At 35.3% G+C, this 57,816-nt stretch overlaps 2 protein-coding genes across 6 annotated transcripts; one reads left to right on the top strand and one right to left on the bottom strand.

The window, feature by feature from the left end:
- Window positions 1-1,049: 1,049 nt before the first annotated feature.
- LOC130630697 (probable dimethyladenosine transferase) lies at window positions 1,050-13,461 on the top strand. 2 transcript variants are annotated; one of them, XM_057444278.1, is made up of 13 exons: window positions 1,050-1,194; window positions 5,369-5,443; window positions 5,538-5,611; window positions 6,960-7,046; window positions 7,879-7,940; window positions 8,015-8,108; window positions 8,329-8,378; window positions 8,967-9,090; window positions 9,215-9,307; window positions 10,085-10,149; window positions 10,578-10,641; window positions 11,289-11,395; window positions 12,782-13,461. In XM_057444278.1, exons 2-13 carry the CDS (start codon window positions 5,386-5,388, stop codon window positions 12,822-12,824), a joined length of 921 nt encoding a protein of 306 aa, XP_057300261.1. In that variant the 5' UTR covers window positions 1,050-1,194; window positions 5,369-5,385; the 3' UTR covers window positions 12,825-13,461. The 2 variants fall into 2 exon arrangements, with proteins under 2 accessions (XP_057300261.1, XP_057300260.1); XM_057444277.1 differs by lacking the exon at window positions 1,050-1,194 and having other exon boundaries at window positions 5,038-5,443.
- Window positions 13,462-16,044: 2,583 nt separating this feature from the next.
- On the bottom strand, window positions 16,045-33,769 carry LOC130630700 (thyrotroph embryonic factor-like). 4 transcript variants are annotated; one of them, XM_057444285.1, is made up of 3 exons: window positions 33,670-33,769; window positions 19,506-19,564; window positions 16,045-17,088 (listed from the first exon to the last, which is right to left on the bottom strand). In XM_057444285.1, exons 2-3 carry the CDS (start codon window positions 19,561-19,563, stop codon window positions 16,415-16,417), a joined length of 732 nt encoding a protein of 243 aa, XP_057300268.1. In that variant the 5' UTR covers window position 19,564; window positions 33,670-33,769; the 3' UTR covers window positions 16,045-16,414. The 4 variants fall into 4 exon arrangements, with proteins under 4 accessions (XP_057300268.1, XP_057300269.1, XP_057300265.1 ...); XM_057444286.1 differs by lacking the exon at window positions 33,670-33,769 and adding an exon at window positions 30,448-30,509; XM_057444282.1 differs by lacking the exon at window positions 33,670-33,769 and adding an exon at window positions 22,242-22,989.
- Between the last annotated feature and the right edge of the window lie 24,047 nt (window positions 33,770-57,816).

Genomic DNA, 57,816 nt, shown 5'->3' with positions numbered 1-57,816 from the left:
TGAGTAATTTCTCTTGTGGGTATACCACAATACGCGACAAGTATACTGCGCGTACAAGTACTTCAAAAATACTCGCACATTTTTGCTACTGTACTCACACAGTACTCGCTAGCGTGCACGAAAGGGAAACAGTAAAACTAAATGATAAACTTTTGCGATATTTTCTAAAAAAATTTTTCGGTGTTTACGCTATTATTTGTTTCAATGTTCTTTTTTTAATTAATTAGGACAATGTTGGGTTTCACACAATCTTGTTTTATTTTAAAACAAAGAACAATATTTCTTAAGTTTAGGGAAACTATTTTGACAAATAATAAAAATTAAAATACATCATAGCAAGGTTTTAAACAGTTTTTGAAAGAAATCCTGCGATGTTTAAACAGTTTTCTAATTAAATATATTAATATTATAGGCCATTTCATTTTGTTTTTTAAAAAAACCCAATACTTATGACCTCACTGCACTTAACGTGCTTTACTTTTTCTCTCAATAACGATTTTCTCACTCTCTCTAAAACCAGTTCTGGATATATATTAATTTTTCTTTTGTGTTGAATGTTATTCTAATCTATTTATACCTGTGCAATCACATTGAGCTTATTGGAATGATTTGCTTCTGGTAATACAGCAGTATGGCAGGTATCATTTTTAGGTGTTATTGACAGGTATTTTAACCAAGCTAGTGCCCACGACTAAATTGATAAATGCTGTTAAAAAACAGTAAAAAATGTAACAATTTAGTTTAATGATATTCATTCTTTTTTTTTCTTTTTTATATTTGCAACCTTCAAACACCAGGTGGCCACAAAAAATGTGAAAAAGAATTTGCTGCAACATAAAAAATTAATGTAAAATAAAATGTTATTTCTTACCACGCGAAAACAAAGTAAAAGTTTTTACAATGTCTAAGGTAGCAGACAAATGTGTGTGGACAATGCCTTCAGCTATTTTCCAACTGTATGTGGCTTGATAGTGTTCACGTCGTCGTTGTAACGAGTACAATTTTAGCTGTTTAAGTGTGTTGCTGTAAGTCATTCTGTTTACACTGTTGATACTTTTCAGGTAGCTCCATTGCAGAGCTTCTAGTACCTTGATTTGTCCTTTACTAACAGAAGACCAAGGGATTTCCATAGTGGTAGAAGAACTTTTGATCGCTATTGGTGATAGCGATCAAAAGACTCGAAGAGTCCAGCTTGTAAGTTGTTTTGTATTTTCTACGATTTTATTTATCTGCTTTTTGAAGGTAGCATCATCTGTCCTTAGTATTCCAAGATCTTTGGTTTGTGTTTTTGGTTGGATTTGTGTTGATGCTGTTGTTTTGTACTTTGACTTTGACTTCAGATCTAGGTCTTTTCCGTACTACAGGAGTTCAAACTTTGTATTGTTGAACATCATGTTGTTTTGTTTACTTTGTTTTACTTTGTTTACTATGATGTGAGAAGTTAGGGCAATTGGGTGGTAGTTTTCAGCTTTAGTTTTGCTTCCACTCTTGTGTTTTGGTGTTTTTATAGCACTGGTTAGTGTGTCTGGAATGGTTCCTTCTTTAAATGATTTTGTCCAAATCAGCTTGAGTGGGGTGGCTATGACGTTTTTACACTTTTTCAGTAGGATTGATGGAAAGCCATCAGGACCAGAAGAGGAGTTTGTTGAGAATTCATCGATTGCCTTGATGAAGTGTGTTTCATCAAATATCACGTTTTGTAGTGAGGGTTTGCTTGGACTTTGGTTTTGTTTGTTTGTGTACTGTTTTGGTGTGCTGAACATCTTGCAGTACTGTGTCAGTAGCATGTGGGCTATCTTTTTGAATCAGGGATGTAGTCCCACTCTCGTCGATTAGAGGACCAACAGTGGAGTTGACTTTGGAGAACTTTTTTGCATATGAGAAGAAAAATTTGGCTTTCTCTTCTTGCATGATGGTTGAGTTTCTATATGAGAGTTGTAGTGACTTTTCTATCTGAATGAGTTCTGCCTGGAGCCTATCAGTACGTGGTGGCGATGTAACGCGCACTAGTTGTTTGTTTATCCTGGTTCGTCTTCTCATGAGTGCCATTCTCTCTCTTGGAATTTTATTTCTGTTGGTTTGTTCTATCTTTCTTGATGGTACATGTGTTTCTGATGCCTTGGTACAGATGTTGTAAATTTTCTTTAGCATGTCCTGTACATCAAGATCAAGATATTGGAATTCCCACTCCCAGTTCAATGCTTGGAGGTTTTCCGTTATGCAAGTCCAGTTTACATTTTCACTCTGGTAATTTAGAAGGTCGAAAGGGGATGAGAACACTCTAGGAATTGTCTGTTGTGGAATATGTGAGGGTACATCAGATGTTGATATATCTAGGAAGCAGTGGTATGATATTGATCTGAGCGTAGGTATAAATGAGATATCGTGAATGATATTGGTGTTGTTGGTGAATACAAGCTGAGGTATATTTCCAGCTATGTGTGTAGGTTTGCGGTTGGTTTGGGTGAGACTGAGGTCAAGTAGTAGGTTTTTTGTAATGATGAGCTACTATTTTGTCTTGTTGTTCACATCCCTTGTCAGACCACATATTGAGTATGCTAACACAGTATGGTGTACATTCTTGAAAAAGGACATGTTGATTGTGGAAAACGTACAACAGAGAGCTACGAAAATGCTCCCAGGTATGAAGGATTTAACATATGATGAAAGGCTCAGGTTACTGAAACTTCCCTCATTATTCTACAGAAGATATCGAGCAGATATGATTGAGACATTCAAGATAACTAATAATGTTTATGACGAAGCTGTTACTGAGAACTTGTTATTGCCAAAGTTGTCTAACACCAGAGGACACGATAAAGCACTTTTTAAAAGAAGCTGTAACCTGGATTTGCGAAAGTTCTCATTCACGAATCGTGTAGTGACTTTATGGAATTCTTTACCTGAGGACACAGTGTCATGTAACACAGTGAATCAATTTAAAATGAAGCTAGACAAATTATGGTCTGATAAAGACCAATTATATTATTATGATCTGGATATTACTAATTTCATATATTAGATAGGGAGGAGTGTCTTTGTGAATGGGGTGTTTGAACAATTTTTTTTTTTTTTTTTTTTTTTTTTTTTTTTGAGATTAACCTCACTAATTTCGTTATTATCATACTCTTTTCTTGTTTGTTTGTGTTTGTTTGATTGTTTTGCGATCATTATTTTTTTTTAATTGCCTTTTTTTCAAATTTTATTTATAATCTAAAGCAAAGTTAAATATTTTACCAATTACATTTTAAAAAGTATTAAAAATTTAAAATCATAGTATTTCATGCCTGGTACACAGATGTATTCGAAATCGCAGTGTAAATGTATTTACTCAATTGACTGAGAAGCCTCCTTGTTCAATTGCTTTTAGGTAGCTGCTATAAGGTTTATTCAAATCTTATCCAATGTTCTTTACCGAGCTTCCATTCTTGTCCAGGGAGTTTATTATTTAATTATTTTTATTTTCTATTTATTATGAGCTGACCCTAGAGGTTGTTGTAACCTGAAATTATTGTCAGAATACACTATACTATACTATTCTGGTTTGGGGTGCAATTGGGCCAGTTGAGTGTGAGGTAGTTTGAAGTCACCCATTATGAATATGTCTGGAGATGGAGAGATGTTCAGCACTTGATGTAGCCCATTTATTGCTTGTGAGTAGTTTTCTGACATTGATCTGTTGCTTTGGTGGTCATCTGGCGGTACAGAGTAGCTAGTTCTAAGTTCTCATGCTCTGAGTAGTTGACGATGATTTGTATTGCATTGTCTGAGCAGTTTAGGACTTATTTGAAGGTGGGTCCTAGGTCTTTTCGAACATACATGGCTACACCACCTGAGTACCTTCCATTTTGGGATGTCTTTCTACAATTGTCCTAAAGATTTTGTAACCGTTCATGTGTAGTTTGACATCTGTATGGTTGTGTAACCAGGTTTCTGTAAGGCCAATAAAGAGTTACTTCTTGGTATGAAGTATATAAGAGATATATGGAACTTTAGATTAAACAGTTTTTGGTTTCATTCCGTGTATGTTAATATATGAGGAGGAGTTCAGTACCTCTTTGGGATCTGTTTGTTTGTTATTTGTTGATGTGGAAGTGATATGAGGTGAGTTAGCGGATTTGCGGGTTGACAGAAAGGGAGGATGTTGTGTTGATTGAGCATTGGTACTTGATTTTGGTTTGTGTGAGGATTGTAGGTCTGTTGGGTAGTCATGGCTTTGATTTTGGTATCCATTGCCACAAGAAGCATGTCTTCCTTGTGTCAAAGAAATCTGTGTTTGTGGTTTGAGGCAGCATTTGGTTTTGGTTGGGTGGGCTGATCACGGTACTGATTAATGGTCTGATTCTTTTTGTTCCTTTTATATGGCTTTTGTTGCATTTTTGTTGTAACAGATTAATGGGTGGAAGAAAGTGCATTTATTGCCAAGAGTGCATCCGTTTCTTGCATTGGTTCTGTGAGTTGAAAGGGGCTTACATGGTGGTGGGTGCAAGAACTGGCATTCTTTACCTTTGATTCTGTCAAATTTGCATTTTCCTTTGATGCTTGGACAAGCAAAGAAGTGTCATTTTGGCAAAAAATTTTCGTTAATCAATTCACCTTTGTAATATCTATGCATTCATAAAGTTTGAATGCACATCCCTTAATAGGTGTAAAATCACTGATGACAGAAAATATCAAAATTTTCTATCACTTAAATATGACATCATAATTTATGCAGCGTAATTAAATCTCAATTTCTTTAAATACGAATATATATAATGTGAATACAAAAATTAAAAAATATAAAAAGACTTGTTAACCACCTTTATAAGCTCTATAATATATAAAGTCCAACTTTATTTCATACCTTGGCTTCTCTTTAAACATGGCTAAAACCATTGTCAGTACTGAATTTAGTAGGATTTAAAATAAAAACCCTAGTTTCTAAGTGCACTGTTCAATGTTGTATATACCATTAAACCATTTTAATTTGTTTATATGAATACTTTCTTGTGAATTATCGTTTTTTTTAAATGTATATATCAGGGTTCGGATTAGCAGTGTGCAATTCGCGTATCGAAATGTCATTTTTGCGAATCACTTTGCGAAGAAAATGATAAAATTGCGAATCGAATATTTTTAAGCGGCGACAAAAATGCTTTTTGCGTTTTAAAAGTTTAAGCACGAAAACTGGTGCAAATTGTATTACAGTATTGCTGCATATTTTTAATATGCCTGTAGTAAAAAAGACTGATTTTATAGACATATGAACATATATTTGTACATATTGTGACTTTTGTCTGATGCAATGTATTTACTATAGAAGTCATTCTGTGCAGCGGTAACAACGTTGATTCTTTATATTCTTTGTTTTACCATTTCTGCATAGTAATTAAAATTACCAAAATGCCGAAAGAAAGAATACAGAAGAAATCTAGAAACCATCAGCAGGTTAGAGCAGAAGGTAATTTTGTAAACACTTGTTGTTATTCAGGATCTTATAAATGCTTAAAAAAATTTGTGTTTATACTGTGAGTTTAAAAAGTTATATTTTATAGGCATTCAGTTTAAAACTGAGCATGGTCAACATATCCTAAAGAACCCACTTATTGTCAATGCCATTATAGATAAGGTATACATTAGACTTTCTTGAATTGTTACTTTTTACTTGAGCAGATCTCTTAACCTAGATAAAACTTTCTATGTTTTTTAAATTTTTTGAAAATGTTACTGTTGGCAAAACTATTCTTTGAAAACAGTAGAAACCTGAACAAAGTCATCATCATCATCATTCTCGGCTTAACGTCCGTTTTCCATGCTAGCATGGGTTGGACGGGGTATATTAATGACCCTCTTCCAATCTGATCTAGACTGTGTTAGATCTAAACTCAACTTCCTCTCTATCAAGTCTGTCCTTATAACCTCCTGCCAAGTCTTTCTCGGTCTGCCTCTGGGCTTTGCCCCAGGAACTATCAAGTCTCTACACTTTCTTACCCAATTATCCTCCTCCATTCTTTCCAAGTGCCCCAGCCAATTCAATCTTCTTATCTGGATAACATCTTTAATTCTACAGAGACTTAGCCTGCTTCTTAGCTCATCTGAACTCTTTCTGTCTCTCAGACTGGCATTACACATCCACCTAACCATTCTCATATCATTCCTTTCTAAACGGTCAAGATCTTCCTGCTTCACTGCCCATGTCTCACTACCGTACAACATAACACTTCTTACACAGGCCTCATACAACCTACCTTTCACCTCAATTGACAGGACTCTGCTAGTCAATAAAGGAAGTAACTCTCTAAACTTTTTCCAAGCAGAACCTATCCTGCAAGTAACACTTCTTCCAACACCCCCTTCACTGCCCAACATATCACCTAGGTAACAGAAGTTCTTAACTATCTCTAAGGAGCCACTGTTGTACATCATTAAAGCTGGAAATACTTCATTCTCTATAATCTCACCTTTGCAACGCTTGCATACAAACTGTATGCCAGCTCTTAACCTTCCACTAATACTACTGCACTTCTTATGTACCCAATGCTTGCAAGTCTGAAGTAAGCTAACATTAACTGAAATTTTCTTTTTCTTTAATTGAAAAAGAGTTTTCATCAGCATATCTACTCTTTGATCTTTTTTTAGTGGTAAAAGGAGATTTTAGTAGAGTGACTTTAAAAATTCACTTGTATTTTGATCTGCAAAATACAACTAGAACATTTACAACCCAAGACTAGTAAATTCCTTTTCATCAAGTCTGTCCTTATTACCTCCTACATAAATTTTATCTTTTCAATGTTACCAATAGGCATCAAATTATTCCTCGTCATTTTCCACACTCCCTGGTAAACTTTTCGAAATATATTTCACTCTTCCTGCATCTTTTAGTGATGATTGGGCAAGTAAATGATAGCCTGGCTTATGCCAAATAATTTAAAGACACTTTAAGGTGTTTTATGTGAAAGTTTTTTTATGTTTTTCAGGCTTCAATCAAGAGTACAGATACAGTTCTTGAAATTGGTCCTGGTACAGGTAACATGACTGTCAAGATGTTGGAAAAAGGTAAAAAGGTGTGTATATTATATCATTTTTGTGTCTGTCATCCTACGTAGCTTGTTTTGTTGTTATGTATGAGACATGATTCATCTCATTAGTTTTTTCACAAACCAGACCAGACCAACCAAGTTGTATTCTCACTTCAAACTTGCTTCGTGTGTGTTCATGTGGTTATGTTTATGTGTCACGTACAACGTTAAAGGAATTTGGTTACTTCATATCATTAAGCTTTTTTAGTGGTTATAGCTCTCGTACTCTGTGCGGGAGACCAGGGTTCTATTCCTCTTGACGGTGATTCAACATGCGCGAGTGAATGTTACCATAGCCCCGGGTTAACCCAAGCCATGTGAGGGAAATTGGGGAGATGGCTCAATGTGTGGGCCGTTCAATGTTGATGGGAGTTGTCTATTAGAGTGCAGGCCCTAATTAGTTCTGCATAGCTCAAAATGAGCATTAAATACTCTAGGACTCTCCATCTAAGCCATGGCCCCTCCTGGAAATAATAGACAGTGTATATCCCTCGTTAGTGAGGCTAGCCATGTAAAATATGCACATCTATCTATCTATCTAAGTTCCGTAATTTTTAATGTTTTGAGGTTGCATGTACAGAAAAATATATGTGTGCTGACCTTATTTCTTTCGTTATTTTTTTTATTTTGTCAACTGACTGACCAAAAAATTCTGTGCTGCCCATAGAAATAGTAATTAAATTATCTTCGCCTAATTTGGAATCACCTGTTGACCAGGCCCAGTTATATATCTCCCATGTAAACACTTTTTGTATATACTAGTTGTTCTTTTTGAAAATGTTTTTTTGAGATTAAATGATATTGTTATTTTTGTTAGGTGATTGCATGCGAGTTAGATCCGAGGATGGCTGCAGAGCTGCAAAAAAGAGTGCAGGGAACGTAAGTTACATCCTTCATTTTACAGTATGAGTGTTTGGATTACGAAAAAGTTTTTTGTTTTGACTTATTTGCAGGCCAGAATCGAACAAGTTGCATTTAATTGTTGGAGACGTGATGAAAACAGATTTGCCATATTTTGATTGTTGTGTAGCGAACATGCCATATCAGGTAATTTTTTACCTTTAAACTTACAAATATGCTGACGTATAACAAAAATAATGCTCACTGTTTTTTGGTACTTTCGCATTGAATGTACACATAAATGTCGTAATCAATTTTTCACATGACGAACTTCACATAAATTTATAAGCATTGTAGCAAAAAGTTGTTTTTTTTTTGTTGAAACTTAGTGTGGTTTTTTAGTCATCGATGCTCTGCTATTTTTTAGATTTCATCGCCATTTGTGTTCAAGTTGTTACTTCATCGACCATTCTTCAGGTAGAGTTTGAATTGTCTACATAGGATATACCATTCACTTTTGCAATAACAATGCCAACCTGGAATCTCTGACCTGTATATTTGGCAAAATTTTAGATTAGATTTCTCAGCTCAAATTTAATATCTTATATCAGACACTTAGATTTTTGTATGGAATCTTTGTCTAGCCTAAAATTCTTATTGTGGTTGTCTTGGGCAATAAAAAAATAGGTTGAATCGTGTTTTACAAGGCTTGTGTAAGGAGTTTAATATACAAAAATATTCTTGGCAAGAAGATGAAAATGATTAATTTGTTGTACTGATTTCTAAGTTGAAAAGCAAATAGGGTTCCCATAGCAATTAAAATGATCTGTTGGTTTGATCATTTTCTAAACAAATTTCAATAAACAAATGAAGAGGCACAGTAGTGGAGAAAGAGTTGAGCTAAAAGATTTGCTTTAAAATTTTAAATGACCATGTCTATATTGAATTCAAATTTTGTGAATAGACGTTCTTATCCATAAAAATTGACGATGATGATGATTCGAGGAAAGCATGCATGACTCAGGATTCGAAACGTGCTTAGTATATAAATAAACTTGTTTTTAGATGTGCTGTACTTATGTTTCAACGTGAATTTGCTCAAAGATTAGTTGCGAAACCAGGTGACAAGCTTTATTGTCGTCTCTCAATCAATACTCAGTTGCTAGCAAGAGTGGATCATCTGATGAAGGTATAAAGTTTTCCTAATTGTACATTCTTAAATTGTTTTTGTTTGTTTGTTTGTTGTTGTTTTTTTGTTGTTTTTTATAAAATAGTATCAGGGCTGTACTATTTTAGTTTTGTCATGTTTTTAGGTTGGTAAAAACAATTTCCGTCCACCTCCCAAAGTGGAATCAAGTGTTGTGAGAATAGAACCCAAAAATCCACCACCGCCAATTAATTTTCAGGTAACTTATTCACAGAAAGTCTGCTGCTGTGAGGGAACGTACATTGATTGTTTAAGAGTATAAATGTGGAGCATAAACTTGACACGAACTGGTGAATGTAAAGTTGATTTTCTGACTTACAACATGACAATGTCTGCTACCCTGGGTCTTTTGTTACGTGCATCCAATATGGTTACAATCATCCACAAAAATATGACTTTCCAATTCGACTACATGTTATTCAATGTTAAGAAGTGACATTTGTAGCTGAGCAATGTAAACAATTATGCGTGACCACATCAACATTTATATTTCGACTGAGCATGATTGTGGACGAAACGTATCATCTGCAAAATATGTATAGCTAGCTATGACCTTTTGCTGACTTTGGTAAACTCTTTGGTTCTTAGTTTTTGGTATAAAATTGCCCGAGACAACAAATTGCAGAACAGAAAGCCACCTTTAACATTTCCATACAGTGATATACGTATAATTGTATTGTGTATATATATAAGCAGGGAGGGATATTTTCTCATAATTGCTTACCTACATTCTGGATAATTAACTTGTCTCTACTAGCCCTGCTTATCGTTTTCGTAAATATATTAATTGATTTGGTTTGATTTGATTCGATTCGATTCGATTGACTACGGCTCGTCTTATTGAGATAACTAAGGTTTAAATTACCTTACTGAAAACATCATTGATGCTAATAATTTCTATCTGAAATTCACTTCTCATGTAAAGTGAGACTGAAAAATTTAAAATTCAGACAAAACTCCTTCTTGTCTTTGCTAGGAATGGGATGGCTTAGTGAGGATTGCATTTGTAAGAAAAAATAAAACTTTGGCTGCATGTTTCAGGTAAGCCGTTTAAAAGTTTAGTGACCTAACTGTAGGCAGGGGATTTTTAAGAAGTATCTCATTTTTATTCTTTGAAGTTTAATTTGGAATCAGCAATCTTCTATGTGGATAGTGGATCAACAATAAGTGTGGGTGGGAGGTGGAAGGTGGGAGGGGTGGTAATTTTTTTTAAGTAAATGTTATCACATCTTCAAAACAAAATGTCTTTCTCGCGTATTCTTGTGTTCCTTATAATTTTTATTAAAAAATATGCTTTTTAGGTTTCCATTTATAATTAAAGTTATTTTCAGTCTGAATACGTCGAGGGGGAGGGGAGGGTGGTAATGAAAGGGGAGGAGGGTGGTAATGGGTAACAAATAAATTCGAATTTGTTGTTGTTCTTGTACATACATACTGAACTAATGTTATGTTTTGCTCTATTGAATTAGTTCTAAGGCGGTAATAGAGATGTTGGAGAAGAATTACAAGGTTCATTGTTCCATGAACGATATTGTGAGTGGAGTTTATGTTTTTTTAAAATATTTCTCATATTGCTTTTTAATTTTATATCCTCCATCTATGTTATAATACCCGTATACGTCCGTCCGTGCATCTGTCTGTCACGCAAAATGGTAGCTTAGCTGCGCAGGTAGCGAGACGCACGCAATGCGGTATAAAAAGGACGGGCGAACCCGTGGATTTTTCCACGGGCTAACGACTAGTTTGTGTAAAATATTTGACCTACAATTTTGTACCGTAATGAGTAGGTAATCCATATTTTTTTGACTGCTTAAACAGAATCAACATACGACATAAATTGGCTAAAGGTCTGCAGCCATGAAGCTGGAAATGCGCAACTATCAGAAATGTAGTAGACAGCGTTTAAAGCGCACTATTTGCGCATTTCTTCCTGACCTCAAAATTTGTTAGCTTCTGCAGATAATACTTCATTACAGGATATAATAAAGTATTATCTTAAGAAGTTGAGCTTATAGGCCAACGAAGTATTATAATTTATTGATTTAATTTTGTAGTTTATTTTTTAGTTGGTTACCCAGTTTAAAGATTTATTTTTTAAATTTTTTAGTTTTGTAATTTTGTGTTTGAATATATATATATAAAAAAAAAAAAAAAAAAAAATTAATTTGATCAATATTTAGATGGTTGATGCAGATTTTAGTATGAAGGATAAAGTCAACGATATACTTTCAAATAATGATTTTGGAAAAAAACGAGCAAGAACGATGGACATTGATGATTTCTTACTGTGAGTGATTTTTACAATTTCTGCAAGTTTGGTAATTAGGCGGTAATTGAGGCAATACCGTAAATTTAATCTCTTAAGCTTGGTTAAATTGTAGTTTATTTTCTGTTCTTGTTTGCGTTTTTTGAAGGGGAAGAGGGAAACGCCCTAACGCCGACCATTCTCGCTACATATTTTGTTAACGTCTTTATTGCTTTTAGCTTCCTAATTAACTCGTAAATATTTTTGTATGAAACATCAGTTGACCTTTGATTTAATTATACTCTGTTACAGTAATTTTGCGTGGAATAAGTCAGCCACTGGGGGAAGCCACCGTGGTAAAGCCACTTTCCCGCTTAATTATTATCTTTCCCAGCTCAAAGATACGCATACATTTGAGATAATTTTTTAATTTGAAACTTTTCTAATAATAAATAGCTGTATTTTATGCGTTCAAAATGGTAGCCGAATTGTTACTTCGTGCTACGGACCACGAAATAGCGATCTCGAGATATGTACGAGAAAATACTCGGGATTTATACGAAAAACGAAAACTTGATGACCGGAAATATGTGCGATGGGTGAAACTACGCATTAACTCTGTTCGGTCCGGGGGTTTTCGAACATATGACCAGGGTTGTAGGGGGGGATCCACCACCACCCCCCCCCCTCCCCTCAATAACTTTTCAAAGGCTTCCAACTTAGCAGCACATTTTCTGTGACGTCATCAAAAGCTTAAAATTTGTCCAAAATGCCACTTTATGCTTAAAATTCGATTACTTTTATTCTAAAGCGAATTTTTACATTCCGTTTGTAGTTTCTGAAAGCTAAATAAAAGGTATTTAACATATCTTCCGGTTTTTGCACAGATCGCATAAAAAAACTGCCAAAAATTGCCCGGAAATCCGAAAATCCGGGAAATCGGATTAATCACGTGTTCAAAACATGCCAAATGATTCTTCTTGATAAAACAGAGTCGTGTTGTGAGTTTCAAGTGCTAACGATAATCCTAACAAGAGTTATTATATTTTCCCTATTATAAGGATTTTATAGAGATTTTTAGGGGTAGTTTCGAATAATAGCCAATATCAAAGCCTCTGAACGGTATGGAATCTGAAAATTTGGCATGCAGGTGTCTAATGGGTAAATATTAAAGCTCGGTAAGTATTGTAGCCATGCAATGTAGCATTAAGGAGTTACTAAAAAAAGCCGTTGGGGGGGGGTAATACGCCTCCTTCCCCCCTTCCCCCGACCGAATAGGGTTAAGTAAAATATTCGTGAAAAAGACGTTGATTTGGTTTCCTCCTGTATAGCCTATACATTGGATTTGAGTTCGACATGTGAAAGCACTTGATAAGTAGCTGAAAGAATAGAGACATTGATTACAATTTCATTTTTCATTTTTTATAGACTTCTTAATACTTTCAACACGAATGGGATCCATTTTGCTTAGTCAACATTTCTTTTGATAAAAAAAAAGATATTGTTGCCACCATGCTGAGTCGTAGTTGTGTGGTAGACGTGAAAGCTGTACCACAGTAACAGGAGCATCAATCGATTATGAAGTCGTTCTTAAGAAGAAGATATAATGTGATATACGCGGATAGAGCAAAATATTTTCTAAATGGACGCAGTACACCAGAACATCTATAGGAACATTGTTTATGATCTTTGAATTACTATTTTTTGCTTTATGGATTGAATACAAAAGTGCGAATTAAATGCGTCTCACGATAATTTTGTTTGGATTTGTTTTGTTTTTGACAAAAACAGAGAAGGACTAGATTTTAATGCGAATGTTTTACTTGCAATCTGTAGAAAAATGTAGCGAACGTGTAATCAGCAATTTACATAGAAAATAATAATATCTGTGAAAATAATTTTGCGCGAAAAAAAAAGTTTATTTCGCGTTATGAAAAGTAAAACGGCGCAAAAGTCGAGGATAGTAGGAAACTGAAATGCAGAAAAGTAGATAACTGCAACACTCGTGATTTAGGCGGAAAATTTGATTTATAAGTACACACAGCATAAGGCTCATGTCCATAGCCAGCCTGAAGTGAGTGAATAAAAACAGGAGAAAAAAGAACAATGGGATATAAAAACACCAATTGTTTCCTCGTTCTTAAAGCCATGTTAGTTTTAGCGCCCGATTTTTTAGTGACAATTTTATCAAACATTACGGAATTTAATATAAGAGAGATTGTTCCCTCTACAAAAATATCAAACACCTTTCACATATTTGTGTGAAAAAACGTGTTCTCAGAGGTGAAGATCGTAAATCAGCCGTATACAGGCTTCGCAGCGGCGTCTAAAACAGTCAAAGAACTACTATCCGGCAAATTAACTAATCTCCGATTTTATTTTACACCTGTGACAAGTTTTTCATATTACTCAATTTTTTAATTATTATACCGGCAGTAAACTCGACTAAACATCATCCGAGAAAATTTTTCCGACTTTGAGTTTGATTTCTGTCCATCTGCTGTTGCAACGTTGTAAAAAGTTGGGCACTTCCCAGATGGTAACTTTAATTCTCTTTCATGGCACCATTTCATCATCGGATAAAAGATGGCATGACACAATTTAGGCCTTAAGGGGGGTGACAGTTCAGGGTTATTCGCCTCAAGTGGAACAAAGTTTGCGTTTTTAATAAGGGTTTTTAAAAAAACGCAAAGCATAAATTCACGCGGATTACACAGTACCTTGTTCAACCGCCAAAAACAATCGACCAGCGCCTTTTTTGATTTGTTCTGGCTCATAAATTATGGTACTGCTTATTTTTCTACTCAAAAGTCTCTTTTACAAATGTCGGGAAAGTATTACTTCGGATTCTGCACTACAATACAATCGGGTTATCGGCGCTCATGCGCATAATATGACGAGTATATAACTTTCACGTGGTGTCACATAAGTCTCTCTCTTTAAACTATCCTTGATACACAGCTAATGCAACTTTGTAACTCTTTTTTTCTATTTCATGTCTTAACTACCGCAATAACGATGGCGATTTAGGTGTTGAAAAATGAATTACATATGTCGATCACTTGTTGGAGAAAAGAGAAAAATGTTACATGCGATATTGTATGTGATGATGCACAGTATAATATGAAAAGAATGAAATTTCTTATGAAGTTCTGCTTTAAATGCACTCTAGGTGGAGCGCAAGAGGTACAGAGATATGAAAAAAGAAGAACCTTCCAAAAACGAAACAGAAAAGAAGAAGCAGTATAACGAGCGCGTTTTTCAAGTGGAGAATAGTTCCTTTACACCTCTTGTATTCGTGACAAATGTTGCGACGGGCGATGAGTGCAAAGCCTTCTTTAAACGCTTAGTCGAAATGATTGCGAAAAAACGGCCTATTCCGGTATCTTTGGCAACGAATGTCATACGAACAAAGATCTGTTTCTCGTTGCTACAATCGATAATTTGATATGTACGGGGTTCAAGATCGACGCTAGATAGGGACAATAATCTTAATGACTTTGCGTTGGCGAACAGAGCGTCCATTTATGATTGATGTAAATGTACTGTTAAATCAATATTAGTTACATGTCGTTTTGTATTGTAACGTCACCCTTTCAATGTTCAAAGTGTTTCCTTGCCACGCATAATATCTTTGGTCATTTGGTTTTTTATTTTAAATTCCAGGTTGATTTATGTTAATAAAATGTTATTTAGTTTAATAAAAAAAAGTGTAGTTATCGTCCTCATAAACTTGGTTAAAACTGGTTAAAAGTTTAGTCTGTCTGAAGTTTGTTGTTTAAGAGTCAATTACTTATTTGTAGACAAAAATATTTTTATGTTATAACTTTTCGGCTTAAAGGAAAAGAAACAATACATATTTTAGTTTATATTAGTAAAGTGCCTTCTGGTAAAGTTGCTCCCTACTAAGAGGAATGTTGGAAATGGGAAAGGTAGAACTGAATATTACTTTTAATGACAAAAGTTTTACCTGCCTTGCTGAACAAACAAACGTCGGACAAAATCACCTAGAGAAAAGTTCGTCACATTTGTCTATTTTAAAAGATTCTTGTTGACATTTTCCTACACGTGATACGTGACACTGATTTTGTGATTTTAGCGAAAAGTTTCGTCAAACATAATTTTTTGTTGCCTCTGAAAAATTTCGTTACTTTTTGTCTGACATATTTTTTGTTCCACAAAATAATGGGATGAACGCCATTTATGCTCTAAAAGTCAGCTAAAAAAGTGGTTGTTATTTTCAATTAAATTATACCATTATAGTCACTTTTCTCGACTAATTTTTTGGATAGAAAACAAAATACATGCATAGCAATGTGATAAAATTTTTTTGTATGACAAGTTTAATGTGAACTGTAAAAATATACAACTTATTATCTTCTATTCTTGAACATTTTGGGTCTTAAAAGAAAGAAAAAGCCAAATCAGTAAAAAAAGCTGGTAAAAAGATTTTTAGTCGGTAAAAAATATTAGTCACCGAACCATAATTTGGTCACTTTTTGCCGATTTTTCTTTACCGACAAGGTTAATTACCTTGTCCCGTAACGTAATTTGCTTACTTTTTGAGAGAGAAATGATTATAAATCTCTCCTGCAAAAAGTTATATCTATTCCACTTTAAAATTATTTGGTATTCAAAAAAGAACACACCTACCCCCGAAATGGGATTGCTACTTATGAATTAACTTCAAGTTAGCAACAAAACAAAAAATATATTTCGTAGAAAGGAGAAGTGATTTGATCACACGATATAAGGTGTCTCCACCATAGATGTTTCTAATGTGTCTCCACCATAGATGCTTTATAAGGTGGCTCCACCATAAATCTTAAATTTACATACATACATGAAGACCCAATAAACTATATACACACAAGCATCGTCAAAAAAATTTTAAATCCTCTTTCACTGGATTTGAAAAAAACGAAGTAAACCAAGCATTTTGAAACAGATATCTACTAAACGTCATAGACGCGTCGCGTCGCGTCTTGTTAAATGCTGTCAAAACATGTCGGCGTCACAAGAACTTCGTTTGGAGTGACGGAATTACGTTTTATTTTCATTTCATAGAAGATTGTTCTTCATGAGAATTTCTTTATAAATGTTCATTGTATTTTCAAGTTGTTCGTTTTTCTTTTGCAAATTCACAATCGTGAAACGCAGTCCCGAGTTTTCGTCTTCCAATTGTGAGCACTTTCTACTGACTTCGATTTCTTTCTCGCGCCTTTGTTCTCGCGATTTTTTTGCCGCTTCATTATTTCGCTTCCGCCTTTCCCAGTAGCTTTGATCTTTGTTTTCAGGCGGGATAAACTGACGTTTTGATTTTTTTGCCATCGGCGCGGGATTGTATTGATATTTAGCGGATTTTAGTTCATTGTCACGTTCTCCATTATGTTCTCCTTGATGATTATCTTCGTTATCTCCCACACTTGATGATGGAGATGGAACAGACGAACTTGCCGACAACGATCGATTTTTATCGGACACAATAACGGAGACAGAACGTATTTGACGTTTATATTCCTGCGATGACTCTCCTATGCTGTGCCGATATTCATGTTCTTTTTTGTCCGTGGACGGACGATATGGTAAAAGATATTCTCCTGTATCATATCTTCGTTTCATTGTTTTTGGAATATGTACGTACGTTTGACCACTATTTAATGACGCGCAGAAATCATCAATCCTCATCATGTGAGGTCTCAGCCAATCCATTTTAGATGTATCTTTGTTACTTTCTAAAATAAGAAAATAAATAAACGATAGGTCAAACGTCAGAAGAAAAAAGCAATTTACTCATTCAGTAATATCACCTTCACAGATTGCCCACATTCAAACTCCCACAGATTTTCAACCTTTTCAAATTAATCTAATCTGCAAACGCCAATCAGTGTTTAAAAAATCTGACTTTGAATGGCAAACATTCGCCTGTAAAACGATGTATTTCCCGTAAGCCATAATGGCTGCTTCTCCGTGTACTGACCCGTGGCTTTTGGGAGAACCACAGTGAACTATGACAAAATACTGCATTTAACCAAGTGCACTTAATTACATGAAAACATAACTTTCTGGAAAATAGAAGCTGTTGTAACTAAAAAACATTTTCAAATCTTCCAACCATCTGCAAGATAAGCAGACTATATAAAACTTTTTTCTTGTTTTAAATTATCTACAGAATATCGATAGCACCTTCGGAACCATTTCTTTCTCTTCGGAAAGGTAAAATTATTGAAGAAATTGTCTTAGAAACAAAAAAAACCTGGGCACGAGGATATTGTTAGGCAATATAGAGCTATTAGGGAAATTTATGTAACGTGGTTAAAGATGAGGCTGGCTTACTTAACATACTCTCACGCGACATAATTGTGTTATTAAAAGATAACTGTTGAGTGGTAATTGGAAATTAATATTTCATCCTTTGTCTGAATGAAAACATTTTCTTTGGATCCATTGTTACAACTATTTATAGTTGACCAGATATTCGCTGCTGCAGTAATCCGCCCACAGTGGAATACAAGTTTTACACAATGCACGTCTTGTTGGTCTGTATTGGCGATAAAAGAGCTGACGTTTGATCTATGTGAATTTTGCGGTAAAAATTTACCTTACTATGCGCGCGGGTGTGAAAAAAAGAATGCACAAATATGAAATAGACTTACACATTTTTTACGTAATATTTGTCTCAAATAAGAATAATTTAAGCAAAAAAAACAAACAAAAAAAACAAACAAATAAGAAATGGTACGGTGACATAATAGATTAAGATGCTATCGCTGTGGTGTTTAGTGGAAGAAACTCGATTATGCAACATAATGAAACATAAGACAGCGTGCGTTATATAATAAATAATGTTGATGATCTATCAATATATCGATTACCCGGGGGCGTTGCTTTATTAGCTTGAATTTCATGCAGCCAGCGGTTTTTATAAGTATCCCAAATGTACATGAAATCGTTACATTTGCATAAATGACTTGGAAACATGTACTTTGTGATCTTTTTTGGTTTATAATTAGAAAACATCGACCAACTAAATATGTGAGAATTTTTATTGATGTTCTTAAAGGTGAACAAACCAATTAAAAGAAAAATGTCCGCTCTCATTATGGTGGAAGATGAAGTTGAGCGTGTTTGTCAAGTTCAATGTCGATATTATTATTTATGAATAATTTAACCGGATATGCAATATTATATCTTGGGAGGGAGGGGGAGGGCGGGGTGGAGGGAAATAAAAAATAAAATTAAGTTTCTAGTTCAGCCTGAAAAAAGAAAAGCAACAATACAGAGTAGAAAGCCTATCAGCCTTCCTAGAATTCGCACAGCTTGTTTTTATAAGATAAATACTCTATCCTAATTTTCTAAAGGAAGAGGATTGTATAAGTAAAAAGACGACAAAGTAGTGGTTTTTGGTAGACGAGTAGTTGTGTTTGAGGAAAACTTGCGGGAAATATACTTTCTTTGTTATGCATGAGAAAGTTTCGGTTCGGAAACACTAGAAACACTAGAAACATTGGTTAGATGGATGTAATTGAGCGCTTAACGTTCTAAACTCTAAACTATAACTGTGGTGCAAAACTAACACAGGACGTTGACGCCGGAAGGGCCAGGGGGCATGTTCCTCCCCCCTTCCCCTAACACTTTTTTCCGAAGTAAATTTTATTTTAACGTGAATTTGTAAAACGAATAAATCTTTATTTAGTCATTTTATTGATAAGTTTATAAAATCACTGCTCAGAGAGTGTGGTTTAAACCAATCCACAACATCAAAATCTAAAAACAGGACCCTCCACTACTACATACATGTCGGAGATCCTTACATATCAACTTAAGCACATTTTGGCTAGGTATCGAACCGCAATTTTTTTTGCTTATTTCAAAGTGTTCAAATTGCAGCATACATACGGATCGTAAGAAGTTTACACTGTTTGTTGTTTGCGTTGTACTAAATGACTTAGTGGAGAACTTGGATTGTTGTAACCCTACTACCTAAGATGTTATGTAGAGAATCCTGAACCTCGAACAGGAAGCTTTCAACAATGACATGACAAGCTTCATTCACATGGTAAGCTTCATTGACATACTAAGCTTCACAGACTAGTTAGACAAAAAACAAAAAGAAATATAAAACAAAAATCTAGTATCAAAATATATTTACCATGTGGTGGACTTTGCTTGCTTATCCACCTTTCCTGATTTGCCATTGCCTCGACCATCCTAAAAAAAAAGAAACATGCTTGAATTGCACTGCTAGTGAACCGACTTTAACTTGGTAAGGAAATAATATAGGCTTGATGCAAAGGAATTGGAGTTTAAAAATAAACACGGTCCAGGTCAGATTGGAAAAAGGTGATGAATTTACTACGTCCAAGTCATGCTGTTATGGAAAACAGATGTTAGGTCGAGAATGATAATAGTTAGAACAAAAGAATTTTAACAAAGAAAAAAAGCGATATTGACTGAAGAAAAATTACAAAACACAAAAAAATATTTGATTAATAAATAAAAAAGAGAATATCATTCTTACGAGTGATATCATTCTTTTAAAACAAAAACAAAAAACTTTAAAGGGTAACAAAGGGTAACAATTAGCGAGAGTATCCTCTCTCCCTTTCCCTTTTTTTAAAACCTCTCTCTTGGCAATAAAACAGAAATTTGCCGTAAAATGTGCTAGATTTAGCATTAATGGTTTTTATTGGTATGGCAACAACAACAAACAATGAAACCGCCGATTACGCAACACAGAAAAATAATTTTGAAAAGCTGAGTAAGCAGTTGTGTACAAAAAATGCAAAATAAGGAGAGTGACTGTTTGAGTTAAACGATGGGTTTGAAGACGTCATATTCTTGGTGTTTATAGCAAAAAATGCTTCAGGCGCTCAATTTTTACTGTGCCTTCCGCAGAAAAAAAAATGATGTGTAAACTATGTATTTTTAAGTATGTACATTTAAGTATGTATTTTTTTCGCAAAACACTTCTTGATAACACTATAAGCAGAATTATGTGTGTTGTTGTTCAAGCTAGTATCTCATTGACCAAGCCATGTTGTGTTTGTTAAATACTGGAGTAGCAAAAATTTAATTATAAAAATGCGGTCATCCAAGCCATTGTGAAAATATTTTGTCTGTTGAGTAAAAGTTCTTTTTTTTGATTGAATTGCACCATCTTGACTTAAACTGCACCACCTCGGCTCGATAGCCGTGAAACAATTCATTAATGTGTCTGCATACAAGAAATAGGCATGGAGATAATTTTTACGCCAAGTTTGCGAATAGCGAAGGACTTTTTTTGTAGACAATATAAATTAACCGCAAACTGAAATATAATTTATTGGAAAGAAAAATTTTACCGCAGATAATTTAACATATAAAAATAAATCCTAGTCAATTTTTTTTTTTGGTTTGACGTAGAACCTTTTGTTACACGGGAATTTGAAACATATTCCTTGTAAGGGCAGAATTTCCGTAACATTTGTAAAAAAGAGCACTTATATAGATATTCGACACAAACCTTAAAAGCAAGATCTCATAGGAACACCTGTACTTTTACATATTATCCGTCATGAAATTGTGGATTTCTGACATACATTGACTTGTGGTGAAAACTTTGGTACTTGCTAATCATCCCGCTCCTCCTCCTCCAACAAGGTTTTAACCAAACCGTAAACCTAACCCTGACCATAACCTTGACCAGTAGGTGACTACGGGGCTCGGGAAATAACCAACAAGTACCAAACTTCCGGAGTTTGTGTTTCCAAAGAGTGCACGGGGTTACAAAAGGTCGTGAAAATCTGGTTGCTACTGATTAAAAAACATTTTTTCCTTAGATACTAACAAGCCGGCTTTAACGTGAAAAAAGACATCATAAAATTAACAATCTATCAAGCACCTTGCCAATGTTAGCAATAAACCATGTTTGTACCATCAAACAGATCTTTATGTAAAACAACTACAATAAATTCTATCAAGCATTAATTCATTTTGCATTTGTCTTGCTAATTAGTTCTCTAATGACACACAAACCGTGATGATTCGTTATGAATCGCAATTAAGTTGTTTATCTTATATCAAATCACCAACGGGAATGTCTTTTTTAAAAATGTTACAGTTATTAATTGTTGCAAAGTAGAAACACGCAGCTATGATGTCATACTTTACTACTTTCATGCGTGGGCGTCAATATGACGCGCGTTAAAATGACGTGTAGGAGTTGCGAGAGTTTTGCGTAACGTACTAAATTACATCAATTCATTTATGAGTAAGAATGGAAAAATGCTTGAGACACTATCTTTTTTTTACAGTTTCGTTAAACCCTTACTGCTGAAGTATATTGTTAGTACTTCAAATGTTTCAGAGTTCAAACAAACGCCGTGATCTCGTTATCATTATTATCACTATCAAACAAATGTTTGATCCCAATATCTTTATATCCTCGATATCCTGATTTATTGCAATCCTCTTGAGTATTCTCAGCCTTACCAGGTTGTCGTCATATCACTTAAAATTATCGAAACTGTTAGCTCTGGGTTTACCGCCTTTTCAATTTAGCGAATCATGAAATCGACAAAAATTAATTTTGAGGAATTTATATCCACTTGCCAAAACTGCTAAAATAACAAATCGTATAAAAATCCAAAAATGTAAATCATATTTTCTTGTCTCTAATCAATTTTTCATTAAATAGAAATCACTCGAAATTATAATTGTTAATCAAGACTCCCTTTCTGTGTTTCTGTTAATCTTTCCAAACAAACCGTCAAAGTTAATTAAAAAAGCACACGAAGACTTGTGCGTAAGATCAACCGTTCGCCAATCAACCTGTATTTATGTTAATTATTCTTATAACATAATAAAAACCATCATATGAACATAAGTTCACATTGAAATAGCTAACCTTTTCCAGCTCTCGCTGTATTTATCCAACATCTTTCTCTGCCAACTTGTTCCGCTTAATCCTTCCATGCGTATGGCTTAATGAGTGTAAAAATCACAATTAACTTTAATCGCTTCATTAATAACCATAATTACAGGTCTCTCAATAACGAGTAATATTGACACTTAAATGTCATACAACGAGTTTGATGCAGCCTGTACTTAGCTTAAAGGTGTATTACACTATAGCGACTAGACATTAAAAGAGATTCAGGTTAATTTTGGAAAGCCGCAAGAAATTATTTCTGAACCTTCATAAAAGTCAAGAAAATTCACTTCCTTTCCTAACATCTGTACTGCTGAAATTGTGGGAATTCATTACCCACGCGACATATTAAACCTAACATCAGCTAACATACTTTCTAGCAAACAAACCTTACAAATACTATTTTAAAGAAATTCAACTAAAAAGGGGGTGAACTTGTAGAGGGTTTATCATTGCTTAAAACTTGTTATGCGTTTTATTATTTTGATGAACTACTCTGTTATACTTTTTATAAAAGTAAAGAAGAGACGCTGCGACACATGTCAGAAACATGCAATGTGAGTCAAACAAAGTATGCAACCTTATCATTACACCAATCGAATCGCAAATCAAATGGTTTACGACAATAACATGTTTTTATTGTTCTTTAAATTACGTATTTAATTTAAGATTTAAGGCTACTAATAGTTAGAATTGACGTCAAATAGTCGTCAATCAACTGTCCAATATCACGTATCCACACAACAAACTTATAAGTATGTCATTTTTCTTGATAATATTTCCTGGAAAAATTTGTAAACAAAACTTTAAGCATGATTTATTAAAAGAAAGAAATGACATGTCTCGCATGATTAGGCGTCTTTTAATATCATCAAGATGGAGTCGAAGCATCCAGTAAAAATTAAAAGAAATATTGTAGCATTTTCACATTGCTTTTGCATGCACTTTGGACCGGAAGGATAAATAAATGATATCTGCTAATGAATAACCGAAAATTTTGAACGTCAGTTTAAACCGCTCAAATTGCTTGTAACCAACCACACATTTGTTAACGAGTTCTGCTGACGTCATCAAAAGTTCTTGATGTGCATGCAATTACAGTTTTTTAAGTTCGTGTCCAACTTCATTTCTTCAATCGCCTATGATTGATCATAAAAAAGTCCTAGCAACGAATTTGCTGGAATTTGTAACCGCCTATTTTGTAATGTTGTGTAACATATAATTTTAGCCAAGAAAATAATTTGGTCAATTTGACTAATGCAAATAACTAAATATAGAAACAACCGTGCTGAGAATACAAATGAATCACCTTTACATTCGTTTTGAAGCGACTTTGAGAGAAAGAGAAAGTGTTCCCTTTTGTTTGAGTTTCAATTCCAAAAATGACTGTTTGGATGCTGGTGTGCATAAGAGTACAAAGCGTCTGATGTTGCTATGACCAAAAGTACTGAAAACAATATATCGTACAATATATCTGGTGTTTGTTTTACACCAGAATATCACATTTCAGCTTCTAAAAGTTTATTTCCTTCAGGTTATTAAACATGCGTCAGTGATAACTGTAGCTATTTTTCCTTAGCCAAAAAAAGAACGAATTTCAAGTGGCTGCAATTTGGTATAAAGAATATGTTATAGGCATTTTAGAATTGACCGTGAAAAATTATGAAATGTACATTTACTTACTTTCATTTTCTTTTTTATTTTCACTCTAGATAAACAAAAACACTCTAGCTAAGCAGAAACAGAAATTGTTTTTATTGATTGATTAATTAATCTGTTTTTTAATTTGGAACCTGTTTGATCAAAGTGTTGGCTCAGGATACGGATATAACAATTTTAAGTCTTGCGGTAAACTGTGTTGCCATGGTAAATAAAAGAAAACTGCTCTGTTCATAATTGATTTTGATAGATAAATATATATCATTGTTACTCTATAAATTTGTAAACAAAAAAATTTGTTCATATGCGAAGAATAAAGATGCTGAATTTGTTTCAGGGTTTTAAAAATATGAACCCGAAATCTTACTGTATTGAATGAAAAATTATCAATTAACGCCCGTCAAAAACTGTTAATTAACGCTCATTATAATAACGTGCTACAAGTGACGACCCTTCACACGAATTCACCAGTGAAATTTAATCTAACCCACCCTCCGCCCCAAACGCAAGCACACTTAAAACAATTAATAGCCCTTCTAATGACAGGTGCAACTCCTCATTAAAATACATAATTATAAAACGCCCTTTGTGCCTGACTGACATTATGTAATTAACTCCCCTTCTAATAACACCAACCCCATTAACCCACCAAATATTACAATTAAGATTACCGCCATTGTTGCAATCCCACTACAATTACCGCCCATTCAACCGCAGGATGTAAAACCTGTATTAAATGCCCATTGTTATTAAAACATCATAAGTAAAAATTTTGAATCCAGATTTTACATTTTGTTTGGTTTACAGCTTGTTGTGATTGCCGTCAATCTTGATTGGTTTACCGTGTAAGAAACAGTGTCAATGTAGTGTTGCAGTCGGTCTTGATTGGTTAAATCGATCATACAAATTTGCATGGAAGTTACGTAATTAAGAAGAAATATTTTTGAAGAGGCTATAAAGATTACCATTATCTTATAAAAACTAAGAAAGTTGTCATCGGTTAAACATCCGTGAAACAAAACAAATATTAATTTTTGGTTTTGTTCTTATTTGTTGCCATGACAACCACTAACCTTTTTAATTGTTGTGTCTGAAAATACTTTAAGAAACAAATTACTCCCCAGTCTACTGCTCTAAAAGTAAGGTTACGATTTAATTACGATAATCTTGTCCCCAATCCCCTTTTTCGATATAAAAGAAAGATAAGTCAATCAGCATGCCATATGAATGTGGCTTGAACCTTTTCCAATTTTATTCATTACGACCTCATTACATCTCTTTTACATAAGTTCATCTGAAATATGTCACATTCTTTATGCGAGTTGAATGGAAGATAACAGCAATTAAAAAAAGTAATTAAAAAGATAACCATTTGGGTAAATTTACGTAGAAATGTAACTTAGCAACGAAACAGCGTAAAAAGTTGTAGCTAAAATAAATAATTAAATAAAAACAAAAAAACATTGGTTATGGGTGGAAAAGAAAAGGAAATAAAAAATGTTATACTACTACTGATAAAATCATGCCGATTCTGAAATTAACCATATTTGTTTTGATTTTTTTCAAGTGGTCGCTTTTGTTTCATTTGTTAACGCCTTTTTTATATGACGGGGCTTTTCTGACAACTTTGAAAATAGTTGCAGATAGTCCCGTTCTTGTTCCGTAAAATCCCTAATGCTTCGTTAAAGACAACTTGTTTGCCCAAAATAATGACACTGTTTGCGGCCTGGTTAAAATTATTAACAAAGTCAAAATTATTAACAGGAGCATTTCCTTTTTCTACTATCACTTATAAATCTTATAGAAGAAGTAACAACAGCTTCTCTCTTTAACACGATACAACATAACAAGCATACAAATTCGTATTATCCACATAACATGCAACTCCTCACTATAACATATTGACTAAAGTGTAATAAAATTAAAACCTACAATGTATAAGCAATCAGTATACTTAAATGTAAGCGAAATGTTGAAGCATGGCGCGACCTTTTGAAAGATGTGCACTTGTTGTGTTTTGTTGACAAGCTTGTTGTTAATATACAAGAGACAATTTTATTGACAACCTTGGTTCGATCTAATTTTACTATGCGACGTTTTAATAGAAAAAATATCAACTTCGAATTTCATACATGAAGATGCTCACCATAAACAGCCTACTTCTATGTGTATGTGATGCGAACACCAGGTCAGCAATTAATGCAAATAGTGAAATTCCATGCGCAGTATTAGAGACAACAGCTTAAGGTAGCTGTCTACGGTCGAACTCGCATTGTAATATAACCTCTTTACTAAACAAGAAAAGACTCGGACATGTGACCATGGATGTAGTTAATGAGGATATATGCCAACTAAGGTTCCGCTACAAGCACAGCGTTCTACTATAATGCTGTTTCCACAAACGCAATAATATCATAATAGAATATTGGAATACTGTTTATATGTTGCATCTAGTCACCACGTTTTTCCAAATATATAAAATTCTTTTGTGAGAATATAGCTTAAATATTTTAGGCCGTGTGACCATAACAAAATATTGGCTAAGGTCAGAAGTCCAAAGACATAAAGTGCAAATTGTATAATTTTCACATGTAGTCGTGCATTTAAATTTTTAAAGATATTTAACTAACCAGTCAGAATAAACAAACAAGCTCCTTTTCCATAAGTGTAAAACCAAAATAGTCCGATTTTCTAAATTCCCGTAAATAACTTGGTCCACCCTCTTGCCGCACACACAATATTGCAAACCAAATATATATCACATATCTGTGTTATATGTTTATTCTTATTTATATCATCTTTCATGGCTCCTAAGTTGATTTTTGTTTAGCAGACTCTCAACATCTTGAAAATACTTCAGATATTCACAACTTTTGCGCATATTTAACAAAATAAGTTGGCATTCTTTTAGTGGCCCAATTTTTTGGTTTCAATTTAAACTTTTTATATTTCCGGAAGGCATTATGGTGTTTTGTTGCATTTCGTTTTATATGATTCTTTACTTTTCCAAAACTGTCTTTACTTGAAATGCAGTTGCCGCTAGCTAAGTCAATGAATGCTTGTAAAAGCCTAGTTGCACTGACGTAAGAAACGCAACCGAAACACTTCTAGACTTAGCCTATTTGTATCCTATATAATACGTTCCTTGATCGTGAGTGTGTCAGATTGATCGAAAGAGAACAAGTATCCATTCATAATTTTCTTCACAGAGACTAAAAAGTTGTGAAATTTTGTTAAATTAAATTAAAATTGCTTTTTTTATTTTAACCCTTCTAGAAAACTTTTGCATCTGTATTTTTAGGACTTCTAAATTTTTTCCCAAAACTGCGTTTTTTGGATAAGTGGAACATTCGTTAGCGGAACCCTTTTTTTCGGTCCCTTGAAAGTTCCACTTATGGAGCAGAAATTGTAGTACAAATTTAGTTTTCTTGTTATGATTAAATTGTGACTTCAAAAACAGTACCCAGTGGCGTAGGAACCAGGATAAAGGGAATTTGCAATAAGTTTTAAAAGTTAAGGTTAGTTTCTTTGCAAAAAAAGAACACAAAAAATAACAAAATTACTTCCTCGCCCCTTTTTAAACCGATGAATTGGACAATTTTTTTTGTGTTTTTCGATAACAACAGTAAAACGAATGTTCTCACGACAAAACATAACTTTCAAAAACAACTGCCGAAGAGAAAGAAAAATCATTTTATTGAATTCTAATGCCTTTTTCCGGCAATCTAGAGGGCTAATTTCAAGACTTTCAGCCCCGTTCCAATACCCTCACTTTCACCCTCCTCCAAAAAAGTTCTAACATGACATCAGCATTTGGCGTTGTGTCAACAAATGATAGATTACAAGTGTTGTGAAGTGTCATGACACTAGTGAGTGAAACAATGTGGTCGAATCTTCATATGTCATCTACACGATTGAGATGTTCAATATTTTTTAACAGATTTTAAAATTGAATTTAAGGGTAATAACTAAGCATTTTACTGATGGAACTTTGTATTCGCGATTGTAAATAAATGTGGAAAGCCTTTTAAATGTTGCATTAACTACCGCAGAAAAATAATTGACAGATAGTGTTATGGCTCATTAACTTGTGGCTAATTTAGCTGGATCGTTTGCACGTGTTTTTCACGCGTATTGCACGAGTTCATCAAGTTATAACATGAGATGGAAAGGTCGTGCTAAACGCATGCTCCCTCAGTGTCTGTTGCCAGCAATAAAAATTTAACTTCGATAAATGTGTTTGAAGTGTATGCTTAGAACGTGTAGTTTATCACAGAACTAAAATCCGTCAGTGAAATCTGTCTAAAGCGGAAACCTCTACATAACGGAGATTAACACTAAATACAGGTCAAACATTTTTGCAAATAAATCTATAACAAGGACATGCATAAAAGCGGACAGTTTTTTTTACATCAATGTATTACTATGAGCAAAGTTTGGAACATTTCAAAGCATTTTTACAACTTCCAGTTTTCTAGTGCTGCAACATGTATCGTGGCTCTGTAAATGAATTTTCCTTACTGAGAGACAGTATATCAGCGATAAAAAATTAGTCTGTTTCAGTTTAACTACTATACATTCCGATTATACTTGTCCGTCATAATTGGACTCCCGAACCAGGAAATCTACTTTTAGACGAAAGTGACCACTCGGGAACAATACCTTATATGTACACAAATCATGCTGTTCATTCATTCTAGACCGAAAAAAACTGATCTGATAAGTCATTGATTGCTTGGAGAGTATGACCTCGACAATTTTAATCGTTCATAATCAACTATAATGGGGTAGAAGGTCAAATTTTTAATGGAGCCATTCTGTATACACTTACAGAGAATATAATAAGGTAAATATTAGGGTGTGTATTTTCAATTACAACACCTGCCGCTGTTAAGAAATTGTTGGAAACCGGTTGCACGTATATATTCTGTAATCATGTATAATCATGCATATGTTTTTAGATACATTTATTTAAATATATTGTACATATGATTCTTTAACCTTTCCAAAAAATATGAACGCACTTTTTCATTCACCGTCCATCTAGAGGGCTGGGTACTAAAAACAGAATTACACCAACGAAGAAAATTTTAACAAAAATTGTTTTCTTTGTTGAACAAAAGCAACAATAAAACGTTTGTAGCGCATGCGTATTGAAAGAATAATTATTAAATCCTGTTCCATTTAAACTCTGAAGGTTGAGTCAGCAAGATTTTTACAATCTTAAAAAAAGTACTACATTATATTTCTTACATAACTTCAATAATCCAATATTTAGGGTCAAATTTTCAGCACGAGATTCATATCGGAACATACGAATACAATATAATGAAATTTAAACGATATAATACCTAAAACATCTATCAAAAGATAACAAATTAGGTTTATCGATTTCAAAAGGAATACTGTTGTCCTGTCCAAATACAAAATACCTGTACAATATGCAGGCTAGGATTCGTATGCATCAGTGAGTAACATGCTACCAATTTTTCATTTATTCATTCTGAATAAACCAAAAGAATATCCTTATAATCTTCAAACTTTTCCTCTGTCCTGATGAACTTTGTTGCATACAAACTCATCATCATAAATGAAACACGTGTTCAGGAAAATCCGGAATATGACACAAAACTTTCGCTAACTACGGTACAGTGCCTAAAATAGCTTTTTTAAGGGTCTAGTTACCATGTAAAAATTTTTTGTTCTGTTAATGTGTGGAAAAGTGCATATATGCACCATCTCGCAGCAATAGCGCCAGATGGTGCTTATGGTGCACATATGGTGCATGTTAAAAATTTCAAGAGCGTTACAGACTCTAGTTGTAAGTAATGTCAAATAAAAAATGAAATTAATATACGCTTGAGGTATCTGCAGTGTTTTTGTTCGCACTTGAGCTGATGCAAATAGTTTCTATCACAAAAATCAGAATTCGTGGCACGCTTAGATTTAATTCTCAATTAAATTAAAAACAATCAGCATTTTTAACAACAACAACTTTATTGTCTTTTTGCCCAAGCGTTACACTGCTTTATTCTTAGTAGGTGCAATGTCTCCCAAATTGCATAATGCCGCCCATTTCCCGGTGGTAACTTTAAAGGACTTTTGTTATGTTTTATGTTCTGTTAGATTTAGGTATGCCGGTCTGCAAATTTACCCTTATGCTTGTCTGAAACATTAGTCATCTTTATTTATTTTGTCTGTTTGCGAGAATAATGTCGTGTTACGGAAACACAAAATGTGATATTTAAAGGACAGGCGACCCCGTGGATTTTTTCACGGGTGACAGACTAGTTATATTATGATTCCGCGTCGGGCAAATAAAGAATGCTAGTATATACACTCTTATAAAAATTAAAAGATTTCAAGAAGAAATAATATTAAAAACGCAGTTATAATTTCCAATTTGTCAAAACAGCTTTTAAGTTGTTTAAATAAGAGATAAAAAATGTAAAATAAAACTGCGACGTAATAATACATAAAAATAGGATCTACCATTACAAAAAAAATAAAACGAGAAACTTACAATGATTTCTCTCTGTCTTGACAACTGCAACTTATATAACTCTGTGTTGATTAAAAGTTCTTTTTTTTAAGAAATGAATAAAATAACTTTTTGTTTTATGTAATGATGTATTGAATTATGTAATCTTTTTTAATATCTTATCCTATATTTTAATTATAAACTTCTTTTGAATCGAATTAAATATTGTACTGCATATAAAAATCCCATGAGGTTTAGAATATATAAAAACTATCAATAAGATTGATAACAGAGCCAATTAAGTTCATTACGTAACAGATTGTATGCATTAAACTCTCACTTTGCTCTCACTCTTGTCTCTCCTCCGTAAATAAAGACAGCAGCTTAACCCAGGGAGTATATACTGTTTTTGAAATTAAAAAGGATATTTGAAGAAGAGCATTATGGTAAAAGGTGATGTTGGATATTGCAGCAACATCGTGGTATTGAGGATATGAACTAGAGCTATCTGATGTTATGTGATTCTACACAAGAAGCATTTTGCTTACCATGCAGATATAGCGAAAAAGCTTTGCACCAAGAAGCATGTGTTATGAGTGTTATAGGTTAACATGCGTACACAAAGCACATGTCTTATATATCTAAAGATATTGCAGACTAGTTCAATGACCTTTATCATTGCGTTGTATTTTTTCAGTTAAATAAATGCTTTCAGCAGGAAATCTTTACTGAGTTTTTTTCTTCCTTTGTCCAAAACCCAATTATTGATGAAGGACTCTGCTAAATATTGAAATTTGCAACTTTTTTAAGTGACAAACTCAATCAACGATATCAGTGGCAGTAATATTGTACATTGTTAAAATTTTAAAATTAATAATTTCAAATTCAAGCAGTTTAATTTGAAATTTCAAACTATGCTTTTTTTCTATTCACAACCAAAACTAAATATCAACTTTAAACCGGTTATTTATTTTATTTATTTTAGCATTAGAAGCTGTCTTAGGTTCCTGGGACTGCCGGCGAAGAAATTATAAGGAGTTCACATCTAAGGTGGCAGCTTTTTAGTGCTAATGTAATTACTTAAATACTGCATAGACGGAAAAAAGTATGAGCGCAAAATAAATGTCGAAGGCTATGAATATAGTGGGAGATAGTGCCTTAACTGGGATATGCAAGGATTTTGCTATTGGATATAAATTATGGAGGTGATAAAGTCATAGAACTGTAGTTAATTAACAGTTAATTCCTCAAGGTTACAAAAATGGAGTTCATAGGTATGGCATTCTTTATTTTTTTATTTTATTTAGTCAAATACACTGCGCATAACAATCCTATACGTATCTCTGGCGGTAATGTCTACAAATTAACTCGTTTCGACTTTCTTTTTTTGTACTGTAAGTTGAAAGGATGATTATTTTTATGCTGTTTGTGTTCATCAAAAATGATAATTCAAGCAGTACCCGGCAAAACAGGGAGAGTGTAAAAAAAATATAATGTTTTCATAAAGGGCACCAAATCATCCGCCAATACTTACACTCGAGAATATATTTAAAGTGCAAATAAAAAAATTAAAAGCATTAAAAGAGATTAGCTACATTTTAACAATTACAACTTAACATCACATTAAAAATAGATATCTATATCTCGCTTAAATCTCATATCTTAAATTACGCCAAAATTAACTAGAGCTATGTTATTAATTCTTCCAATAGGTAAACTGTGACAATTGAAAAACTGATGATGGCGTCGGTGATAAGGCAATGTCTAAGCCAGAAAAACACTGAATTTGGTGACATGAGAAAAATGGTTGCCACAATGTTTCAAATTATTTAGCTGTGAACATGCTATCATCACGCTGGAAATTTTCAGAGAGTTCAGGTAAGGTGCATAAAAGGTGCATACAATACCAAGAAATTTGCTTTGGTTATTCTCTTTCATTATAACGCGAATTGGTATCACTGTGGTAAATAGTAGGTGGCCATAAATTGCATTTAATGACGAAAGATTGTCAACGGAAATCAATCTCTATAATAATAGCCGTCGTCTGTCTGTCTGTGCGCGGACCCCCCGCTGAGTTAAAAAATGATGTTACGGAAACACGAATATCAAATGCGATATATTTTTATCCACTTTGTGGCGACGGGTAAATATAAAGGACGGGCGAACCCGTGGATTTCTCCACGGATTAACGACTAGTCTATATTATAATACCCGTACACGTCTGTCCGTCTATCTGGCTGTCACGCGAAATGGTAACTGCAGTAGTGAGACACACAAAATGTGATAAATAAACAACGGCGAACCCGTGGATATATCCACGGGCTACTGATTTATATTTAGGTTTTTTAAAAAAACACTGCGAAGTTTTAAGGCTGTCGCTTTTCTTAAAATTCTTAATTTTTTTCATGTCATAAAAAATATGGAGTATGAGTTCTAGGTTACAAATATTTTTGCTGACGCGCGATTCTTTTGTTTTTGAGAATGTGATTACACACAAAAGTATTGATTTCCTCAGGTAAACAGGCTGATTAACCTAATTAGATTTAGCTAATGACATTTTTTGATCAATGGGAAATCAAAACAGCTTTTGAAAGATTGGTCTATATCAGATTTGCAATTGTTAAATAATTACTTTGTTGACGTAGTCAGTTGGGAAACTTTAAACTTTTATCAGCAACATTTATGTCGGAAAGAATTTACAGTTAAAAAATATTTACAAGTTATGGTAAATTGTACATTTGTGGAAAAGTTTTTATGACTACTCCACTGATGAAAAAGCTCCATAGTTTCGCCAGATTGGTTCAGATTTTCACCAGACTATAAAAATGTGGCTTATGGAAGAGTTTGATTGGAAACTCTTGCTCAACCTTATTTATGATCGTCATAAAAAGGATGTGTGAAGCATCTACATCAAATAAAATTAAGAAAGAAGGAAGTTGAGAAGAAGGGAGCATGCCTCCGAATTTTTTTCCTTATAAAATATTTTTCAATAAAATAGATATCGAATGATTCAAAGTCACATGGGGGATGATAGAAAAGTGAATTGTTTTGACATTCCAAAAGTTTTTGGGAGGAATAGATTGTAATATTTACTAAATGGGGTCAAGGAGTAACTAAATCTGGTAAAAGCAAACTGGAACAAGAAATGAAACAACTATTTCAATATTTAAGTAAATTAAATCAAAATTACAAAATATAGATAAAATATGAAAAGATTACATACTGAAAGAATATAAGAAAGACAAACAAAGTTATAGAACTAACCTATAATATCAACAATACTTTCTCCTCTTTTCTGTTGGTCTGAACAAAACAGCTTCTACTTATGTAACTCTATTTATCGTTGATTGAAAGTTCTTTTTTTTACGAAGTAAATTAATAACTTTTTGTTTTATGTAATGATGTATTGAATTATGTGATTTAGCTTATATCGCTTTATTAAGTAAAATAAATTGAGCAATAACAAGGCTATTAATCTGAATAAAATAGAAAAAAAGATAAAAATATGTTTATATGTAAAAAGGTATTTATGAATAAAGATTTAAGAATTACATAACAAATTTTCAAAGTGACAAGTTTAGGTCCTAATGTCATTAACACATGTTTTATTTTGACCTGAGCGTTTCTTGTCTTTTTGAACTTTTTTGTCGACACGTCACCGTCGTAGTTTACATTACGTCGACAATTTTAAATCCCTCGACACATCACCGTCGTACGTCATATGATTGATTCTTCGACGTGGTTGACCACGTTGTCTGCTTCTATTTCCTGTTTCCAATAAACTCTGCACCGGGAACAAACAAAACCGTGTTAAAAGTGGTAATAGAATTAGTTTCGTGCTTATTTATGATTTTTGGTTCAAATTCTTTTAAAACTGGACATTCTTAAACTTTCAGAATACTAGCGGATTATTAAAAATGATTTGTACCATTCTTTTTTGGTCAAAACTACCTCCAACAATTTTTTTTTCTGTGATCAAAAGCTATCGTTGGAAATTGGCCCAAAGATAAACCATTCTTTGTTATTAACAACAACTGGTACAACAAAGATAATTGAAAAGTTTTTATGTTGCTGACACTTTAATGTTGCACACCTAGTAACCATCCATTAGCTTTGCAATGCGGTTAATTTTTTTGGCCGGTGTAACGCTTATCTCAATAATAATTAAAAAAATCTTCTTGACAAAACCTCACATACTGTTAACTATCTGAAATTTGCAAGCGGGCAATACGCTTTTTTAGGTATTGTAATTGACTTAGCGCTACTGACGACGGCCAATAAAAAGCGCTATTAACTAATTGGCTAAAAAGCCTTCACCACGGGCTTTTTGTCTACCTATTCCGAGAAATATTACCCAAGATTAAAAGTATAGACCGAGCTTACGAGGTCGATACGTTATTTATTAACTGATGCTACTTTCCAAATGTTTGTAGAAACCAGGATTATTTTCTAAAGATTTACTTGTGACAAGGTTGTAAAAACCAGGTTTTGTTAAAAAAAGAAAACGTTCGATTAGAATTTCATTGTTTCAATTTTTCAAATACATGTACAAAGAGAAAACAAAACATTTGAATAACTATATAGAGAACTTTTTTAAACGTTTTTTGAACCAAAGTTTATTCTTTGTCAGAAGAGGAGTCATCATACAAATTCGACGTTATTTTGCTTGTTGCTCATTGTGCTGATGAATGTTTATATTAAAAACGAAGTTATTTATGTGTGCATCATCGAACATGGATTTAAGATTATCAACATTTCTTGATGATGGATGTAGTGTTTGTGATGTTTTGCAAAGGACGTTTTTTGTTCAAACTGATTAGGTCTGACATGTGCTCTTACTGTTCACTTGAAGCTGTGTGGTATGATTTTAAACTTTCGATGTTTTGTTACTTTCCAGTTCTTCAATGATACTTGAATCGATCATGTTGTTGTTTTTTGTAGCTTCAAAAAGGCTGTTTGGTAAAATTATAGTTATTAAAGTAAAACTTCAAGACTTGTATATGTAGCTATGTTTTCACGATTCTATTGCAATGTTGTTTGTTTACATTTACAGCTACCATTATGGTTTCTAAGTAAAAGTTATACCGTGCTGTATAAAGCCCGTCGTTAAGGCTTTTTATCCAATCAGCGCTACGGATTTCCCGTATTAACCGGTTGAAAATAGCTATCAGTTAATAAAGTACGATATAAAATGATTGCCATAAATGTAAACAAACAACTTCGCCAAAGAATTAGTAGAATTAACTAGCTACATATAGACCCAAAAACCAACTTAGAGTAAGTCCTAAACCGCGTATCGACCTCTCAAGTTCGGTTTACACTTTTGACCTTGGGTAATATCTTCGGTACAAATAGACAAAACAGTTTATATTGTACTAGCCGGGAAACCCGGCGTCAAAACGCCGGGGTAAGCCACAAGTCAAGGTGTGAAGCGGCGTTGAACACTCTGTGGAGCGCCGTAAACTGCGCCACACGATCTGGTGGAGCTCTTTAGTACAGGTATATAGTATGTTGTAAATCAAGTGAAGCACATACACCATTATAGTGTTGCGACTGTAACATATTTTTCAAAAAATGACATTCCAGCAACGATAGCTGTAATAAAAACAGAGTTTACAAACCGTTGTTACTCCATCATAGCAAAAACAGTCAATCAATATTATTTTATTTTGCGGAATAAGTTTTTGCGGAAGTTAAAAAATGAATCGTGAAACCAGGTTGAGCGCTTAGCACAGTTAAACGGTGTTGCACAAAAATATCGCCCTCAGTCATTGCACTGACCTTTTAAGCTCGGGCCAGATATATCGCATTTGCTATTTCGTGTACCTGTAGCACGATTTGTTCTTGCGTGCACACACCCATACACACAGATCAACTTTCAATTTGCTTAAACACATATTTACATTAACAGTTTCGAACGTAAAAATTTAAAACACACCTATAAAAAAAAGTGACCATCTTATTAAAAAAATCTTAGCGTCTTTGGGAATGCCATCCTAACGGTGATGTAAAATATTCTATAACACACTCATAGTAAAAAAAAAACATCTAAGCTAGACGCCAACGCTAGATAACACTAATCTAAATCAGCGTTGCAAAGACAATCATAATTTTTATCAACATGAGATCTTAATTTTTTAGCAGCATACAAAGCAAGGAGACTGGGTACACATGTACGGATTTACTTATTGGATAAGCGTTTCGCAACCAACACAACCAAAACACTTTCCACTAGATATGTAACTGATGGAATCATTAATATTGTCAATATAGCGCCTACGTTGCTAATTTCGATGGCCTTATTCAATTAATTTCTTTGATTTGTCATTATAGCTTATCTTCTAATCTGCACGTAGATGAAAACAAGCTCCGCCTGTTGGATTCGTTATGTCAATTCATAGCATTTTGCAGTGACCACTTATTTTTAAAAAGTAATCTCCTTAACCTTTAAAGTGCTCCAAAAGTTTTAACCTGTTTTCCAGGATTAATCTTGTTTGGGAAAAAACATAATTTTTCAGCTAAAAAAACAGAACCTAAACAGAAGAAGGATTTTTTACAAGAATTTTTCCTATCTTTGCATCTTCCATAAAGTTTTTTCCAGTAGCATACGTTATTGTGAGAAGTTTCTAGCAGCAGATTCAACCCTGTTATAGATAAGGTCAGGCAATTCATTACATCATTCTGCAGCAATATGTTTACTTGTATTCATTTAAGATTTTAAATCAGATCGCATACTTTTTACATCGAAGAAAAGTTTATTTCATTACCCAACGCTTTTGGAGTTTACCATCATTTTTTATAATCAACGCTTGAAAATTATAAAACTGAAAGATAAGTGGGCAGTGAAATATTGTTAAACATGATTTATTTTCCGGAGTTTCGAACCAGATATGTAGTTGGAAATAACTGGGTTCCTGGGTATATAGAAACTTTCCGTCGATATGCTTCTTTAATAAGTTCATTCTGATTAGTTAATACTAATTAGTAGAAGCAATTTGATTCTTTTCAAGTGGTTCTGATAAATTTAAGGGCAAATTAACTTGAAAAAAAATTCGCAAAAACATGACAAGGCCGAAAGGTTTCTGAACACTGCTTTTTCCGAAAATGAAATCCGGCAACAAACATACATCTTTCAAAGCAAAAATCATTGTTGATATTCTGTGAAACCTGTACGTAGCTACAATCCTTGCCAAAAAGAACTGGTGCAACAACAGCTTTATTATTCATGTTCAATGGGTAATAAAATATGGGGATGAAGGGTGCAGGAAATCGAAAACCACATTATAATTGCACCTATAAAAAAAGTAATAACCCCCGTCCAAGTAAACTTCAGGGTGCACAAAATGCCAATGTGTAGAATATTCACGACGGATAAATTGGCGTGGAAATTTTCACGGAATTGCGATTATTAATTATACTAGTCAGTGGCCCTTGGAAAAATCCACGAGTTTGCCCATACATACGGTACCATTTTGCGTGACAGGAAGACAGAGGTATGCGGTGATTATAATACAGATATTACAAAAGAAAAACAAATTGCTTATATCTCCAATCTTATCTCTTTCCAATAGAACGGCAACAAACAAATCAGTGTCGATAAGATCAAAATACATAAGAAATGCGTAAAAATTCTATTTCAGATGTTTTACGCACTGTCAAAAACGAGAATAGCTACAAGACATAACTCTATATTCTTCTTGAACGGCAAGAGAAAAAAGATACACGAGGTAGCACTAATATGCAGAATATCAGCTCGTAAAAAAATGTAACCAATCACAATACCATATACAAAACCTGAAATATTACGTAAAATCAACTTTGTAAGCAATGCGCAATAGTAACTTCTTCACGCTTTTCTATACTCAATGAGACTCAATGTCGCAGTTTTACTCACTTGAGTCTTGAACCTACTTTCTTATAACATATTATAAGATATATACAAAAAAGCGTGCAGTGTTCAATATCTTGATTGATTACATCAGGATGTTGATGTTGATACACTTCAATCAATTTCAAACATTCTAAAAAAAGGAGTAACAATTGATTACTTCGGTATGTTTAGATGACTTAGATTTTAAGAATCTATTTATTTTGTTTATTTCGTGAGAAATTTTTTATTGAGGAATTTTTATATTTGAATCGTGTTTACATACTTACTCCTTTACTTTTGAACCTATTTAAAGATAGGAACTAAGTTCATGTATACATTTAGAAATTGCTTTTTTATTTTATTCGCATCAACTGCTGCGGAACAGCGAAAACTTCATCAAAACAATGAGCTGCATTACATAATATGCTTATCTATTATACTTACTGGTACTTATTATTTTTTCCGTGTTTTTTACTTAAACAAATCTTTCTGCATATGTTTTTACAATTATAGGGCACAGTCTTCATTTGGTAATTTCTTAAGAATATCCTAACATGCAAACTGACTATAGACGCCTAATGTATGACAATGAGTCAGTGATTTTATACTTCCTTGAATGCTTGTTTACTTGACTATCAATTATCTTTCACCCACGCTTTAAAAACAATGGGGCATGATAAGTTTTACTTTTTACTTTTTACCTTTGTTGTACTTATAGGGGCGTAATTCAACTCAATTAAAAGTTTGAAGGTTGACGGAATAGATGTCATAATAGGGCACAAAGACAATGGATGTGGCTTATCACGATTGGTCAAATCGTTGCGCATGCCGAAAAAATCGCCCTATAAATATCTGAAAGTGCAAATCATGGAAGCAAACAAATCACAATATCTCAGTGGAAGATATACGAGCATACACAACGGAGAAGCAACAATGGTTTCAAAAAGCTTGATCATATCTGTCATTGTAGCAGCTATAACTGTAAATGTACTATGCCAAAACTGTCCACAAAGATATCCTTACTCCTACTTCAATGGTGCATACTGTTGCCAGTTCAGATTTGAAAAAACAGCGTATGAAAACAGAGCTGTTCAAGATGCAGGCTGCGATAATGGAGTCATTGGAGCAGCTAGCGAATGCTGCTATCAAGACGAATATGTTCCTTGTCCTGCTGGCTCCGGTTGCGGTAATAATGCTGACACAGGTGGCACCTGCTCGGCGAACTTTCCTTACGCTTACTGGCATGGTCACTATTGTTGTGCTACTGGAATGGAAAAATCCGTTTTTGCCATCAGAATGCCACAAGGAGTCAGTTGCGACGGAGGTGTTTTGGGGATAGATAGCTTGTGCTGCCAAAGTGATAGCTTCTGGACATGCTCTAACCCACCTTGCACAAATTTCAACAACATTCCGTACTTAACTGCACCATAAGAAAACAATTATTTGTAAACTTTTGCTTCGATAAACATTGATTTCTTCTAGTAATGTTTTTTGTTTTATTGTAATCTATTTTATTTACTTCAAGGAAAAGGTTTTCTATAGCAAGTTAGTATTAATAAATACGTTTAAAAAAGCCCGCCGTTAACCAGTTTTGCAAACGGACACCGTCCCATTTGATTCAAACTGAATATTTTAATTTCACATGTGATTAATTAGAAGGAAAGGCTTCCCCGTATAAAGTTCTCACAACACATCTTCTGGTTATAATGTTTTCTTGTCAATAACAAAATGCCATATAAAAACAAGGCTATGTTAGCACTACACAGCACCACATGCAATATACAGTCAAACCTTTATAACTATGAAAGAATGATTTTATTTCACATGTGGCAATAATCGTTTAGGAGCCGGACCGTCTTTTCGTAAAAGTGATCAACTTCACACAGCGGCTCAGTATTGCAAAGACATCTGGTCTGCAAATTATTATCTAAAATTGAAATATAGCGGTAAGGTAAAAGTGAAATTTCTCTTTAAGAAATTGTCACTAAATTCGGTATTTTAAGCAAGCCAAGAGCCGTCTTATTGGGCTAAAATTAGATATATATAAAGTGTAATTACAAAATATACACCTTCAATATCAAAATCAGCTACCGCAACCGCTACCCTGAATGCTACCCCAATTGGGGTACCCCATGATTTCAATAAACCCTAAATTTCGAGTGAGTTAGGTAGTTAGGTAGTTGCCGAGGGGAGAGAGCTATTAAACTTTACGGTAACGAAGTTAAAAGTATATGCTCTCTTCCGTGGGGCCTATTTTTTACTTTTAACACGAGATGCGTGAAATTGCGTCAGAGATACTACAAAACCAAATCATACTCACTTCTAATGAAAAACGTCTATTTAATTTAAAGGGTATGAGATTTTCTTTTCGAATTTCTTATCTGTTTTTGGGAATCCGCCAACTTATGACGCAGTACATAAATATCAGGTACGTTGTAATGTTAGGAAAATTACCATCACTATATTCTGGTAACTTTTAATTCCAATTAGACCTTAAACTGAACCAAACATATATAATGATATGTTCATATTATCCAGCTAACTAATATATTTACTTGACTGGCCTTACTACTTATCTTCAAGTCTCAAGAGATTAAAATATCAGTGTTTGTTGCCAATTTTACTAACCTGTTCACACGCAGGATTTCGTTTCTCATGAAACTCGCCCTGCGGTGAAATATTATATTTCTTCCTGTTCAACTAATTTCTTTTACAATCCGTGTTATTTCTAATCATTCTTAGGTAGGAAAAACCCACTAATTGTATCTATATGGCGCCATGACAGCATAGTCTGCGTTACACTTAAGAAGATTATTCTAATCTAATTTTTAGGTGAACTAAACATTCTCAGTAAGCTCTCTGTAACTATAGACCTATTTCTCTCCTATCAAATATCTCTAAAATCTTTGAAAAACTCATGCAGTCAAGACTCTATAGTTTTTTAAATTCTAACAATATTCTATTCGATAAACAGTTTGGCTTTAGAAACCACCACAGTACTACACATGCATTAATTAATCTAACTGAAGATAACAGAAAATCATTAGATTTAGGGCTATTTGCTTGTGGGATCTTTGTTGACTTCCAGAAAGCATTTGATACGGTTGAACATGACATCCTATTAAATCCTAAAAAATTGAAACGCTCAAATCTTCCACTGTGAAAATTAAACATGGGGTTCCCCAAGGTTTTTATTCTGGGCCCATTACTGTTCTTAATATATATCAACGACTTAAATAAGGCAATTCAACGTTCCTCGACATTTTGCAGATGACACCAATATTTTATATGTAGATAAATCACTTAAAAAATAAACAAATGTGTTAATCATGACTTAAAGAATCTTTGTGAGTGGCTTAAAGCAAACAAAATATCCTTGAATGCCTCAAAAACTGAATTAATCATGTTTAAGTCCAAATGCAAACCAATAACCAAACATTTAAACTTTAGGATCTCTGGACAAAAAATGTTCCCAATCCATTCTGTGAAATATCTTGGTATAAAACTAGACGAAAATCTTTCTTGGGACTTTCATTTGAAGCAGCTATATAATAAGCTAAATCGCGCAACAGGCATGATAGCAAGAATAAGTCACTTTGTTTCACCTAACAACTTACTAAGCCAGAAGTGAACGCTGTAGAAACCTTCTAGATGGTGATAATATATTATATTGTTTTTATTGCTTGCCTTTTTATGTTACCAAAGCAACGTTTTTAATAGTATATATTCTACTTTTTACCAAATAGTAAAGTATTTGTTTGAAAAAGTTGGTTAATATACCAACGAAGTTCTTATTGATTTGTTGGTTATTCCCTTATTAAAATGTGTTTACATATATGTTTCTGGAATAACTGGATAAAACCGTATTTTGTGTTCGTTTATATCGTTGTTTTGTTTTGTTGTTTTATTGTTTCTTCCTGTCCTCCCTTCTTTCACAGTGTCTATAATAAAGGTGATCATAATTTTTATTAGCAGAATTTTCAGCTATTCTCTTACCTTCCTTGTGAATCCACTCAATTTTTTATAATATTGTGTTATATCAAGTATATTTATATACCAATATATGTTTGAGTTTGGGTGAGTATGGAAGACTAACAGATCTAAAATGTTCCAAACATTTTCTTCTATGTACACCCAAAAACATTTTTATAAACTACGTTAGTTAATTGTGCAAAATCTAAAATGAAAATGTCATATATTTAATTTGATTTAATTTGATCTTAGGGGTGGACTGCACTGGCGTCCACATGACTTTATGTGAACAAAAAAATATAAAGGGTTGCGGAGCGAGAAGAGGGCCCCTATGTTCGCAAGCGAAAAATTTTATAGCAAGTCCCCGGGCAACATCGCCCTAGGTCTTTTTTTCACTTTTTGGTAATGGCTGTTCTCCAGGCTTTCTTTTTACAATGATACTGGAGGTGCAAAGCACTAAATTTCCGTACAAGTTATTAAAATCGTAAATCTATTATAAACGCATTCGTTTTTCAACAAGTGCATCAGCATACACGTTGCATAAAATTATTTATAAAAAACATTACAAAGAGGTTTTATCTACATAATTGCTTCTTTCCGTCTTCCATGTGTGTGGTTTAAGAATTTAAGTATTTAATTTTTAAACTAATTACTCTAGGCGGTCATTTGGACTGAACTTGCACTGAAATTATTTGGCCACAAAACGCTTATTATAAAGGTTGCAGAATAAGCATTCTAGTACCCAGAGCTATTTGCGATAAACATCGAAAAACATTTTTTTATGATATTAACAACAACAACATCAAGAACAATGTACACATTAACCGCAATGCAGCATCTCTGGATTTGTTAAATATTCGAAAGTTACAAGATAACTGATATACATCGTTTCGAATTTGATTTCTTCGTTATGTTTTCATTAGATAGCGCCAACAACATAAAACTAACCAGCGTGCGTTGACTTTTGACAGTTTTATCATTCAGTAGAATAAAAATGACATTATATTCCTATGTTTGCTAAACTAAGTTAAATTACAAAACAAAGAAAGGGTACAAGAAAAAAGAGTTTTAAACGTTTTCCTTACTGGCAATCAAGTTCAAGGTGAGATTTTGCTTCGTGTTCTTTCTTTTCGAGCTTCCTCCGATCCGCCATCACATCAAAATGCCTTGTTGTAGTGTAGCAGGTTGTTGAAATAGTACAAAAAAAGAAAGGGGAAAAAAAGAAGGAGGAAAAAGTGAGACGGAAAATAATACCGGGGAAGAAAAAAAGATAGTGGAGAAAAAAAGTTTTTTCCAATTAATTGCCCAAAGATTCAAAATTAGCAACTGCTTGGATTAAGGCTGTAAATAGAGAAGATGAACTACTGAAATATTTCAATGTTTGCTCTGATCATTTTGAGGAAAGTTGTTTCGACAGTTCTTGAGCAATGCAAAATAATCTTTACTATCTCCTCATAAGGAGAAATCAAAGGGAAGAGAAACATCAAAACGCAGAATCGAAGAGAAACAAACGAAAGAGGTATGCGTATGTTTGCAAGCGTAAGCTTAAACCTCGTCACCAGGATCCTTACGACTGTGTAAAATTGACATATTTGCAACCTTTTAAATTGTCAAAAAAGCCTTCGAACATGATACTGTCGAAACACGTTGGAATTTTAGTATGGATTTTCCTTGTACATCATCCGAGGAGCCTCCACATTACAATATAGGGTGTCAAGCTGCAACGCAAACAAAATATTTTACTCTGCAACTTGAAATATTTAATTGCATCCACATCATGGCAACATAAGCATTCTGTTTCCGTAGGCATCACACAACAATTCTCACACGAGCACCAATCTTTCACATCTGAGTTTAATCGGGGCGTTTCTAGCGGTGGTGCGTAATCATCGTAAGATGGAATCTTTCGTTCACCCAATGAAATTTCCGGCTCAAATTCGAAGTCAATTGCTGTGGGAAAGCTATTAGAAGCCATGCTTACTCGTGAAAAAAAGAGAGCTCTTATTTATTTTTTTACATCGTCGAATCAAAGTAACAACTAACCAGGGGGTGATCTTAATCTGTGCAAAAAACGGGAGCTGTAACTACGTCAGTTGCATAATTGCGGATATAATTTTTTTGCCCAGGCCTCAACCGCGTTACAAGAGCACGCCATATTGAAAGTAAGCATGGCGAAGAAAACATAAACAAATGCAGAGTATCACCAACTGGAGAAAACTAAAGGTATAAGAGAGAAATTTTAGTTATTTTTGAAATATGATACAACATACAAGAAGTATTTGATTTTCTACCGGATAGTACCTTTAAACGTCCTCTAGTAATGTTTATTTTTCATATAGAAACTCACATTTTTCTGAACGCACATTTGATGTACATATTTTAAGCATTTTTATTGGTTAAAAACCTTTCGATTAATCGAAAAAGTTGAACCGTTCCGACTGTTTAAAAATCGAATTCGACAAGTCTGAACATGCCAAAGCATAGGATTTTTACATGATTCACGATCCAATTTGTTGAATTCGACTAATCGAATTCGATTAATTGGATCGTGTATCGCCGCCTTAACCCTATGTATTTTCCTTGTGTTTCATGAGCTTACAATAATGTGGTATAGCTAAGTTATGATACGTAAATACTACTCTTGAATGACCCTTTAAGTATGTGAAACCACATAATAGAATATCAAATTTCGTGTTTTTCGTAACTTTTGTGTTCAGTATGGTAGATTAGTATTCGTGTGAGTTTTTCAGTCTCAGGAAATCTTTTGTGGTGCACTATTATTACTGTCAAATGCAGAATTTCTTGAGTTTTTTTTTATATTGTGGCAAGGCTTTAAAATTTCGAAATTTTGGAACAAAATAAAAAAAATACCTTTGGGAAGAGTTCATTTCTTATTTTTTGCAATAATAAACATACTAAACTTATTAATAAATTTATAAGAAGAATGGCACTTCCCCTACTACTCAGTAAATAAACTAATGGACAAATTTTTCTCCTCTAAAAGGAATCGTGAAAATACTGTCAGAGGAGCATTGGATTCTAAACCTTAAATACTTTTTAGAAATGTTCAAAACCCACGCAATTAAATTTCCAGAAGATAAATTTTGATTTATTATTTTCTGCACTCGTTTTCGTCTGATTTGTTCTTGCGTTGTTTTAATGTCTACACAACTTCCGAATTCTGCGCTACTTTGTTCTCACTTATGAAACTTTCCGGTAGTTTAAATGGGCACTCCAGTAAAAAAAAATATATGAAAAAAATGTTATTTTGATAAGACAATACATAAACATGTCAGATTAAACCTTTTACAATCGTTAAAAATCTTTATTTATACCTTAATCGGGTCTGTAAATATCTTCAATTTTAAATAAATTTGCAAGGTCGCGTAAAGTCGAGAGGACTAGGTCCGAATAAATAAGCATACGTCACATCATGCAGAAAGTCCGTAAGCTCAGCAGCACACCTTCTAAAAGTTTGTTTACTTACTGTTTACATTGTTCGTTGATAAGACGTCTTGTAATAATGACGAAGATTATAACTTAGAAAACTTAGAATCGGATAATTCTCTTCATGAAAAGGACTTTACAAAGCTACAGCCACCCGACCTCTTGTGTCTCATACGGGAGAAATTAATAATGATGCAAAGTGACGCTTTTTTTTACATTCTTTCAAAAAACTTTATCATCTACTTCAGTAAAAATCTTTTTAACTTCACAAGCCAATTTATTTTTATTTCACAATTCAGCAATATTTTTCCTCCGCACGCGCTTTTTTGCGCACAAATGCAAACAAATTTTATGTAACGTTGAAACATTCATTCAAATGTACGGAAGCCGAGAAGGGACACTGTAAAAAAGAAATCGAAATCAAGAAAAGAAAATTCAAATCGAGAAAAGAAAATCAAAATTGAGAAAAGAATAAATCAGAAGTAAATAAAAAGAAAGCATAAATATCGGAGAAAAAGAAAAAGGTTTGAGAAGAAAATTAAAAAACAAAATGTATTAATTAATTTCGGTTGACGTGTTATTTTGTACCAAAACATTGATTGCAGATAAAATGGCGTACTGTGTAGCGTGTGGATCTGAAGTCAAAACAGAGCACACTTTTTGTGGGAAATGTGGCGCTAGAATATCAGAAAACGATACATCTTGTACTCCATCGAATACGATGCCTTTGAATAGTTTTACCGAGAGTCGAGAAAAATACAGACCCTCTTCAAGCCTGGTACAAAAAAGAGACATAGTATATCATCAACAACAACAACATCTGTAGCAGCAAAACCATCATCAGCTTCTATGATGGAAACAAATAATAAGCAGAAGAACAGTTCAAAAGAATTAAAAAAATCGGTGATTATTAGTGTTGGTATAGCCATGCGGAATGAGTACGGAGAGATGAGAGTTGTTCGCGGTCGAAAAATTCCTCTAAAAGTATTAGAAGCATCATAGGAAATAATCTTCACGTCTTGACATTAATTTAATGAAATTGTTCGTTCGTTTATTCGTTCGGCAAATTGTAAAAAAGAAACGTAGAATTACTGACATCAGCATAAAATTTAACCGTTTTTTTTTTACATTTAACGAGCTATACCTCGGTAAGCCAACAAGTAATTTTGACATATACCGTAATTCCTCGATTAAGCGCCGCCCTCGAATAAGCGCCGGACTTTTAGGCTCCTTTTTAAATAAGCGCCGCCCGCGAATAAGCGCCGCACCTTAGACTGTAAAAGCGCGCTTATTGGAAGCATTAATTGATAAAAGGGGTACGATAAGACTAAAACGTTATATTTTATAGTGGACCAATTGTTGGCCACCTCAAAGAAACCCCTTCCAAACCAGTGAATCTGATGTTGAAGATGCGTATGAGTCAGTCCAGCTCATTGATCCTGACGAGGAAGGGGATAAAGATGAGAATGTAGACATTGGCCAATTTCATTTATTGTCAGTCTATTTTTTTAATAAAAGAGAAACGATGAATCTGTCTGAAATCTTTAGTTTTTAAATAGGCGCCACCCTCGATTAAGCGCTGCACCAAAAAAGTGGAGTTTTGAATAAGCGCCGCAGCGCTTAATCAAGGATTTACTGTAATACCATTTTTTGTATCCTCCCTTTGAGCTCTATCCAGTAGTACAAGTAATGTTTTGAAGATAATACTTTCAAAATTTCATATGTTCAGGGGGGGAGTACATGAAGTGTAGAAAGCGCTAAACATTGTTAACTTCAAGATATGTTAAAGTAACAGTAGAAACCTCGACCTGATTTCATATTACAAATGACCTAACTGACTTTTAGGTATAGTTTCAAATCTCTACTAGATTTTGTTAGGTTCCCTTTTTCTCTCCGGAGCCCTGGCGAAATAAAATTCCTGAGAACAAGACAATGAAACAGTGGAATTGATAAGCACTTTTATTCATTTTGTATAAATAAATAATGGTTTTCTAAGAAGCCCATTTGCATAGCAGTTTTTTCAAGCTGTGCAAGAAACTTATAAATTTATAAAATTCTGTAATAAAAGAAGTCGATGCACAAAATATTAAAATTTAATGGTGACATTGGCGAGACAATGTCTGAAGATGGTGAGTAATCTAAAAAAATACTAATTTAGAGATTTTTTAAAATTCTACTAAATATAATTAGAAAATAGCAAAATATTAAAATTTAGGAATTTAGACAAAATATAGATCAGTTTATTTCTTAAAAATAAAAGAGTATATTCTTGCTTTCAAACGAAAATTAGTACGCTGAAAAACAAGTATGATTAAGGCATCTAGATGGAAAGTGTATGATGGTAATTTTTTAAATTATCTTGTCGAATTATAAAAAAACCCAACAAAGCGATACAATGATTGGATAGCGAAAGACGGAGTTAATAATCATGCTAAAATCACTCATTTCGTTAACAAACCCCACTTCTTAATTATCACGCACATGGCTGAGATATTGCAAGAATGGATAAGAACATACAAGGGAGACTAAGTCGAGGGGAAACGTCTTTTTAGAAAAAAGAACTTTGTCAACAAAACACGAAGGTATGTTTTTCTACTCGAGTGATTAAATAACTGTGGTCTTAGTAATTGATTTAATATGATTTGTTAATAACCTCGTTCAATAATCTTTTAAGAAAATAACTTTTCCATTTATTTTTTTATTTAAAATGTTTTGACGCAATTTTCCCATTTTCCCAAGCCATTTATACTGAGAAGTCTATTTCTATTAGGGATGATATTTTATTTCTATATTTCTATTAGCTCGCAAAATAATTCTAGCTAGTGTAGGGAGTCAGTATACCCAGGGTTTTCAAAAAACCACAGTCAAACTCTCATAAAAATATCATACAGAATTTTCACTTGTGACGTCACAACTTTTCAGTCCCTATTATTCATACAAATAATGCGGCAAATGAGTAAAGTCTCTTTTATTCGTATCAAATAATGCAGGAAAAATTCGGTGACAGTCAACGCATGCACAGTAAGTACCCAACGTGTAGGGGTAAGTCCCTATCATGCTGTGCTTAGTCACGCAAAACGAGGGTAAGTACCTATTATGTTGTGCTTAGTCATGCATTTCAAAGAATACAGCAAATGAGTACGAGGTAAAGTCCCTACAAATCATCAAAAATCAACGCAGGCGCAGTAGCATCCCACATACCGACCAAACCAACGATAAAAAAGAGGGTTTTAGTGATAATGAGTTGCTTTAGGAATGCACCAGATCATATCAATACATAGGACATATGCAACTGGATATTTGAGGTAAGGCCTCACATGTCCGAATATGTCTCTGATCAGTTCAAGACTCAAGACATGTGCAACAAGGTTGTTGAAGAGGATTTTGATATTTTCGAATATGTGCCGGGTCAATTCAAGACGGAGTACATGTGCATCAGAGCCTTTGAAGAGGATTTCTATATGTATAAGAACACACCAGATCATATCAAGACACAGGAATTGTGCAACTGGATAGTTGAGAAAAGGCCCCACATGTTTGAATATGTCCCAGACAAGCTCAAGACGAAGGATATGTGGAACAAGACTGGTGAGGAGGATTTCGATATGTTGGAGTACGTGCCAGACCGATTCAAGACGGAAGACATGTGCGACATGACCGTTGAAGAGTATTCCTACCTATTCAAGTACGTGTTGGACCGATTCAGGACGCAGGACATGTGCAACTGGATTGTTGAAGGTGATCACCATTGGATCGAGGATGTGCCAGACCGGTTCAAAACGCAGGGCACATGCAACAAGGCTGTTGAAGAGGATTCATGGCTAATCGAATATGTCCCGGATTGGTTTGTTACCCAGGACATGTGCTTTAGGGCTGCCAAAGATGAGCCTGAACAACTGGATGCTTATCGTAAGAGGAAAGCAGGGAAGATCAGATTTGGAAAAGAGCTGCTTCCATTGGCCTGGCATCCCGACAGGGTCAAAACTTTGGAATGAGGCTATCATCAATAAAATAGTACTCTGTTACTGGTGCTCCGTAGAACTGGGCGACAAAATAGATATCAGGTGTCCTATGAGATACAACCCCCCCCCCCCCCGCAGGTGAGTACAAAACATACAACAAAATCATGTTTCATGTCAAAGAAAACATGGCTGCTCATAAGGCCGAACACGAAGGTGAGTACGTGTACGAGGGCTTGGCTTATGTGGAAGAGCGAAAGGTGTATGACAGCGCGTACGAAATGTCGTTGTGGTTGCTGAAAAGGCGCTATAAGGGCCTGCCTGCCCTGGACTTGAGACGCCTTGTCAGATTTAGGCGCGAATTGATGTAAAATATATTTTTGGGATAACCAAGGTTATCTTACAACCTTCAGAGTTATAAGAAGAAAAATTTTTTCAATGATAAATAAATGTGTATTACGCTTTCAAAATTCGAGGAAAATGTAGTAGCCCTGATATTTACAGCCGGCGTTGGTGTTTCCCTCCCACTTATGGTCTTTTCACTGATGCAAGAATCAACAAGGAGAAGAAAAATGAACAAAGAATTCAAGACCTAGAGTATCGTCTGTAAAATAAATGGAACAATGTATTGACTGCGAAAGATTACTCGATGCATATGATAGATGCTCCTGTGGACAAAGGTTTATGATAAAGGCTAGGATACTATGCGGGTACTGTTATCAGGAGTATATCATGTATGACGCGGTTATTTGCGTACGTACAATGAGAAGCAATCCTCTGAAGTCGTTTGAGATACAATAAAGATACTAACATTCGGAGAAGAGCTTGTCAAACCTCGAGATTTCTACAATTCTGCTGCTACGTTTACCGACATCAACGATATTAATGTCGAATATATCACAGTATCAGATCCCTTTCCTACCAATGGAGGTAAGGATCAAGGGTACATTGTGGGGTACCATATGAGAGACCTTATAGTAGCTCTGAGGGTTAACACGCCGAAGATCTGGTCCCCACATGGCGTTACCCAATACAACGCCAGTGCAACACCAGCGATGAGTATGGATTTTAAAGAGTACCCCGTTTGGATTGAGAATTATCGCCAAATTTAGGCTAAAATCGCGGAGTTGATTTTTGAAAAATTGACGACAAACCCCGTCAAAAAGGGACGTTACGTGAATGCTAAGCTCAAATACTACAAGGAGGCTATTACCACCAACTTTTATGGTATACCGGTGACCTATGATGATCTTTGCCAACTCAGTCCCATTCTGGCCATATCATATGCAAGGCAAAAACCACTATCCCCAGGTACATGTCGTAGAATGTCGGTATAAGGACTTCAAAAAACAATGGCTGCTTAGTGAGGATTTGTAGGCCCCACAAGACCTATAAAATTAATGCTTGTAAGCAGGTGGAGACTCTAGGTAGCGCTTGCATATTGCACAGACTGAAGTTTTTTTAGAATGTTGCTTTTACCCTCTTCTCAACCTCGGCTCGAGGATACACAAACTGTACTGATAACAGCAGGGGTAGGGCACATCATTGCCTATATATGGCTAAAATAAGGTTATTTTTTCCTCCTACCAACATAGGCAGCTACGATTGTCATGTACAGGTACCTGGCTGCATATTCGACAATCTTTGTTGCTACTCTCGGAAAGAACGAGACTACGGTACCAATAATCCCGGGTAATGCAGCACCTGCTTTACCTGCTAGGTATTTCAGGAATTTTTCCAATCGTTCCAGCTGCTTCTCTACAAACCCTTTTCCTGCAGTACCTCCTGTACCTCCAGCCCTTCCCCCGCCTGTAACAGCGAGCACAATAGTGGAAATTGCCCAATAGCCGACATGATACTCGCTATTGTAATGCCCTGCTCTTTGAAGAGGATCTTGAGCTTTTGAAGCAGAGATCTTCATGAGGTTTTCCTTAATGACCTTCAACTGGCTATGGATTTCAGAGGATAACAATCCGTGTGCTGCTTGTACGGCCTCCTTTTGATCTAGATCTTCCTTAGCCTTTTCAATGTCCTCGTTCCAGATCCTGTGCTGTTCCTCTGATACTCAGGTGCATCCTTTTTTTCTCAAGCCTTTTAACCTTAGCTTCTGCCGTTTCAATCTCACTATCATATAAGATCATCTTGCTTTTCAGGTTTTTCAAGTTACCCCTTAGCGTTTAAAGTTCGATGTTGAGCCCCTTTCTCTCCCTTTCCGTGAATACTTTGTCGCCACCAAACGAAGTATCTTGTATAAAGGTCTCCGTGTCATCAAGGAGGTTCTCGAGCAATGGCATCATTTCAATATCATCAGGCTTAGTCCTCTTCATGATGTCATCAATCTCTTTCCCAAGTGCCTGGGCTGCTGCCTTACTTTGGTGGGTGTAGTTGTATGGTCCGGGAAACCCATACCCCGCACTAGATCTGCCTTCAATTTTGTTATCATAGCTCCAGCAGATCGTAACCCACCCCTCTCTTTTGTAATAGCTTCCGTAATATCGACATCGTTGAAAAAAAGACGATCCCCCTCCAGCCGGAAGGCGTCACAATATGTCGCAGCAGGATTCCCCAGCTTCTCGCTGAGACGTTCGTAGAGGTCGTCGACCTTTGATTTTAGTATTTCTTGCCTCTGCCTTATCGTAGTGTCTCCCGGAACACTCCGTTGTTCTCCTGGACCTCACGTTGCTGGAGGCCTTGGCGGTGCTGAAGGATCTTCAGGTCTGTCCTCCGGACGACCCTCCTCTTCAACGTCAGGCTCGAATATTGGATTAATAGGCATATCCTTTATTTTTTAAAATTCCCCCATATAAAATAAAGATATGAGTAACCCATTCGGAGACAAACTCAACCTCTACGCAGAAATGAAACAGCTTTTGGGATTAGGTGTAAGAAACAGCGTGTTTAAATCAGTAACATACCATCGACGATTAACCAGAATGAGGACTTATATATTGATATTCCCAACATGAGGCAAGGCGAGGTGATTTTTTCAGGGTCTATCAAGCTACTGTTTGACTTGGAAGTGACGGCTACCAACACACAACACACCATCGTTTCCAATATAGGCAAGGCGTTGGTGAAAGACCTGCATATCACCTTGAACGGAAACAAGGTACAACACGTCAGCGACTACAACACGCTGGCAGTCTACCGGGATCTCTGGTTACCCAAGTTTGATCCGGAAAATAACCTGATTTTAGAGGGTATCAACCCCAATGATGGTACCATCTGGGCTCTGCAGGTCAAAGCTACTAACCATACTGGTACAGACGAGAAAAGGGCAATCTCCGCGGCCTGTGCTGCATTTAAGATCACGGACATCAAGTTAGAATTTAACAAGGTCTCCCATCAAGGTCTCGCGAGTGCCATAATGTCTCGATATAGCCGGATCGCTTTGCCATACGAACGGCTCCTAGGAAGTAAGGTAGTTATCATGAAGAAGCAGGACACGTGCTATAACCTCCAAATGGACACTCCTGCAAAAAGTTTGAAGGGTGTCTTACTACTGTTTGTAGACCTGGGGAAAGCGAAGGCTTACCCTGGTAACAACGAGGTCTTATAAAACCCAAAAATTGAGGAGATATCCTTTCCCATCGAAGGCGATCTCAATGTACAGTCGTGCCATGCTCCCCAAGGATCATCTGGAACAAGTTATTCACAGAGAGGTACGCCCTGTTCATTGATTTCAGAGCCTCTCCTGATCATACCCTACATGGCTCTGGAAGACATTTTCAACGTATAAGTGATGGCATAACCTTGCACATCACAAAAAAGCCGATGTACGCTGTTACGTCTATCTGCTGCAGAATGCTCAGTTGAATATTGTAAACGGCCGTTTCCACAGCGTGGAGTAATAAAATAAATGGTGGGAGCGGAGAGCGCGCTAATTAACGCATTGGACTTCTCAGGGACTAACTTTTTGTTTTCAAAGGTTGGAGGGGATGATGACGCTTACGTAAAAGACATGATGAGGCCATTGAACAACTCAAAAACGCCCATGCTCAATGGGTACGCGATCGAAAAGCTAAGATCGACTGGTTTAACAGGCATAGAGAGCTTAAACTGCAGGCCGCGAAGAGCTTAAAGGAGTTTGACGGGGGTATGTATAGAAAATGGTTTCTATTACGCTCCACATGCCCATCCTCTTCAAACCGATTAAACGCGTGCATGATGTTGGGATTATTGATGACGACAATCTCATCGGATTTTGGGTAGTTTTCTCCCATCCATATCCTTCTGCTAGGAAGATCATGTCTTTGAACACGCGCACAGTAGTACGGAGAATAATGATACTTGTCTTCATTTTGTGTGGTGTGTTTGCGGTGCATTATGATGCTTCAACCTTACGTACAAGCACGCATGTTTGGACTTTTTCAACTCACCTTTAACATCCTCAAAATCGGAAATAATATTGGTTTCTTCATCTATCATTTTCATGTCTGATTTTCCGTTGGGTTACCACACAAAGAGCTGTTTTTTCTACCTTCGAAGGGTCTTGGGCAAAGCAGTATATGATTGGGTTAGTAGCCACAGACTATGGCCGGATACGGAAAGTTTGAGTAGGGGCTGCCGTTTTTTATCGAGGGTCTCATCGGCAGTACAGTCATCCACAGTAAACAACGTCTCTTCGCCTGCGAGTACCGACGACAATTTTTGGATACATTCAAACAGCTGATTTTTGGGGTCTATTAGGAACACGTAATCGTCCTTTTAGAGAAGGGCCCTCTCAAGGTACGTCTTATTGTACCGAATGGTAGGACATAGTATGCCTATGTTGTAAAAGTTCCTTCTATATTCATTTTCCAGCAGATTCAAAACACGTTGGGTCTTGCCACAGGATGTTGGTCCTGTAAAGATTGCCGTATGAGGGTCTTTTACAACGTCTAACATCATTTTATTGATAGTACCATTTTTTATCATGTATTTTCGTGATAATCGACAGACAATTGGTACATACTCACGCACCGCCGTGGTTGTTCACCAAAGACCCCTGACAGACAGGGCAGTATGTGGTCTTTCGAGTATGATACTCGAGGGGTACGTGGTCACGCGATAGCTTCCCATCAAGGCACCGCAACGCCCTACGATACATCTTGACGCAACGCCTTTTTCTGAGACGTAGTGCATGGTATGGGATTAAAAAAAAAGCATCTTGATGAGTGTTTTCAAAAATTCAATATACCGAGGTATATAGAGGTGAATAGAGTGTAAAAAAGGATATAATTTTCATCCTGTTCGGATGCTTCAATCTCTTTGTCAATTCTGACAGGATCTGCTTCCATTTTATTTGAAGGGTACGATCTTGGCGGGAATCCACCCCTTCTTCACCGCCATTTCACGACTTGCTCTCCCTGCAGAAAAATACCCCACCATTTTAAGAACATCGTTCGTGTTCATTCTGATAGAGGGTCTAATTATACTCAGAAATTTCTTACCTGCCAGGGCATACCCAAAAGTAAAAACAAGATCTACGACAGTCTCGTGTCCAAAGTTTCTTTCTCCTTGGGGCTAATGTTACTTGTAATCATTTATTGAATGCACTTTAAAAATGTCTATCTGAGGCTAAGTTTTGCCCTGTTTCCCCTCCTGAGGCATAGGTGCAGAGTTTTGATATATGCCCCCAAATTTGTAACAGACGCCGACGCCTATGGCAAGCACGGCTAGCGTTCCTACACCGTAGATGTAGCATGACTGTATGGAACTGGCCCCTGAGAAGGCCTTGACTTTAGGCTCTACAGTACCTTGTTTTTTTATTAGTTGTTCCTTGCGTGATTTCATCAGTGCCGCCAACTTGTGACCCTGCGCAACCCTTCCCGGGTGCTTTACTGGTCTTGTAATGACCTTCTCTTCTTCTTTTTGTTCTTCAACCATTTAGTTTAAGTCCTAAAACCTAAAATAAATCACTTCCATTTTACTACAAGATGGGTAGATGAGCCTTGATCTTCAAGGATCCCCAAAGACTCTTTTATCCCTTTGAGTATAGCTTCAGGGGTATTTAGATCCCTCTCAAAGTATCACAGGAACTCCCTAAAGGTCATGAGTTCTTCCTTTTGGAGCCCAAGCTTTCGAAGTCTGTTCCATTCGGCAAGTTTTTTGCCAGTAGCAACTCTTCCCGGGTGCTTTTTATTTACTTCAACAATTTTCTCCATGGCCTCGGGTGGCTGCTGATTGATGTTGACACTGCACACGCTGCTCATATTTGTTCTCTTTAGCCTCCGCCTCATCCTCTTTTTCGCTCATATGCCTCGCGGTATGGCCGATTACCAAAATAGGCGCCAAAAACCTCCCAATTGTGCAGTACATCAGAATACTGAGGTCTGCCATGGCATCCTGGATAATGAGGTCTTCTTTGATATCTTTCGCAGGTCCTCGACAGAGTCAATATCCACAAAATTTCCAACTAGGTTGGCGTACAGGTTGATAACATGAGTAGTTAAAGCCTTGGCCTTCTTCTCGCCCTTCTCTTGTAATTCATGTTGTACGTACTCGGCATGTAACTTCTCGACAGCCTCATCAGGGGCCATATCGATAAACCCTTCTGAACTTGTTTTTTGTAAAAGGTGTTCCTTGCCTTTCCTCAGGGCTTCTTTCAAAGCTCCATTTACAACAAGCGTGTTTGATCAACCGCGCTAGACAATATATCAAAACCATGCGACTCTACTCAGAGATATATCGATGACATTTCGTTTGATTTTCTGTAACTCGTATAGGTTGCATGTTGGTGTAGTGTAGTCTTTTCAATTGTTTTTCCTCGCTAGGATATTCTCCATCCTCCCTGCATTTTATTGATATCTTGTGATCGAACTCCCACTGCCGTCTACTCCCCCAGTTCATCCCGCCCCTAAACTGTGTTTGGATGTGCTTCATAAATGTAACAATATCTCATCCCAGATATTCCTGAGAAAATGTCACTGTATCATGATTTAGGGCATTATGAATCCTGTTCAAAGTAAGCTTATAGTGATAACCTAGGGGATCGCATGTTAGACATTGGCGTCTTTATTTTCTGTGCAGGCATTTGGTATGTTCTATTGACGCCCTCTTATTATTGTGGCATTTGAGGCAAGGTTGTGTGTTACGTTTTGCGTTACGTTGGATTACCTTGAAGTTGTCTAGTGGTAGGGTTTGCTTACAGCTCGTGCATTTCCTGGCCCATTTCCTGATTTGATAGTCCGGCATTTATTATAAGATAAACCGTGGGGCCATTTCGCTGCATTTGTCACGCAGATCTTTGGGTACCTTGATATCGACCTGCGCAAACCCAAAGAGCGATCCATGTCGCACACTTTGCGTCGCACCCTAGGATGGTCTTGCACTTTTGGGGTTCCTTGTACACGTGAGATCTGACATCTGTCACGCCTCCTTCGTTTTTACACCTGTGCCTGCATGGTTTGCCCAGGGCGTATAGCTCTAACTTTGGGTTCAGCCGTAGAGACTTGTTCAACACGTAGTGCGTCCTTTAAAATATCTATCTGATCGTCGTAATACTGCAACCTCGTCTTGTTCACAGCTTCAGTGTAGGGTTCCACATCGGCCAGGTTGTACTCATGCAACCAGTCCATCATGGTGACGCAGCCTCGTCTGTGAAACTCCGTGCGGAATGTCTCGTACCCTTCACTAGATAGCGTGTTTTTCCCACTTAGAGGGCTATAAAAATCCTCGTACAAGACAGGCCCGACATAGTTCAACTTGTCGTGGCTCGTCAACCAGTCATACGGAGACATAAGCTTCTAGAGCTTACATTCCAGGGACTTGCACCAGCCGTTATAGCTCAGACAAGGAGCAAGTAAATTTTTTTTATCGAAAAATTTAAACCTTGAGGTTGTAAGGAACATGTAGTCGTTGTCTTTCTTCGCCACCTTGATCTTACTACCTCCTTGTGCAAGTTCTTCGACAAAATACCGCTTTATCAGGTCGATGTCGTATTTGCCGCTGTTAAAACCGATTACAGCTACTTCTTTTACCCACTCGTTTTATAACTCCTGGTTCTTTTTGAAAAGCATGTCAAAATCGTCGGGTTTCGTGTATATTCTCTCGACCTCGTTCCCCCGATCTAACATGCCTCGAAAGGTATGTTAGATCGGGGGTTTGCTGGTAATTTAAGGGTGATAGGAGGGCTTCAAAGTCGAATACAATATAGTGGCGATAGGGCCTGAATTCATTCTG

The sequence above is a fragment of the Hydractinia symbiolongicarpus genome, chromosome 2, assembly GCF_029227915.1.
Source record: "Hydractinia symbiolongicarpus strain clone_291-10 chromosome 2, HSymV2.1, whole genome shotgun sequence".
In the NCBI taxonomy this organism is placed as follows: domain Eukaryota; kingdom Metazoa; phylum Cnidaria; class Hydrozoa; order Anthoathecata; family Hydractiniidae; genus Hydractinia; species Hydractinia symbiolongicarpus.
Note: the sequence above shows the minus strand (reverse complement) of the source record. Positions and strands in the feature narration are given on the sequence as shown.

Bases quoted from the DNA above. Each gene is read 5' to 3' on its own strand.
- LOC130630700 (XM_057444282.1), bottom strand. From the start codon at position 22,309: ATGGAAGGATTAAGCGGAACAAGTTGGCAGAGAAAGATGTTGGATAAA. The intron at 19,565-22,241 runs GTTAGCTATTTC...CTTTTTTTTTAG, and splicing joins TACAGCGAGAGCTGGAAAAG to GATGGTCGAGGCAATGGCAA. The intron at 17,089-19,505 runs GTAAATATATTT...TTCTTATTTTAG, and splicing joins CAAGCAAAGTCCACCACATG to AAAGTAACAAAGATACATCT.
- LOC130630697 (XM_057444278.1), top strand. From the start codon at position 5,386: ATGCCGAAAGAAAGAATACAGAAGAAATCTAGAAACCATCAGCAGGTT. The intron at 5,612-6,959 runs GTATACATTAGA...TATGTTTTTCAG, and splicing joins TCAATGCCATTATAGATAAG to GCTTCAATCAAGAGTACAGA. The intron at 11,396-12,781 runs GTGAGTGATTTT...CATTTTTTATAG, and splicing joins GACATTGATGATTTCTTACT to ACTTCTTAATACTTTCAACA.